The sequence below is a fragment of the Camellia sinensis genome, chromosome 12, assembly GCF_055761805.1.
Source record: "Camellia sinensis isolate YWXY chromosome 12, ASM5576180v1, whole genome shotgun sequence".
In the NCBI taxonomy this organism is placed as follows: domain Eukaryota; kingdom Viridiplantae; phylum Streptophyta; class Magnoliopsida; order Ericales; family Theaceae; genus Camellia; species Camellia sinensis.
Window position 1 is genome coordinate 87055113 of NC_138972.1, and position 70943 is coordinate 87126055.

Genomic DNA, 70943 nt, shown 5'->3' on the forward strand with positions numbered 1-70943 from the left:
TCTCCAGTTGATCGCCGAGGAGTGGTGCGGTAAGCCCATAAGACGTGAGGAAGTTCATCCGCCCACTTGCCTTTTGCTTTCTCTAGCCTTTTCTTTAGTCCATCCAAGACGACTTTATTTGATGCTTCAGCTTGCCCATTTGCTTGAGGATATGCCGGTGTGGAATTGTAGAACTCTATCTTGTACTCTTCACAAAAGCTTCTGAAGATTCTGCCGTCGAACTGAGTACCATTGTCTGAGATTAGTGCTTTTGGTATGCCAAACCGAGTGATGATATTCTGCCAAACAAACTTCTTCACATCTTTTTCTTTGATTGATGCCAGTGCTTCTGCTTCCACCCACTTTGTGAAGTAGTCTGTTGCTGCGAGAAAGAATTTTCTGCCGCCGGGTGCTGTTGGAAGTGGTCCTACTATGTCCAAGCCCCACATTGTGAAAGGCCATGGGCTAGTTAAGGGTAGGAGTTCTCTTGCTGGTTGATGTATTTGGTGTGCGAATTTTTGGCATTTTTCACACTTCCTCACATATTTCTCTGAGTCTGCTTGCATATATGGCCACCAATATCCTTGCGAAATAGCCCTGTAAGTGAGCGACCTTCCCCCTTGATGACTTCCACACACCCCTTCATGTATTTCGAACAAGAATGCTTCTACTTTGCTGGGATGAACACATTTTAGGTAAGGCCCAGAGAATGACTTCTTGTAAAGTGCCAAAGATGGAGATAGCCAAAATCGCTGCGACTTTGCTCTTATTCTGTTGGCTTCTTTTTTCTCTTCTGGTAGGATGCCGTCTTTCAGGAACAGGATGATGGGATCCATCCAAGAAGGGCCTAATTCTGCGCAACATACTTCTTCTGCTTCAGGGTCTTCTATGCTTGGCCTTGGTAAGAAGTCGATGAGTAATGGATGAGGGATTGATGTATCTGCCATTGAGGCCAGTCCTGCCAGTTCGTCCGCTCGGCAGTTTTCCTCCCTGCCAATTTGTTCTATCCTTACTACATCAAACTTCTTGATCTCTGTTCTGACTAACTCTTGGTACTTGGCCATTCTGTCGTCCTTTGCTTCATATTCGCCAGAAATTTGGTTTACCACCAGCAGAGAGTCACTGTATACCATTAGTTCGGTTGCTTTCATGAAGTGTGCTGACTTGAGTCCTGCGAGAAGCGCCTCATACTCCGCTTCATTGTTGGATGCTGGGAAGCCTAGGTTGATCGCTTGCTCTATGACCAGGCCGTCTGGAGAGATGAGGACTATGCCAAGCCCTGCTCCATGTCGGTTGGATGCTCCATCTACAAAGAGCTTCCACATCTCTCCAACGAATAGTTTCCAGCAAGTGGAAGGATCAGATGATGTCGTAAGGTCAAGAATGGTGTTTTCTTCAAGGTCCATGTTGGCTGTCTGCCCTTCGTTTTCTGTTTGAACTGTTGGTGAGCCTTTGTTTGCTTCTTCCTTGTTGTCCTTAGTATGGTCTGCCTTGGTGCTTGATTGACTACCTTCCACTAGGAGTTGCGCTATTCCGGCGTCAACTTCCGTCCCTAGTTCGGTTGTGTCAGTTAGGTCGACTGGGCAGATATGATGACTTCCAGGAGTAAATTCTGCGACGAAGTCTGCCAAAGATTGGGCTTTTATTGCGGTCTTGGGCTGGAACTTGATGTCGAATTGTCCCAACTCTACTGCCCACTTCAAAATTCGTCCACTAAAGTTCGCCCTTTCAAACAGAGCTTTTAATGGAAAGGCTGTGAGGACAACTATGGTGTGGGCGTGAAAGTAGTGCGCCAACTTTCTAGATGCCATCATTAATGCTAACGCTAGTTTCTCCAAGGGCAAGTACCTTGTTTCGGCTCCCAACAATGTCTTGCTGACATAAAAGATGGGCAAGTGTTGTATTCCTTCTGCACGAACCAACACTGCGCTGACTGCGTGCTGAGAGACTGCCAGGTACAAAAAGAGTTCTTCACCAGGTACTGGAGTAACAAGTAGTGGTGGTGAGGACATGTACTCCTTCAAGCTTTCCAGAGCTCGGTCGCATTCTTCGTCCCACTCAAATTTGGCTTTTAAAGCTTGGAAGAACGGTCGTAGTCTGTCTGATGACTTGCTTATGAACCGGTTGAGTGCAGCCGCCATACCAGTGAGATGCTGCACTTCTTTGACTGATTTTGGTCTCTCCAACTCCTGGATTGCTTTGATCTGAGTGGGGTCTGCTTCTATACCTCGGTTGGTCACCAGGAAGCCCAAGAATTTGCCAGATCCAACTCCGAATGCACATTTGGACGCATTGAGGCGCAGTTTGTGTTTCTTAAGGATCTGGAACATCTCGCCTAGATCTTTAAGATGGTCATTCTCATCCTTGCTTTTGACCACCATGTCGTCGATGTAAGCCTCCATTGTTCTGCCTAACAATGGTTCGAACATCTTGGTGACCATCCTTTGGAATGTCGCCCCTGCGTTCTTTAGGCCAAAGGGCATGACCTTGTAGCAATATAACCCCCTTGGTGTTGTGAAGGATGTGACCTCCTGGTCTGGTTCATGCATGGCGATCTGGTGGTAGCCTCTGTATGCATCCAGAAAGCTAAGTCGGTTATGCCCTGCCGTTAGGTCCACTAGTTGATCTATCCTTGGTAGAGGAAAGCTATCTTTTGGGCACGCCTTGTTGACTGTTTTGTAGTCGACACAGACACGCCATTTACCATTCTTTTTTGGCACTACGACTGTGTTGGAGATCCATTTTGGGTAGTGCACTTTCCTTATTGCTCCTGCCTCCAGCAGGTTGCCTACCTCTTCTGCCACTATTTCGGCGTAGTGGAGTGCCGATCTGTGTGTGCGTTGGATGATTGGTCTGGCGGATGGGTGGACATTGAGTTGGTGACTGATGAAGTTTGGATCAATGCCTGGCATGTCGTAAGGTGTCCAGGCAAATACTTCGATATTAGAGGTCAAGAATTCCAAGACCTCTAATCTCTCAGTGCTGAACAATGATGAGCCAAGCAAGAAGAACTTATCCGGGTTCTTCTCATCTATTTTTACCTCCACCAAGTCCTCCACCGCTTTCTGATCAGCCTCTTTGCCGACGTCCGCGAATAGTTCATTACTCTCTGGTTCTTCCACCGAATGAACGTATCCTTTGGCAGCTCGGCTTCCATTTGCTATGGCGAAGCATTTTTTTGACATGATCTGATCGCCATAGACTTCTTCAATTATACCGGTGTCATTGGGGAACCGCATTACCTGATGGTATGACGACGCTACCGAACGCATGGCATGCAGCCATGTTCTGCCCAGGATGATGTTGTAGGTGGAGGGGACCTTCAATACCCAGAACTCCACTTGTTTTGTTACACTTCCTGCTCTGACTGGAAGGATTATTTTGCTGACAGGCCACTCTGGCATGGAGTTGAATCCAATCAGGGGAGAAACTGCAGGTGCCAAGTCTTTATCTTGCAGTTTTAGTTGCTTGAATGTGTCGTAATACATGATCTCACATGAACTACCCTGGTCAATCAGAATCCGCTTGACGTCAAAATCCTTGACTCGGAGAGTAACAACCAGGGCATCATTATGGGGGCAGTAAATTCGTTCCAAGTCCTTATCCGAAAAGGACATGACGTTTGTTGCCTCTGTCCTCTCCTTCTTGATGGTCGGTTAGGCACTTAATACTTCCCTAAAGTGTTCAGCCTTCTTGATTGAACCTCTAAGCTCGCATACGCGCTCAGGTTCAAAAACTCCATGAATTACATTGATAGTGCCTTGAGGTGGTGCATCAATTGGCATTCTATTGGGATGGTCATGATCTTGGGGGGCCGGTTGCGCTCCTCCTTCAATGTATTTGTCCAAGTGGCCTACTGCCACCAATTCTTCCAAGTGCTGCCTCAGTGGCGTGCAATTCTCAGTTCGGTGCCCCTTTTCTTTGTGGAAGGTGCACCGAGATCTGTCGTCGTAATTCTTCTGAGCTTCCCCTAGCTTGGCTGGCCACTTGACGAATGGCTCGTCTTTTATTTCGCTCAGAATCCGATATATTGGTTTTTTGAACACCGTTGTTATGGCAGTGCGGATTCTCAACCATCTTTTGTCTGGGTCTTCTCCGTTATCTCGTCTGCCACGCCCGTTTTTATTCTGTCGATCTACTGTATTGACCTTTGCTGAGGTCTTCTTTTCTGGTACTACGGTTACACTAGATTTCGCTTTTGCACGTGCGCTATCCTCTTCTACCCTGATGTGCTGATGCACTCTCTCCATCAGGGCCTCCATGGTGAGGGGTGGCGTCATGGTAATTGAATCCCTTAGTCGGTTTCCTACTGGTAGGCCTCTTTTATATTGCGCAATGGCTAGATTGGTGGGGCAGTCTCCAATCTGGTTGAATGTCTCCCAGTAGCGACTGTTGTAAGATCTGAGGGTCTCTTTTTCACCCATGTCGATGGAGAGTAACTGGTCTATCTCCACCGGTGTTTTAGTGTTTGTTCGGAACCTCGTTACGAACGCCTCTGCCAATTGGGCCCAGGAGGCTATGCTGCCCTCTGGGAGCTTTTCGAACCAAGTCAAGCCTAGGTCGCCCAGACTTAACGGGAAGAGTATGCACATTAGGGCCTCGTTTCGCCTATACACAGCCATGACTTGGCGAAAGTGGCTCAGGTGTGAATATGGGCCCGTCTTCCCTTCATATGTATTGAATTTCGGCTGAAGGAAGCCTGATGGCAGGGGCGCGTTTTCGATCGCTGGGACAAACGGCGAAGTCTGTAGTCTTGCCAATGCCTTGTCCGTTGGTTCGTAGGCCGGTCGCGGTATTGGCATTCCAACCTCGACGCTTCCATGCGTCCGAGGAGCCAACCGGTGTAAGGCCGAAACTCGGTGTGGATCCCTTGCCCTGGCATCCTCCTTGCATCGTGCTTTTTCTTCGAGCACGGTTCGTAAGTCAGATGACCTGGGCAGCTCCGTTTGTTTAGATCTGGTTTGGTGTGAATGTGAAGGCCGATATGTGCTTCCTTCAGTGTATGATCTTTCGGATCTCGTCCTCTCAGACCTGGAGTGATGAGTCCTTGAAGATAAGGAGTGAGTGTCGCCTGTCTTGAGGCTTCTGCTCTCTCCTTGGGAGGGTGTAGTATTCCTTCTACGATTCTCTGAGTGGCGATGGGGCGTTTTGTGCTTGCGCTCCTCTCCTGTCGCCACATCATTAGTCTTCATCTGGCGTTTTAATGCTTCCATGTCCGTCGCCATCTTCCGAATTAGTTCATCTTGTTCCTTTACGCGATCTTCCAGGGCTTGAGGATCAATCCTCCTCCTTTGCCTGTCAGGACTTTGAGAGTGACGAGGGCTGCTATTCCGCCTTCCCCTGCCACTCCTCCTGGAGTTATGTTGTTGGGGCTCCAAATCTGCCATAGGAGGGACAGAGGGTAATCCTTCACGCCTTGCGCCCCCGTCTGGAGTTAGCCCGTCGACGGCGGACTGCGGTAAGTCTTCAATGTGTGCCATTGAATGAGAAAATGAGAAGCTTAGTCAAGAGGTTTTTGTTCTTGTCTGTTCTTCCCACAGACGGCGCCAATTGTACGGGGAGGAAATAATTCTCCTCGTATAATCCTGTTGACCAAGTCCACGCTCCTCCGTACGACGTCGCTTTATCACCTGAAAACACAAACGTGAGCTAGCCGGCGGGTGTGTGCCGGAAACCTCTCCGATGCCTAAGTCAGAAAACTTGACAAATAGACAATGCTCTAAGTTCTCAAAAAGAAGTGTGTTCAATTACCTCCTCCAAGGTGGTGCTTGTGAGCTTTTATAAGTTTTCCGTGGCACAATCCTGGTAGGACTTGTATTTCTCCATGCAGAGTCCTCCTAGGATTCATACTCCAAAGGATAATGCTTATCCTTTTACACCCTCCCCACTGCTTAAACCAAGTGGGATGGTTTTCTCCATGGCCGAACTTCCATGTGACCGAAGTAAAATTGGCTATGCCGAGCCACAAGGGGCCGAACTGTCCTTAGCTCGGTCTTCTACTCTAACTTCTCACCTCGGCTGCCCCTGTTCAACCTTGGTGGTTCTGACCGACCTAACCATAGTATGTCACGACCGGACTAAATGCAAGGTCGGACTTACTTCAAACTGCCACCGGACTAATTCTGAAACCGGCCTACCCAGAACATACTGCGACCGGACTAACTTCAAGGCCGGTCTAACTTCAAGCTGCTCCCAGACCGAAGTACATTTACAATCCTCTAACCGAAGTAACTTTATCACTTGTGAGCGGAAGTAATTTCACCTCCTTGGGCCGGAGTAACGTTGCCGGAGTATCCTTGCTCTCCTGGGCCGGAGTATCCTTTACGGCCTTTTTACTTAGTCCTTCGCGTTTTGGGCCTCAAAGCCCAACTCGCAGCTCAGCCCAATTTTTCCCAAAAATTACCCTCTCAATTATGAATCACCTAAGGTTTGTAAGGGTTTGAAGACTTGGAAAGTCTATGTAAAATCTATGGAGGATTTCTCTATTTGTGAAGAGGTTGCTAGCATCCCTGTGAAGCTAGAAGATAGTGGAAAATCTCTAGTAAAGCTTGAGGAGTGGATGTATGCTAAGTTAAAACTGAACTACTATAAATCTATTTGCCTCCTCTTCCTTAATCTCTTTTATTTCCTCAACTGCTTTATGAGCTTCCATTTACTATGATAGATATCTTAACTGTGTTAATTAAATCCATAGCTAATTTATCCAAATCATAATCTGTTAGTTATTTCTCTTAATCATCTTAGTCATATTTTCCCTTAGTTGCTTTTCACACTCCATTGATTTTTCTCATTATGCTTGATTAGTCTTCTATCTTTCATTAAGCTATCATTCTATTATACTAGTTAATTTAAATTTTATTGGGATATTATTATTTTTATTTTTAGAAACTTAATTCATCTCCCTCTTAGGTTTCTTTTTGGGTAACAATATGGAAAGATCGAACAATTTAATATGGAATAAGGGCGTTTGGGGGGGTGAAAATGCAAAATAGCCCTCGAACCACTCTATGGATGTTACGGGAAGCTTTCTCATGACAAATTAGGCCTGTAGGGACAAACGACATGCAGTTAGCACACCCTAGGTTGGGAGTTAAAATTGAAAATGCCTTAAACTTAGTTGAAAATAGGCAATCGGGGGGGGGCAAAAATGTAAAATAGTCCTCGAACCACTCTATGGATGTCATGGAAAAACTCCTCATGAAAAATAGGACCTGTGGGAATAAACGACATGTAGTTATTACACCTAGGTTGGGAGTTAGAGTCATAAACGCCTTAAACTTTGTTGAAAAAAGATGTTCGGAGGGCAAAAATGCAACATAGTCCCTGAACCACTCTATGAATGTCAGGGGCAAGTTCCTCGTGACAAATAGGAACTATGAAAATAGAAACCATGTAGTTAGCACACTTAGGTTATGAGTTATAGTTAAAAATGCCTTAAACTTAGTCGAAAAATGACATTCGGGAGCTGAAAATTCAAAACAACCCCCGAACCACTCTATGGACGTCATAGGTAGTTTCCTTGTGACAAATGGGACCTATGGGGATAGACAACATGTAGTTAGCAAACCTAGGTTGGAAGTTAGAGTCGAAAATGTCTTAAACTAAGTCGAAAAATGATGTTCGGGGGGTGAGAATGCAAAACAACATCCGAACCACTCTATGGATGTCACGGGCAGCTTTCTTGTGGCAAATAGGACCTATGGCGATAGATGACATGTAGTTAGTACACCTAAGTTGGGAGTTAAAGTCGAAAATGCCTTAAACTTAGTCGAAAAAGAGCGTTTGGAGGGGAAAATTGCAAAATAACCCCTTATGAACTCTATAGATGTCACAAGCAACTTCCTTGTGACAAATAAGACCTATGGGAATGGACAGAATGCAGTTAGCACACACACGCCGGGAGTTAGAGTCAAACATCTAAAACTAAGTCGAACATAGTTAGATAACTAATTATGTCACATGTACTATTAATTATAGATAACTAATTTATGAGTCTTCAAACAAATTTTATCAGTGGTCTTTATCTTAAATATTATGAGTGATTACTCTTATTCACATGCATTGTGTTGCTTGAGTTTATTGTACTGAATCTACTGATATTTTCTATAACAATAAGTCCTGCTACTTATTTCCATGCATATGCTATTAAAAAAAAAAAAGAAGAAAAATGTCATCTTTTCAATCAACACTTCAACCATGACTAAGAGTATAATGGAAAAAGCATTGAAGAAGATGAACAATCTAATTTACTCACCAAAACCTCTTTATTGTTTTGCGTCAGACTTTCAAGTTTTGCATGCATTTTTTGTACTAATGGGTGCAATTTTTTTTTGTAAATGGCTTTTGGCGTGGACTTGTAAATATTCTATTTTTGTGTACGGAAGACAATTTACACTTTTGTATAATCCTGTTATTTTGCCGTCCTCTGCTTTTGTGTGGATTAGTATTAATCGTACAGATGAATTTTGGCATCGAACGGATAATTTTTGGTGTAGTATATAGATTACCTTTTGTCGTGGTACAAATTATCACAGTAATTTGTACCAAGCCAAATGGCCATTTAGCATGATAGTGAATAATTTTTTTTTTTTTTGGGGTGTGTGTGTACAGAGGACATGGTTTTCGTATGATTAACTATTTTATATGGAATTATTATTTTAGGTTAGAATATATTTAGTTTGTATGGAACTTTACATTAAAAGTTATTTATTTTTAGATGGTTGTTGCATGGAATACATATATGTTGTGGAAAAATTAATAATAAAAAAACATAAAATCATGTTTTTGGTGACTAAAACAATTGGTAGCCAAAAAAGAAGTAAATATTTTTAGTGATTAAATAGTTAGTAGCTAAAAATAAAATAAATTGGCGATTAAATATTTAGTAGCCACAAACAAAACAAAAATAAAAAATAAAAAAGAAGAAGAAGAAGAAGAAGAAGAAGAAGAAGAAGACTTTAGGTGACTAAGACTTTAATAGCTAAAAATAATAATAAAATGAAAAAAATAAATAAAATTGGTGACTAAAACTTTAGAAGCCAAAAAAATAATCAGACTTTAGGAGACTAAATGTTTAGTAGCTAAAAAAATCCAAACTTTAGACGACTAAAACATTTAGTAGCTAAAACAAATAAGATGAACAAAAAAAAAAAACATTTTACCAACTAAAACTATAGCCGTTCTACATAATTTTAGTTTTTGGCAACTAAATGTTTTAATCGTTGAAAATGCGATATTAATTTTTTTGAAAGCTTTTGGACTAAAAAATTAGTCGACTTTGAGGACTTTCGGCGACTAAATGTTTTAGTCATTGAAAATACGATATTAATTTTTTTTGAAAGCTTTTGGCGATTAAAAAATTAGTCGGCAATTGAGAACTTTCAACGATTAAACTTTTTTTAGTCTCCAATTATTTTTCTTGACAATTATTGAACGACTAATCTGGCAACCAAAAATTTTAGTTGCTAAAAACGGCAAATAAAATTTGACTTTTAGCGACTAAAAATTTAATCGCCAAGAGTAACATTTGTTGTAGTGGATGCTGGTTGGTGCAAAGTAAATAAAAAAATAAATAATAATAATAATAATAATAATAATAATAATAATAAGTGGTTCTAAGCGATGTTGATTGTGTCTCTTGACGGTTAGAAATTAGCTAGCCATAGGGTTAGTCATTAAAATACTATAATTAGGGGTGTAAATTGGACTTGGCCTATCAGGCCCATGCTCGGGCCGGTCCATGTAGGCTTGAGCTTAGGTCTAGGCCCAGTGGACATTCGGGCCTTAGGCAGATCGAGTCGGTGGGCTTAGGCCTGGGCTTGGGCTTGCGCCGGCCCTGAACATTTTTTTTTAATTATTTTCTATTTTTTCTTACAAAATTTTAATTTTTTCCACTAAAAATGAAACTGGGCCTTGGGTGGGCCAGGCCTCGGACCAAGTTATGAGTGGGCCTTTAGCGGGCTCACAGGCCAGGCCAAACTTCTAAATGACGGCCCAACCCCAAACCTAAGGTCTCAGACTGGGCTCAGGTCCGGGCCTATCCCGAGTCGCAGACGGGTTTTAGGCGGGTCATGGGCCATTTTTACACCCCTAACCATAATGTCATTGCATGAACACAAAAGAGAGACAAAAGAGATGAGTGTAGAGAGAAGAAATTAGGGTTGTTGAAGAAAAAATTACATTATTGGTCCTTTTAATTTGTTTATGAGTTAGTTCCAATTGTGCTAGTTTTGTTCTTGAATTTTGCACATTGTGCATCATTTAAGAAATTAGAAAAAATAAATAAATAAGCGCAAAATGGTACATTTGAAAGAGAATGAAATATTTAAAATTAGATGTCAAACCCTTAATCTTTTTAGATAAAGTGAATTAACTAAAACTATAAGGATTGATTTGATAACAATAAAATAAAAATAAAAAAACAAAAGACTACAAATGTAATTTATCTGTTATTCAAACAAATGATAATTCAAGTTATGGTGGTACAAGCGAAATGGCATATGCATATGCATGGACATGTCGTGCTTCAGATATATACTCATAAAAAATAGGTGAGAAATTGTAAGAAAGAAAAGTTTTTTTATTTTGTCTATTTTATTTCTCACGGATATTTTTGTAGTATGGATTTATGTAGGAATTTAGAAAAGGAAAAGATAAAATGTATGTGAAATGTAATTATATTTATTCACATTTCACTTTTTTTTTTTTTCACTCTCCAAATCTATATCTAAATTTCTATTCCAAACACAGTTGTGAAATTTGGTAAGAAACAAACTGATTAATAATAAATATTTATAATATCAATATTGCCCTTTAAAATACAAATTAAGAAAAAAAATCCACTTGTATCCCTCTTTCACATTATTTCAATACAATTATTTTTTTCTTTTTGCACTTAAATAAAAAATTAGAATAAATTTTTTTTCCTCTCACCTCACAATCCAAACTTAGTTTTTGCAACCAAGTGTGACATTCAAAAGGACAAAGAGGTGCAGTTGCTATCAAACTTTTGAAAATTGATAAATAAGTTTGATTTTAATAATTTGTAGAGAGCCAAAGCGAACCACCGACATCTCTTTCCAATGTTCACTTAGAGCATCTCCAACCTTTTATCAGATTTTTTATTAAATTTAAATTTGATAAAAAAAATTGATGAAAATGGTACTCAAACGTTGTCATTAGTTTGGTGTCAAATTGAGAATGTCTAAAACTTTTTATCAAATGGAAGATGTTTGAAACCTTTCATCAAATTATTATAAATAGACGTTAGTATAAGAGCACTGGATGACCAGCCGGTTGTCTCCTGGACATCCACTTCTTTGCAATTACACTGAGCAATTTACACTGGCCAATCGACTGGCCAGACATCTGGTAGGTTGTTCGCCCAATCGATCGGTGATTTGATGAAAGTCTAAAATTCTCCGTTGAAGCGTGCGATATCGATAAAGTTTTTATTCAAATTCAATAAGATAAATGAGTAAACGTTAGAGATTCTGCTAGAATTTATGTCATGGTGTCCAAGCTTCATACAAGTTGGGATCCTCTGTTTCAACTCTCTGCCCACTCTTTATGAGTTGCCACGTGTATATTACTAAAAAGAATTCATTATCACTGCATTGTAACCCTCCTGTCGCTTGCGTTTGCATTACAACCTTCAGAGAGTTGGGACAGAGATAGGGAACAAAAGACTATGTAGGCGGGAGTAAGAGAGATTATAGATAGAAAAGTTGTTGGAGAATGAATTCTAGTATGAGAATTAATTTCTTAATAATGTACACATGATAATTCATGGAGAACGAGACACAAGATTGTGAAATGTAATTATATTTTATTCACATTTAACTTATCTTTTTTTTTCACTCTCCAAATCTATATCTAAATTTATACTTCAAACACAGTTGTGAAATTTGGTGAGATACAAGCTGCTTAATAATAAAATATTTATAATATCAATATTGCCCTTTAAAATACAAATTAAGAAAAAAAATCTGCTTGTATCCCTCTTTCACATTATTTCAATACAATTATTTTTTTTCTTTTTACACCTAAAAAAAAAATTACAATAATTTTTTTTTTCTCTCACCTCACAGTCCAAACAATCCAAACTTAGTGTTTTTCAACCAAGTGTGACATTTAAAAGGACAAAGAGGTGCAGTTGCTATCAAACTTTTGAAAATTGATAAATAAGTTTGATTTTAATAATGGATGCAGCTGGCCTCCAGTCGAGATCGAAATGGACGGTGCTATTTGGCCCGTGGAGGCCCACCACGGATCCCATTTTGATAATCTGAACCATTTAATGTGTAGAACTCGTCGAGTACTACATGCTTGTAAAAAATCAAATTGATCGGATATCAATAGCTATATGATCAAATCAGTTTTGTATATAAAAAAAATAGACGGTGAACAAATTAACGGTTGACAAAAAATTGATTCAATGAGATAGCTATCAATATTCCATCAATGTGATTTTTTACAGGCATATAGTACTCAACGAATTCTACACATTGAACAGTTCGAATTATCAAAACGGGACCCCTGGTGGGCCCTCATGGGCCGAATAGCACCGCCCAGTTCGATCTTGGAACGGAGGCAAGCTGCTTTCATTAATAATTTGTAGAGAGCCAAAGCGAACCACTGACTTCTCTTCCCAATGTTCATGTTAGAGCATCTTCAACCTTTCATTAGATTTTTTTATTAAATTTAAATTTGATAAAAAGTTGATAAAAATGGTACTCTAACATTGTCATTAGTTTGGTATCAAATTGAGAATGTCTAAAACTTTTTTCAAATTAAAGATGTTTGGAATCTTTCATCAAATTATTATAAATAGACATTAGTATAAGAGCATTAGACGACTAGCCAGTTGTCCTCCGGACATCCACTTCTTTGCAATTACACTAGGCAATTTATACTGGCCAGTCGACCGGCCGGTCATCTAGCAGATCGTCCCGATCGATCGATGATTTGATAAAAGTCTAAAATTCTCCGTTAAAGCATGCGATATCGATAGAATTTTTACTCAAATTTAATAAAAATAAATGAGTAAACATTAGAGATGCTCCTAGAATTTATGTCATGGTGTTTTCTCCATCCAAGCTTCATACGAGTTGGGATCCTCTGTTCCAAGTCTCTACCCCACTCTTTATGAGTTGCCACGTGTATATTACTAAAAATAATTCATTATCACTGCATTATAACTCTCATTTCGCTTGCGTTTGCATCACAACCTTCAGAGAGTTGGGACAAAGATAGGGAACAAAAGACTTTGTAGGTGGGAGTCAGAGAGAGTATAGACGGCAAGGTTGTTGGAGAATGAATTCTAGTGTGAGAATTAATTTCTTAATAATGTACACATGGTAATTCATAAAGAAAGAGACACAAGATTGGGACAGAGGATCCCGACCATATGAAGGTGAAGAAAATAATTTTATTAAAAAAAAAAACCATTTTAGGAAAAAGAAAGACCAAGAAAATCTATTTATGGAGTTAATTTTATTTAGTAGAAATCATCATCACTATAATTTTATCCAAGAAAGAAAAAAATCAATATACCTACCAATTTTGAGGGCAGCTATATATTGTTGAAATATTTTATCAAAAATCTTCATTTTCAAAAATTTTGTAGTATAAGCACAACTACGAGTTGTGCGCCTAGATAGAGTGGGTAAGCTACAACATAACACCAATCAGTGACGTGGCCAAAAATTTTGTTCAGCGGGGTCACTTATTAGATTTCACATGGCCTACAAATATGACGCACGAACATCTCTCCATAGATCATGTACTAGTGTTTGATACGTGTTCGACACAGTTATGCAATAGGACATGTTAGTAGTATCAACGATTCATATAAAGAATAGTTTATTTCTCTCTTCCTTATTATTTACAAGGAATGAACAGGTTTATATAATATAAATTCCTATCTATTCTAAGCTATACATATTATGTGGCTATAATTAAGGTTAACTTCAATCAAGGGATTGACAATCAAGTCTCACCCTAAAATCTCTCCAATGACAACTCGTGCCAACATTCCTCCTCAAATGGGTGCATACAGGTCTCTCATGCCCAATGTCAAGTGAGTTGTAGAAAATCTTGTTGCACACAGCTTTCGTAAGGACGTTTGCCAACTGGTCTTCGGATTTAATAAAAAGAAATTGGTTTCAAGATTTTGTTTGATGAAATGTCGATCCACCTCCACATGTTTGGTTTGATCATATTGGATAAGATTGTGTGAAATATCAATGGCAGCCTTGTTATCACAGAATAGGTCCATCTCACATCTTAGGGCAAAGCCAATTTCTATTAACAATCTTTTAAGCCAGAGAAGTTCACAAAGACCCTTAGCCATCCCATGGAACTCAGCTTCAGCTCTTGATAAAGCCACCACATTCTGCTTCTTACTTCTCCATGTAACGAGATTCCTGCCAACAAACATGAAGTACACCAAGGTAGATTTTCTGTCTGATATATTTCATGCCTAATCTGCATCAGTATATCCCTCAACTCTAAGATGATTATTTTTTGAGAACATAAGCCCTTTTCTTGGAGATGACTTTAATTATCAAAGAATTCTAATCATTGCGTCCATGTAATCCTTACTCGGACAATGCATGAATTGACTTACTATGCTCACAGCATAAGCAATATCAGAGCGAGTATATGAGATGTAAATAAGTTTTCCAACTAACCTCTGGTCTCTCTCTTTGGTTGTTAGCACTTAGTCTGGGTATTCTCCAAGTTTATGGTTTTGGACAATTGGTGTGTCTACAGGCTTACACTCTAGTAGTCCCACCTCTGATAGTAAGTCTAGGATATATTTTCTTTGGGAAAGGAATATACCTTGCTTCAATCTAGCAACCTCAATTCCCAGAAACTATTTAAGTCCTCCTAAATTTTTCATTTCAAATTTAGTTGCTAAATGCTCTTAGAGTGTTGATATCTCTTCTGGATCATCCCCTGTAATAATCATGTCATCTACATAGATTATTAAGGCCATAACCTTACCCAGTTGATGTTTTAAGAATAGTGTATGGTCTAAGTTGCTTTATCGGTAGCCATATTTCTTCATTGCCAAACTGAATCGCCCGAACCATGCTGTAGGTGATTATTTCAATATATACAGTGTTCGTTGTAATTTACACACCACCTGAGCTTTGGAAGTTGTTGTGTAGCCTAGGGGAACATCTATGTAGACCTCCTCCTCAAGATCACCATGAAGGAAAGCATTCTTTACATCAAACTAGTGTAGTGGCCAATCAAGATTTGCTGCAACAGATAATAATACTCTAATCGTGTTTAATTTAGCCACTGGCGAGAAGGTCTCTTAATAGTCTATGCTGTATGTTTGTGTGTATCTCTTTGCTACTAGCCTTACCTTGTCTCGTTCAATTGAACCATCTACTTTGTGTTTGATGGAGAACACCCATTTACACCCTACTGTCTTTTTTCCTTTAGGTAAGGAAACAAGGGTCAATGTTTCATTTTCCAGTAGAGCCCCCATTCTTCTTTTACAGCCTGAGCCCACTTAGGATCTGTTAGAGCTTCATGAACAACGGTAGGAGCACGGCATGAGGAAAGTTCATGCACGAATGTCTTGAGGGGTTTAGAAAGCCTCCGTGTGGACACATAGTTGGCAATTAGATACTTTAAACTTTATTTTTCAATATCCGAAGAGTATCTAGTTGGTGGATTGCCATGGTTATGTCTGAAAGGTAAAGTATAGCCAACAAAAATATCCATATCATTAGACTCTGGAGATATAGTGGGAGAGGTTACCTTAGGGATATTCTCAGGAGATGAGTCAGGTATTGAAGAGTGAGGGGTTGCTATTTCAATTTCAGGTAGTATGAGAACTATATCAACTTCAGGTGGTGGAGATACTTCTTTGGAAACTGTAGCAACTTCTGAAGCACCTTCCACCCCTAGCCCTGTATTGGGTTCCTTATTGTCTAGGAGTTCGGTATCATTAAATCTTGGCAAGTCAAATCTTAACCAATTCAGGTCTTCATCACGGAGCTCTCCTTAAAGAGAAGAATTGGGTGAAGAGAAGAATGTGTCGGACTCTAGAAAAGTGATATCCACTGTCACATAAGTACGTTTAATGGCCGGATCATAGCATCGGTAGCCTTTTTGATGCAAGCCATACCCCAAGAAGAGACAGCGGATGGCACAAGGGTCAAGTTTCGTGCGTTGGTTCTTGTAAAAGTGGACAAATACGACATAACCAAACACCCAAGGATGAATCATTAACATTGTAGGTAAGGCAACATAAGTTGAAAGAGTCTATAGTAGAGTTTGAAAATTCAAGACCTTGGAGGGCATCCGATTGAGGAGATGCACAGTCGTGGCAACGACATCAGCCCAATGTCTGCTGGGCACATGGGCTCCAATTAACAGAGCCCGAGCAGTTTCAAGGATATGACGGTTTTTTCGCTCAACCACACCATTCTGCTGAGGAGTTTATAGGCAAGAGGTTTCATGTAGAAGGCCATGATGTTGGAAATAAGCATAGAACGGGTGGTTCACATACTCACCATCATTATCTGATCAAAGAATTTGAATTTTAGCGGAGAATTGGGTTTGAACCATAATATGGAACATCTGAAAGACACTTGGGACTTCATCATTATGTTTTAACAAATAGAGCCAAGTCATGCGAGTACAATCATCAACAAATATCACAAACCAGCAGATACCAGATGGTATAGATACTAGAGAAGGACCCAACATATCGGAGTGAATTAAAACAAAGGGAACAACATTTTTATTAATGCTCAAAGAGTAGATAGCTCGATGACTTTTAGCAAGAATGCAAGTTTCACATTTAAGTTATATACTGACATATTAGAAAACAAATTAGGAAATAAATGTTTCATATAACCAAAGAACGGTGTCCTAACCGACGATGCCACAGCCAAATCTGTCACTCTTTGTTGGCACTCGGACGAAGCATGTGATGTGCATGGCCCACACTAACATCCTCCAGATAATATAGCCCTCCCCTCCTAATATCACGCCCAATGATCTCCTTGGTAAGAATATCCTGAAATAGACAAAAGGTAAAGTAAAGAAGAACAACACAATTTAGGGATATAGTAACTTGGCTAACAGATAGCAATTTATGAGAGAGAGAGAGAGAGAGAAAGAGAGAGAAAGGGAACAAGCAGAGTATGTGACAATGATAAGGTAGGTGACAGTGTTATTGTGCCAGTCCCTGTGATCGGAGAAAACACCCCATTGGCATTGGCAATGGTAGTACGCCGGGGTTGGGAAGTTTGTGAGAAATCTGTGGCGTCAAATGTCACGTGGTCGGTGGCTCTAGAGTCAAGTATCCACGACCTGCTATCACCATCTCTAGAAGAACTACACAAGATAGTACTTTAGTTACCTGGATCAATGGAAGCAGTGAGTGATAAATTTCCCGAAGTGGTCTTGACATAGTGTGAGAGAGGAAGATGTAACTCTACCGTGGCCACCACTGCCTGACCCGTGCCTCTATCAGAACTAGCAACCTCATGGCGAAGTTCAGTCCACCAATCTAGATATTCGTGCAGTTTGAAGCAATTTTCATGGGTATGTTTCAAATTACCACAATGGGAGCACTTGGATTCATCGAAGGAGGAGGCTCGCGACTTTGAAGAGATGCCAAATTTCCCATTGCTCAGAGAGAGAGACTTGGTAGAGGACGTAGTTAGTTACCCAAGCTTGAAGCCTTTCGAGGCCAGAACTGCTCCCAGTGTGTCTGTGGAGCCACCAGTGATCATCACAGCTTATCGGACCGCTTCTTAGGGAACATGAGCGTATGCTTGTTCAATTATAAGGAATGGGTGCATCTGTAATATATCACCTCGAATATTATCAAGCCAATCATCGAGGCCATCCAAGAAGACATACACCCGGTCTTCCTGAAGTATGTCGTTATAGTGCTAAATATCAGCAACACATTCCATTGGATTTGGACGACGAAAATCAATTTCACGCCATAGTCCCTGGAGATCAGTAAAATATTTTTCAAGAGAACCAACCATTTGTTTCAAACGAGTCACACGCCGCTGGAGGTCATACACCTAAGAGGTATCACTCCCGTCAAAATAGGTAGTGGCAATGGAATCCCATATCAGTTTCGCAGTCGAAAACCGAATGAAGTTACCGATTAGTGATGGGTCCATGGAATTGATCAACCATCCCTTGACAATGGCGTTGTCCGTGCGCCATTTTCGAAATGATGGATCAGTCTGTAGAGGTTGGTGAATGTCACCGTTAATAGATCCCAATTTGTCATTGCTTGACATGTACATCTCAACAACTTGGGACCAAAGAGCTTAGTTGGTGTCGTCCAACTTAATGCCAATCGGAGCACCGGCAATGTCAATAGTCTGGGTTTGTGCCGACACTTTGGTCAAGACATTGGTCATTTTGGTGGTTAATTCGGTGAAGATGGATGTTGATTGAGGTTCAATGTAATAATCGAGATCAACCATGGATATAGGTGGGAAAGGTGAAGGGAGGTAAGATCAGAGAAGAGAGGTTGGGCACAGGATATGAACTTGTTTTGATACCATATCAACAATTCATATAAAGAATAGTTTATTTCTCTCTTCCTTATCATTTACAAGGAATGAACAGGTTTATATAATATGAATTCCTATCTATTATAAGCTATACATATTCTGTGGCTATAATTAAGGTTAACTTTAATCAAGGGATTGACAATCAAGTCTCACCCTAAAATCTCTCTAATGACAACTCACGCCACCAAGTAGAAGTGTCTTATTTTTATTTTTATTCAATCGGTCATGCTAAGGACGCCTGGTGTCTCATTTTATTATTATTATTATTATTATTATTATTATTATTATTATTATTATTATTATTATTTATTTTATTTGAAGTAGCATACTCATGGTTAATAAATTTAATAAAAATAAATATATAATATTCAAATATATGACATTAACATTTACAAGAAACTTTTTAAATTACATATATTGTCAATTGCATTGACAAAACTAATTACAAGTAATTTACTGGGGTCAATTTATGAACAAATAAGAATTTATCAAAATTATTATATCGTTTCACCGGGATCAATTTATAAAAACCCAAAACTTCTTGTTAAAGTCCAATATATACTCTACAAAATTTTGGAACTTCATCGGTGTCAACTGACCCCAGTACATTAGGCGTAGCTCCGCTTCTGGCACCGATGGACTTCCAAAAACACAACCAAAACCCAAAAAACGCAAGAAATTTTTTTTTGCAAAAACTTGACCTCATTTCAGGGGAACAGTCAAATCCAAAAGGCGGGACAAATCTGTGGTAGATCTGGCGACGGAATGGTGATGACGGCCATGGCGAGCAATAGAGAAAGGAGGACAAGGTAGATCCAACACTGGCGAGATAGAGGAGGAGAAACCTAGCAAACTTCCACCATGGGGGGAAGAAACACCTCAGAAGAAGAGAGGTTGGAAAGAAAGAGTTTCCAATGCTTATTGTGCAGAAAACAAGAAGAAAAAATAAGGGGGAGAGAAGAGAGAGGTGGTTGGAGGCCGGAGCCTCCCTCCCCCTCTCCAAGCTATGCAGCACACAAAAAACCCTAAGGGATGAGGGTAGAGAGAGAAGCTCTCGTTTTAAAGAGAGATCTTTTGGGCCACCCCTATTCAACGTTATTAAAACAAATATGATCCAAATATATAATTACCGATATCTAACCATTTTGATTTTTTGCATAGATATTCTACTCAATGAGTTTTAAAAGTGAACGGTTCAAATCACTAAAATCGGTCTCAAAATAGGGCTATTAAGTCCAAACACTCTCTCAAATTGACATGACAATTTGAGAGATGGCAAACTTTTTTTTGTAAATATGGCAGGCCTTACCCATGCACTTGAATTAGGAATTTTGAGGCTAATGGGAATCTCATTACTCAATGAGATTATTAGTTGTAAAATTCATGTGTTAATATTATTCAAATGTTTGGTTTTGTTAAGAATTATTTATAGAAAAAATGATAAATTTTCATTATTATTTTTTATTTTTTTAAATAGATAAATTTTTTTTTCGGGAATGTGAGATTCTTATAGAGTAGTTAGAGAATCCTATTCCTACTTAATCTAAAAATATGATTTCTACTGAAATAGGTTATCAGAAATCAAACTTTTATTCCAATCCATTCCAAATTCCAGGGGATTTAGAATCATATTCTTATTTTCACTCAAAATTCCTATCATCTAACAACCAAGAAATCATCAACAACAACAAAAAAAAATATATATATATATATATATGGAGAATAGTAACAATGAATTTAAGGAAATTAATGTGTAGGCCACATTATATAAAAGTTAAATGCAGATGACAAATCAATTTTTTAATATTTTTTTTTTTTGTCTGAATTTTTAATCTCTAGCAATCTTCTACACGATTAACGTGTTCCAAAGTGTGTGGATTCAACATTTCGTACCAATTAGGGGGAAAATCAAAATGTCCCCACTTATTTAGGAGCACTGTTATTTAGGGAGTCAACAATATTGAATTTTAATGACATATTAATAAAAGTAAGAGATTACTTTCGTTTTTCTAAGACTTTGAAAGTTGTTATCCCCCAATTTTTTGCAGTTGGATTGATCAAATACCACTTTTGAGAACATTTCTATAGACTGCATTCTCTGTAGTTAGTCCTAAATTAATCATTGTTATCACCATTTGTCACCCTTTAAATTCAATGCAAGTAATCATTTTCTTATCCTTGTTGGATGGAGCTATAGAGAGTTCCTTTTTTAAAATTTTATTTTTATTTTGATATTTTTTAATAAAATCAATTGAGCCATGCTTATAGGCCATAGCTAGGGTTTACCTTCTTTGTGCTTGTGCCACAGCAGTGTATAAAAAATATTAAAAAATCACAAATGGATGTTGCACAAGAAAGCACTCGTGATATTTCTTGTGTGATTTTTATGTAATGTTTGAATTTGGGATATGTATATTAATGAACTTTGTAAGTTTCGTCATATTTATAAATCATCTCATATCAAGTTATCAAAATTAGAATGGTGATACGAAATTTTTTTTTATGGAAAAATGCATAGAATATATGTAATGTTGTATTTGTGTTTAGATTGGGAGGGAATAAGTCACTGTTGTCCCTCTATGTGGGGCCTAGTCGGGTTCATTTTTCTGATTTAAATCGGTCATAATGTAAAGTTTATTGAATAGATTATTCAAGTAAAAAATCATATTGATTGGATATTAATATTTACATAATTATATAACATTTTTCTTAAACAAATAGAAGGAAAATGTAAGGTTTGAAAATAGACAGTTTACTTTTTAAGATATTATAACATAATGAAACTACTTTATCCAATAAATAACTATAATTAATGAGAGAAAAATGAGGGGAAGCTATCTAATCCATAGACAACAGTCTATAATCACTACAGATTATGATATTCACTAGTTTTATTTTTCAAAATGATAATTGTTCCACATATACACACACTTGTTTTTCATTGTTTGTAAATATATTGATTATTGGGCTATCCTAAATTATGAATATAGGTGGTTGCATATGTGGTTGATGATGATGATCATAATGATAAAGCATTTGAAACAAGAAGTAATGAAATGATGGTTTTGCTTGAAGAATTTAAGAACTCATGATTAACTAATTAAATTGATTTAACTCCCACAAAAAAGTACTTAATCCATTAAGTCTAATGCGTTATTAGATAATCAAAATACCCTCATCTTATTAAGATGTGAGATGAGCAGAAAAAACCTAAGTGACATGTTAGGCGATTGTTTTTAATTATTTTAAAATTTCGCAACTTTCATTCTATATATATTCGCAACCCAATTCTTATTTTTTACTCCCCTTTTTGAATCGAAATTCCTAAGTAATAAGAAATTCCTTGTTAACAGTGGTATATGTTGTATGTGTAAATCCTAGATGTGAAAATATGCAGAATTCAGTTATGGAAAGGAGATTGACTAATAAGTTTCATATTTTATTTTTTTAAAAAAAGGGAATGGGGGAGGGGGGGGGGGGCAATGAGATAGAAATAATGAATCCTAAATAGAGTTCAAGTTCGAAATCCAAAGATAATTAATATAGATGGGATTGTCTATAATGAGAGACAAAAGAAAAACTTTCTCAAGATTCTTTTTCATTCACTTGATATTTTGAAAATGCACTTTTCTTATTGAAATTGAATATTTTTTCATAAATTTATATTTTTGGAATCTATTCTAGAAGATTTATCAAACAAGATTTATATTCAATATAAATTTTGATATAAAAAAAAAGAAAAAAAAAAGAAGAGAAATTTCATAGTAGAAAACTACATAATTTCATACTTTTTAAAATAGTATGAAATTTTCAAATCTTTTTTTTTTTTTCTTCTTCGTTTTTTTTTTTTTTTTTTTTTGGGGGGGGGGGTTACAAATACTGTGAAATTAAAGTTTGCAGTTACTCAAACATAAAAACTATGAAATTTCATAACAAATCTTACACGCAAAAACGATGAAGCTATATATATATATATATATTTCCAAATATTATATCCAAGAAAAATGAAATGGAGACAATATTTATATGGATTTATATATCATTTTCCTATTTATAAAATACCTAGAACTTTCCTGTTGATAATTGAAGTGTTGAACTTGTAAGTTGTTTTCCTTAGCATGTTAGCATTAGCAAGTGTGTGGGGCTTTGCCCATAATGAGAATAGAAAAAACTTTATCATTTATTTATTTTATTTTATTTTTTGGGTCTATGCTAAAATGGTGTACTCAAAAAGAGTGAAAAGAAGTGATGGTTGGTCTGTTGCTGCAAAGTCCATTTCAACATGTCCAATGCCTGCATGACAAACCTAGTCGGTAATTATCATTATCTTAATTATCAATAATCACTTATAATGGCACAACAAGCCATGATTAACTTTGAGAACTCAAGTGTGTTTTTGAGCCTTGGAGAAAATGGTGGGAAGCTAGCTAGGGTTTTATTTTTATTTTTATCTTTTGATTGACTTATTTCAAGAAAATCAAAAGGACACAGACGATCACAAAGGAGTTATAGGATTTCTGCGTTAGTTTCTGCTATAGATGTTCACGCAGTGTGATTTCCGCACAGTGTACTAAATATTAGTGGGTAAACCCAATTGCGATTCTATCAAGCATGGAGAGGAATGTCTGTGGGGTAGAGAATGTTGAGTTTGCTCCCATTAGTGACAGGAAATGGTGGAATTTTTGGCTGAGTCAGAACCCCATGAATGCATAAAGTTTTTAGATTCAAATTATCCATATATGGGTTCACCACCATTTAGATGGTTTCTTTGTCATTTCTTTTAGATTATCACAAACATTTTTTACCAGTAGTGGATGGTACATATTACTTCAATGGGGTAATAATCTTGCATGAAAACAGTAAGCATACGAAAATTTCATTAGAAATTTGAATAAGGTTGGGTAAATTTTGACATTCTTAAACCTTATTTTAGCTAGAGTTTTATGCACTGCATTGAGTCACCCTTTTTTTTTTCTTCTTTCTTAAGGAGAAAATTAATGATTGTATTGTCAACTTCATCAATTCACAAAAAACTAATGTATATATTGTCTTGTTTATTTACCCATTGTAAACAGAACCTATGAACTTTAGTTTATGAACACATTATCTATATTAATTTTGATCGATTTACTTTTATTAAAAGAAAGACCTGTGTAATTAATTATATTGAATTTATGAATTTATTGTAATTTTTCTAAACTTTATATATATTAATGGTCAATATAATTTATCATCTTTAAAATTATTTTAAAAAGTAAAGTTTAAAAAGAACGAAAGGAAAATAAGATTTAATCTTTTGAAATTAAATCTGTCAATTAATTTACATGAACAACAAATTAATCATTCAAAAATCCTAAAGTTAAGTGTCTAAATGTCATAACCTCATCGGTAGTGGTGATTTAGAAGACATTTAATCAATGGTCAAGGACATAATTCCCATGCCTTAAGGACATTAATTACTTTAACCATATATAATGATAGTCCTAACTACTCTTCTCATTTCTTTGACCTAACTACTTCTATTCAAACCCTTACATGAAGAACACCAACCTAACCAAATGGTAAAATTAAATAACAAAAATGTTAGAGATTTCAAAAATACTATCAAAAGTTTTACCAAAAGTATTACACATGTGGGACTCACATGGACCCACGTTGTGTGGGTCCCACACCTGTGAGACATTTGGTAGAATTTTTGGGGTCTCTAGCATTACTCAATTAATAATTGTCACATTCTATTTTTTTTTTTTTAATTTAAAAAGAAGGGGTGAATTCTACTTTCTTGAATTTTTGTAATTTGACCAAAATTTCACTTTAGTTCTTATATTTCAATTTCAATTTCAAATATTTGATCCCTTCACTTTAAGTCTAATTTTAATTTAGTCTTTTTGTTCAATTATGAATTAAATTAAAAGAGTTTCTATTGGCGTGCTTTAATTTTTTTACTGCATGGTAACACTTGTACTTTATATGAAAGCACCCTTTAATTGGAGGACTTTTAGTTTAAAAGCCCCTTTGGAGAATTTGATTAAAAGGACATGATTGTTGGTACCTAAATGTATAAAAAAAAAACAAAACAAAACAAAACAAAAGGCCCTTGTTTTTTTTTATTTTTTTTCCTTTTTCTTTTAACTTATTTGGGCCAGAGTTGCCTCAAGCCAACTAAGATAGACAAGTAGTCAAAGTGGGTCCACATGGTAATAACTGAGCTTTCACCAAGAAGAGGATTCAGCCTTTTAGAGAGATAAGGGCATTGGGGGTCCAAGGCCAGTCCTTAAAAATATGGTTGGTTTGGTGATGTAACACTAGAGCCCTAGGGCCCCATTGCTTGTTCCCCCCTTCTATTCAAACTGTCTCCTTTTACAGGTGAATTTATGTTTCACCATCTTCATGTGTCACCCACCCTCTTTCATGGCAAGCACAATTCCATTTCATCATTCCATCTCTCTCTCTCTCTCTCTCTCTCTCTCTCTCTCTCTATATATATATATATATATATATGCGTGTGTGTGAATTGCAATTTTCACCATTCAACTTTTAATTGAATTTCAATTTAATCTCTGATGTTCTAATTATAATGTCTTTAAATTTTAACATTTGCTTCAATATAATCATTCCATCACTTATCGTTAACAAATTAAACAAAAAATGTCTATGGATGGTCACGTGAGCACATTTTCAAGGCAATACAATTTTTTTTAAACACTTTTCACCCGTAAATTTATACTTAAATTCTACTTTAATTTTTCATATTTTAATTTTTATTCAAATTTTAAACAGTAGAGTGGAGGATTGCATTGAAATTAAGATTGAAATCTAAGGACTTATTTGTTGCAATTGAAAGGTAAAAGACTCAAATGAAATTCAACTAAAAGTTGAGTGATGATAAGTGTAATTTACCTTGTATACATACATATTTTAATGGGTAAATTATGCAAATAGTCCCTACAGTTTACACAATGTGTGAATTTGATCCCTATTGTTTCAATTTGTTCGATTTTGTTCCTGAATTTAACAGATTGTGTCATTTTAGTCAAATAAATAATGGTTGTTAAGTTTGGTGAACGGATAGTCTACGCAATATGTCAATTTGCTCCATGTAGTTTACACATTGTGTCAATTTGGTCCCTATTGTTTTAATTTGCTCGATTTTGACAGGGACCAAATTGACACATTATATAAATTACAGGAAACAAATTGATACATAGTTTGACTTTTCGTCCACCAAACTTAACAACCATTATTTATTGGATTAAAATGACATAATTCATTAAATTAAGAGGTAAAATCAAGCAAATTGAAACAACAGAAACTAAATTGACACATTGTATAAACTATATAGACTATTTATATAATTTACCCATTATTAATAGCTTCTTACAAAAAAAACCACCTAACTAAACCCGAGCTTGAATAACGTGATTCATTTCACAGCCATAAATCTACTCTTTCCATCTATATGAATTATCCAATGAATTTATAGAGTAAATTTTGAGAAATCATAGAGAATTCCCATTAAGCCCTCTAGGCCCACTAAACTCCCATTTATTTGGCCCCGGATAAACCCAGTTAAACCTTCGGACTTCAATTTCATGCTCTTATTCCCATCTAAAAATAAACAAAATTCATCCTCTTATTGATTAGCATCAATAATGGAAAATGATTTACAAATAATAAAAAATACATTATAAATGGAATCATCATTTATTATTATAAATGAATGTTCATTTCATAAACAATAAAAAATAAACTTTCTATTCTATTTTACTTTCATTTCAGTAAACTAAATATAATATAAGAGTTTCATATTTACTTCTGTTACCTATAATCATAATTCAACTCAAAATTCTAATCCAGGAAATAGATGTGGGCTTGGTAAAGAAATTTCATTATGGTATGTTTTATCTTATCCTTACAAAGATCCACTAAAACTTAAGTTAATGGGCAATGGTGATTTATTCAACAAATTACACCTATTGTTATCAAACACATCTCATTGAACATGGGCATAGCCAATCCTTTCCATTTTTGGTTGAAAACACCAAGACCATTTTCTTGTTGCAAAACAAGAAATTGAGTGAAAAAAATATTCAATAGTATCAACAACACTAACCTAACTATGCTCTAAATATACCAATGATATTAACATATTTGAGTAATTTATTTTTATGGGATCGATTTGAAATCCATACAAATAAATGGTTCAAATGTGCTTATGGATTATACAGTAACGGGCACCGAATAATTTTTGCAAATTTTGAGTGTTTTTTTTTTTAGTTGCCCTTCGAGGGTAAGTAAGCAAGGAAAGTAGTATGCAAATGGTGAACTTTTGTAGCCAAGCGAGATTAGTGGTCCTATTAGAATAATAGTAATGCAGTAGGGTGACTGAGTCAGAAATTGTGGGCTTCAAAGTTTGGAAAATGATTGAACTCAACACTATTCTTTTTTTTTGCAGACATCCAAATCAGTACTTTTTACAAGTTCATATGTTAGGTAGATGTCAAATAGAATTTGAACACTAAAAAGAAAATAAAAGAAAGTGACACAACGGAATAAATTTAATACACGTATTTTATTTTTAGCATACTTTTTTCTTAGTCACATTTTTATGTTGTTTTAATTTTATTTTCTAATCATCATCCAAGTAGGACAAGCCAGAGATAGTGTTCTAAACTATCTTGATTAGTCTTTTCCAATAATATATTCATTATATTAAGATTTAGGATTTTATTTCCATAATAATGTCTGAGTTTTTGCAAGTGACAACTGAAAAAGATGGAGTGAAGAAGAGAGGAAGGTGACAATTGAATATGATGAAAAAGAGAAAAAACAAAAAAAGCACACAATTACAAACCCTCTTGATTCTTGGTCTAACTTCTTTTTTACAATGGTAGGTAGGAGAAGAACAAAGTAAAATAAAATTGTATCACATGCTGATAAGACTCGAATCTAAATATCACAATTGATAAGGGAACATCTCATTTGACAAGTCACATCTCGTCTAACAAGTCATGAATATTTTCTTTTTAATTTAATAATTGATAGGAAAATAATAAAAAGAATGAAAGCGACATTACGTAATGATGAGACTCGAACCAATGCATCATACCTAATAAGCAACGGTGCATCCATGACCATCAAGCCAAACAAATTACATTGGTAGTTCTTATATTGACTCTTGTATCATTTTGGTCCCTACACTTTTAATTGGCTCAATTTGAACCCTTAATTTTAGATTTTGTTTCAATTTGGTTGAATTAATAATATTGTTACTATTTTTTAAGGAAAATTATGACTAAATTGGTTGAAATTAACTAATTGAGTTAAGTAAGTTTATAATTTTTTTCCTTAAAAATATGGTACGTGACACTTATGTGCATTTTTTTCCATAAAAAATACTAAGAGTTGTAATCAATTGGACAAAATTGAAACAATTATAAACTTAGAATCAAAATCGAGTTAATTAAAAATACACAAATTAAAATAACACAAGAGGTAAAGTATAAGAACTATCATCGTAATTTACCCTTAAAAATTTTATATATTTATAATAGTTTCCAAAGCACCTTCATTTTTTTAATCTCTGTACAAAAAAAGTGGTGGAAACATGTAATTTAAAAAGTACAAGATCCCTCACAAATTAAAATATAAATATATTTGTATATGAGTTATTCTTTTAAAATTGGTTTATGAATGCAGAACCCAATCAGATATAAAATTTATATGAATGGATAAAAAAATTTAAAAGTGGGTAACAAATCTTGTAAAATCTTATTCATCATTTTTTGGTTCTGTGATCTATTTGTGGAGCAAGGATCCTCTAGAGTTTCTTAGAGTGGTGTATTGTGTGGTTGAGATTTAATGACAAGTCACATCAATTTTTCAACATTAAATCTCAACCACACAATACACCACTTTAGGAAACTTTAGGAAAAAAACACTCTAGAAGATCCTTGGTGCTATTTTGTGTTCATAGCACAAATTTTTTTTTTTTTTTTTTGGTGTTTTCACAATGTTGAATGAAAACCATCGAGGATATGGGTGATAAATGGACCGAACGAACCGAACAGTTAATTGTTCAAATTTGGTATGTTAATTTTAATGATTTTTAAAATTTGTTCAAGTATGTTTAGTTAGACTTTCTAGCCGATCTCATACAAACTTTTATCGAGCCGAACTCTAGTAGTTTGATATTTTAAATAATTTTAGGTTTATTGAACTGAGCGGAATGAGCAATTAACTTGATTTGAAAATTTTAAAAAAATTTAACACGTGTTCAAATTTAATTTATTTATTTAACGAAGTGAACTTGAACAAGTTGTTAACAAGTCGAATAGCAGCAAGTGTGGCCTATTTGAGTGGTTTATGACCCCTACTTGAGGGGTTAGTGATGTTAGAGGCCTTGTAAAAGCCCAACGATCATTTGGGTCTAATTTCATGGGTTTATATCCCACTACTAAATGGGCTTTAATAACCATAGCCCAAAGCAAGGATAAACCTACAGGCCCAAAAAAATTCTGTGTCTACAAATGCACAAACATTGACCCTCTTTATTTAGTTTATGGGTCTTGTTTATAAAGGGGGTTTACAATTTATAAGGTAGAAATATATTAAATAATTTAAAAAAAAATATTTGATTATTGAAAAACAGATGAAGAGGTGTTTTTACCTTCTGTTTTTTTATTATCAATTTTCAATTTACAAAAATTACACCAAACATGCCCATTGAGTGTAATGGCGATACTATCTTACACGAAACTAACCAATAAAAATTGCTCATGAGCTTTGGTGATCATTCCTTGTCTTGTACTAACCTAATTATGTAGCCTCCATATTTACTCTTGAAGAATGAAGTTAATGGTGCAAATTCAAATTTTTGTTTGATGTGGGCTACATTGAGGGTCGGCCCTGAGGGCAGGTAAGAGAGGCATGTGCCTTGCGCCTCCAAATTTGGGCTAAAAATTAGAGTCCTCAAATATAATTTTGTATTTTAGATACCAAAAAAAAAAAAAATCCAAATACTATAGGCCCAATTGAACATGAGGCTCAAAAAAAAACAAGACTAGATTTTTATTTTTTTTAAGTATTTGTAATGAGTACTTCTGTTCGTCCCAGTGAATGGATCGGGCAGGTCCAGGCTCCTCAAGCCCGAGTCCAAATGATCAAGCCCACCAGATAACCTGCAAGCAAGTTCAACGGGGAACAGGGTAGTCCCCCAGTGAACCCTCCGACAATCAAGTTAGGAAGAGAAGTAGAGTATATGGGGGGAGGATAGAGATAGAAAACTTAACCTTTTTCTTGTCTACAACGTTCGCTTATATCCTTTGGTAATCATTTCGCTGTTCCTTCCGACCTGCTCTCCTCGCCAAAAGCCTATGCTGTAGCTTACCTTGCTCAGGGTAAGGGGGTCTTGTTCCGGCGGAGAGGTGTTGTCGTAATAAATGTTGTGATGGGCTGCATTAATGGTGATGTGCAGTGGCAATAACTTTGCAGATCTTTGTCTGCTGATGTGGCTCGTCCTTCTCTTTCCGTGTGTCCAAATGTCATTGGCTCTTTATGCCATGTTGGACTCCAGCTGTCCTGGACCTCACCAGCTAGGTTATGCACTGGGCTTCAAGTGATGGGCCATAGGTGATTCGTGGCCTTTATGGGCTTATACATATCAGTAGTCCCCCATTCCCGAGTGCAGCTTTAGTCCAACGAAAGGAATATTAGTGACGTAGATGAGTGTGTTAGGGATTGGTAGGATGGAGGTCGACCGAAAGGGGTGATCGAGGGGGGTGGACCGATCGGGAGGTGGTCCGACTTCGCAGAGCGACCGAGTGGAAGGGCCGATCACGGAGAGGGCCGACCGCGAGGTTGGCCGAACGGGACGGTCGACACCAAGGAGGGCCGACCGCGAAAGGGCAGGGGGGGCCGACCGTGGTGTTGGCCGAGCGGGAGGGCTAACCACGAGGAGAGCGGACCGCAGCGCTCGGCCGAGCGGGAGGGCTGACCACGAGGAGAGCGGACCGCGGCGTTCAGCCGAGCGGGAGGGCTGACCGCGGGGAGAGCCGACCGCGGTGTTGGCCGAGTGGTGCGGTGTTGGTCGAGTGGCAGGGCTAACCACGAGGAGGGCCGACCGCGGTGTTGGCCGAGTGGTATGGTCGGCAACAAGGAGGGCCGACCGTGAAGGGTGAGGTGAAGGGGCGTGGGGCTCGAGACGCGGCGGGTCACGTGGTGAGTTTAAATGGAAAAGACAAGGTAAGGGAAGGAGACAGTGGATCGTGGGCGTACACATGGCAACATCCCGGAGGGGGAGAAGATTAGGCATTGGATCAGAAATGAAACGGTAAGTCATTATGGGTGTTGAAGAGACAGTTTTGGCAGATGATTTTGAAAAGTTTTCAAACTGGCGAAAATTAATTGGGATCCTTGGAATACGGGCAAACCGTGGGCTTTTGGCATTATTCGATTCACCTACCTATTTACGAAAAATCAAAATATTTCAAGTGTGAATTCCTTTGTTGCTCACAATACACCTCTGCAACACTTTTTCGATTGCCTTGTTCCTGCCGCCGAAACGATTCGCAAACAAACCACAGAAATGGCCCAAGAAGGGAATACGATTGTCAGGGTGGACCCACTTGGAGATGAAGATGCTGTGGAGCTAGCGGCGCAGTATAAGACAGAGAGGGTGGGGGAGTCAGTGGTACGATCCCACGGTTCCACCATGATAGCAGCTCCAAAGCCAATCAGCCAGGCAGAACCAGATCATTGGCACATGAAGGCTGACAAATCCACGATTACTGAGGCGGAGTTGGAGGCTATCCGCGAAAAATACCAGATCCTTGGGAAAGTGGAGTTATTGCTGCCGACATCAACGGAAATGCCGTCTAACGCCAAGCCAGGAGAGTTTTCCCTTTATGAGGAAGCTTTAAAGGGTGGACTGAGGTTGTCACTGCCGCAAGTGGTGGTGGATGTGCTTTACCGTCTGGAGGTAGCACCGAGCCAACTAATGCCCAATGCATGGAAGATCCTGCTGGCCTGTGCAAGTGCGTGGCCGAAGGCAAATGGAGGGGAGGCCATGACGGTAGACGAATTCTTTGCGTGTTATAAGGCTTCGGGGCAGTAGGAGACGTGGCTCACTCTGCAGGCAGCAGTGGGGAAGGGGTTGGTGGTGGGGCTGCCGTCGTCGATCAAGGGGTGGCGACCGCGATGGTTCTATGTATCTGCCAATGAGGGGCTTGGAGCGCGCACCGTTTAGAAAGTACCCATCAGGTCTATGGAGCCGAAACTGGGGGCAGCTGCAGAGGGGAGGGTGAAGAGCGTGAAGGAGTGGAGGGAGAGAGAAGGAGCCAAATGGGACAAGCTCGTTCAGCCGTCGGCATTGTTTGAGGCGGGGTTGGGTCCAAAGCCAGGTAGTGGGGACCTCGACCGAGCAGAGTTGGAGGCGAGGAGAAGGGCTCAAAAGGCGGAGGATCAGGTCATCCTTGCTAAAGCCCAACAATTCAAAGAGTCCCAGGCCGACCGACCACCAAAACCAGTTGTGAGGGAGAGGATTCGACCTCGCCCCAAACCCTTGGGAGGGAAAAACTTAGGAGATTTTGTGCCGCGGCCGCCCCCAACAGACCCTTTAAAGGAGAGGTCCTTAAAGGAGATGGAGGCATTGGGCGTGGGGAAGAAGAAGAAGAAGAGGGTGAGTCGGAGTGAGAAAGTGCCTGCCCAGAAGAGGAGGAGGGAGGCAAGTGTGAAGGAAACCAGTGCGGCCGAGGGGGCTGAAAGGGGAGATGTAGAGGGAGTCCCAAGAAGGGTAGGTGGCCTAGAAGTAGCGGATGTTGCCTTAGAGAGCATGGAGGTGGTGCCAGTGGTGGCGGCGATCGCCGCAGGGCTCGCAAAGGCCACCTCCGAAAGGCAAGTGGAGGATGAGGCTGCTGGGCCTGGGCCAAGGAGGAAGGAACAGCCCCAGGGGGGTCTTGCAGCTCAAGAAGGAGAAGTCGATGCGACCACGGCGATCTACCATGCTCGTGCGGTGGAGGGGCGGCTGGAGGGAGAAGAAGGCCCAACCAAGGCAGGGGCAGACCGCCTTGTAGGGATTGTAGAAGAGGCAGCCTTGTGCTCGGCCTCCAGTTTCAACGAGGCTGACTGTTAAGGGGGTTATACTCTGCTCAAATGGAGGTAACCACCTTAGCAGGGGCCCTGCTGAGGAAGGCGGGGGCTGCCAAACTCAAGGCAGATGAGGCCAAGGCTCAGCTTGCAAAGTTAAAGAAGAAGAGTGCAAGTTGGAAGAGTGCCCACACTGAGCTGTAAGCGGTTAAGACGGAGCTGGAGGACACACGCCGCCAGGTTGTGTCGCTCGAGTTCCAACTTGCTGGCGAGCAGAAGAAGTTGGACGAGGCCCAAAGAGCCTGCGCCGTCACGGTTGAGCGACATGAAGAGGCTATGAGCAGTAATGAAGAGCTGGTCAGGCTAAAAGATGAGGCTGATGGCAAAGTGGGCAATCTCCAGAGGGAACTGGAGGGCGAGCGCGCCAAGGCGGTGGAGGAGAAAAGGAGGCTTCAGAGGGAGTTGGAAGCAGAGAGAGTGCAGGCGACGGCAGAGAATGAGAGCCTGAAGAAGGAATTGGAGGTGGAAAAGGCAAAGGCGGTGTCGGAGATGGAAGCCCTGCAGAAAGAGCTGGACTAAGAGAGGGCAAAGGCTGCCTCTGAAAGGGTGGCTTATCCTGATCTGTGCATCGCAGCAGTGGAGCAATTCAAAGGGTCTGCCGAATTTCAGACGGCGGTTGATGCCGCAGTCGCGAGTAGCCTGGCTAGGCAAGAATCTGGGGGGACGGGCCCATCGAGGACGACCGCTGGAGGCAGAACTGAAGCAGAAGTTATTGAGAGCTTCCAGCAGTCAGACTTTTATAAGCACGAAATGGCTGAGTACTGGGACAGTGGCTGGAAGATGTTCAAACGTAGAGCTGAAGAGTTGTTCCCAGACTTAGACCTTAGTAGTGTGACGATTGGCGAAGACGATGTGGCCCAAACCCCCCTGAATGAGGGCATTGAAGAAGAAGACCTCCTCTCCAGTGAGGAGGAGTAACTGGGGAGGAAGGAGAAAAAGATACTTTGTTGTTTTTGTTGTTGTTGTTGTTGTTGTTTTTTTTTTTTTTTTTTTTTGCTGTAATGAACTTTTGTACATGAATTGCTATAATGAACTTTTGTACATGAATTGCTGTAATGAACTTTTGTACATGAATTGCTGTAATGAAATTTTGTACAAAGTTGTGAATGAATAAAATTTCGGTTGTGTTTGTTATTTGATTATTTCTGCTTGTGGATCTGAGATAAATAAGGCGTGGGTGAAGTGTGTGTAGAACTCCTTGTTAATAAGAGTGAAATTGAAGCTTGTAATAAGGACTCAATGCAGAGTGAAGTTAAGAACTCCATAATGCAGAGTGAAATTTAAAATGTAATAAAATGATAGTGAAATTTAAGAACTCCACAATGCAGAGTGAAATTTAAAATGCAATAAAATGATAGTGAAATTTAAGAACTCCACAATGCAGAGTGAAATTTAAAATGTAACAAAATGATAATGAAATTTAAGAACTCCACAATGTAGAGTGAAATTTAAAATGTAATAAAATGATAGTGAAATTTAAGAACTCCACAATGCAGAGTGAAATTTAAAATGTAATAAAATGATAAGAACGTCTTTGGAATTTGACTAAGCAAAGAGTGGTGTGAAGACTTGGACCTGAAATTGTGACTAAGTGTGTCAATTAATTCCACAAGTATGAAGTTTTGCATGGGTGGTTTTGACCGAGCCCTACATGTTAGGTCTGGACGAGTGCTTCACGCTCAGTTTGGATGGAGCTTTTAGCGCTCGGTCTGGCAGACGGTGTTAACGGTCGGACTGTCCGAGGCGGCTCATGCTCAGTCTGGCCGAGGCTTTTAGTGCTCAGTCTGGATGAGGCTTTAAGTGCTCAGTCTGGCTGAGGCTTTTAGTGCTTAGTCTGGCTGAGGCTTTAAGTGCTCAGTCTGGATGAGGCTTTTAGTGCTCAGTCTGGCTGAGGCTTTTAATGCTGCAAATAAGAATGTTACTGAGACAACACATAGATAGCTGAGATATAGAATCAAGAAGTTACATTGCGTGGGGGGACATCAAGAATGTGTGAATTTCCCGAAAAGAAAATACAATAACTGAGCAATACAAAAATAGGAGCTTATTGAAAGTAACGCTTAAGGTGTTCAGCGTTCCATGGGTACGGGAGGTCTTGACCTTCCATGTCCTGAAGTCGGTAAGTGCCTGGTCGGGGTCAGGCTTTCACGATGTAAGGTCCCTCCCACTTGGCTGCCAATTTACCCTCAGTCGGATTTTTGGTAGCAAGAGTTGCTTCTCTCAAGACAAGATCCCCTACAGGGAACTCCCTCAGTCGGACCTTGCGGTTGTAGTGTGTTCTCATTTTCTGTTGGTATGAGGCCAATCGGACAGCGGTGGTCTCTCTGAGTTCTTCAATTAGGTCGAGGTCAGCCCGACGGAGTTCTTCGGTTAGTGCTGGATCCGGATGTGAAACCCTGAGAGTAGGCAGACCGACTTCTACTAGGATAACCGCCTCAGCGCCGTATGTCAAGCGAAAAGGGGTTTCCCTCGTGGGGGTCCGAGCTGTAGTTCGATAAGCCCAGAGTACATTCGGTAGCTCCTCAGCCCAAAGTCCCTTAACAGCTTCTAGCTTAGTTTTGATGATCTTCAGGAGAGAACGGTTGGTGACCTCAACTTGGCCATTGGCCTAGGGATGACCAGGGGATGAGAAACATGGTTGAATCTGGAGGTCGGCACAGAACTTCCTATACTTGGCATTGTCAAATTGTTTACCGTTGTCAGAGATGATGGCCTGAGGAATGCCAAACCTGCAAACGATCGACTGCCAGATGAACTTGGTTGTGTTCTGCTCGGTGATGGTGGCAAGGGATTCTGCCTCTACCCACTTGGTAAAATAATCAATGGCGACAATCGCGAACTTGGTCTGGCCTTGGCCGGTAGGAAGCGGACCGACCAAGTCGATTCCCCATTTGGCGAACGGATAAGGGCTGCAAAATGTAATCAACTCTGTAGGGGGTGCATGGGGGATGTTGGCAAAACGTTGACACTTATCACATTTGAACACGAAATCGGTCGCATCGCGATTAAGAGTGGGCCAGAAATAACCAGTACGGAGTATCTTGTGGGCTAAAGACTTGCCGCCCGAGTGATTGTCGCAGATTCCCTCATGAATTTCTTGCATCACTTAAGTTGCTTGAGTCGGATTGAGGCACCGCAGATAGGGGCGTGAGAAACCACGTTTGTACAAGATGCCGTCGACAAGGATGTAATTGGACGATCATGCCCTGACTTTGGCGGCTTGCTGGTGGTAATCTGGAAGTTCCCCCGCTGTCAGAAATCGAAAGATGTCCGACGCCTAAGGAATGGGCTCGTTTTGGAGGAATTGTACTTCATGCTGGTCGGCGGAAATAGCGGGGTGGGATAGGTATTCGAGACAGACACCACTGCTGAGGGCGGACTGGTCTGCGGAAGCTAACTGGGCCATTTCATCTACCTTAGAGTTCTCCGCCCGAGGAATGTACTTGATGTGGAAGGTGTTGAAGAGGCGAACTAGGGGAAGTGCAAGATCCCTGTAAGTCTGCATTGTGCCCTCCTTGGCGTCGAATTCGCCCGTGATTTGTCCTACTATGAGCTGAGAGTCGCTGAGCACTCGGATGTGGCTGACACCAATGTCCCTGGCTAGGCGAAGGCCTGCTATCAGTGCCTCATATTCGGCCTCATTGTTACTGGCCTCAAACAAGAAACGGAGCGCACATTTGAAATAACCACCCTCAGGGCTGGTGAGAATGAGTCCAACCCCACTACCTTGCCTGCGGGATGATCCGTTGACGTTGAGAGTCCAAGAGTGAGGGTCTTCTGGCTCGATGGGAGCTGGCAGGGGTAGAGAGGCATTGGTTGGCGTAGGATTAGTGAATTCCAAGATGAAGTCGGCGATAGCATGTCCCTTAATTGCTGTTCGAGGCCGGTAAGAGATGTCAAACTGGCTGAGTTCCACAGACCACTGCATAAGTCTACCGGAAAGTTCTGGTTGCTGCATGACCTTCTTCAGGGGTTGGTCGGTGAGGACCACTATGGAATGGGCTTGGAAGTAAGGACGGAGTCATCTGGAGGCGGTGACCAAGGCCAAGGATAATTTTTCTAACAGGGGGTAATTCTGCTCAGCTCCCCTGAGAGCCCGACTGATGTAGTAGACCGGCCGTTGGACAGAGTCGTCTTCCCTGATAAGAGCTGCACTGACTGCGGTGCTCGAGATGGCCAAATAGAGGAAGAGGGACTCGCCCGTAATCGCTTGTGAAAGGAGGGGTGGATTGGCCATGCACTGCTTTAACTGCTGGAAAGCCTCTTCAGATGCAGTTGTCCATTCAAAAGTTTACCGAAGAACTTTGAAGAACGGTAGGCACTTATCTGTTGCGCGGGAAATGAAACGGTTGAGGGCTGCAACTCGGCCAGTGAGCCTTTGAACCTCCTTGACCGTCCTGGGAGACATCTCAATCAAGGCCTTGATCTTTTCAGGATTAGCTTCAATGTCCCGCTGACTGACCATAAAACCCAGAAACTTTCCAGATCCTACGCCGAAGGCGCATTTCTCTGGGTTGAGCTTCATTTGGTACTTGCGTAGGGTGGCGAAGGTCTCCCGTAGGTCGGCCAGATGATCAGTGGAGATTTTTCTCTTGACTAGCATGTTGTCGACATATACTTCCATGTTCTGACCTATCTGGTAATGGAAGACGGCATTGACCAACCGTTGGTAGGTGGCCCCAGCGTTCTTCAATCCGAATGGCATTACTCGGTAGTGGTAGGTACCTCGGTCGGTAATGAAGGACGTACTTTCTCGATCGGACGGGTGCATGAGGATCTGGTTGTAGCCAGAGAAAGCATCCATGAAGCTTAGCATTTGATGACCGGCCGTGGCATCGACCAGCAGATCTATGCGTGGAAAAGGGTAGCTGTCTTTTGGGCAAGCTCGGTTTAGATCAGAGTAATCGACACAGAGTCGCTATTTGCCATTGTTCTTGCGAACTAGGACCACGTTTGACAACCATTTAGGGTAGTCGACGTTTTTGATGAATTAGACCTCAAGGAGCTTGTCGACCTCTGCGGCTATAAGAGTATTGCGCTCCGGGTGAAAGATGCGCTGCTTCTGGCGGTAAGGTCGGAAATGAGGTTCAATACTGAGGCGATGGGTTATGAAAGAGGGGTCGATGCCTGGCATATCTGAATGAGTCCAGGCGAATACATCATTGTGCTCGGTCAGGATGGCAGTAAGGTCGGCCTTAGCTTGGGGGGATAGTTGGCTGCCGATCCTGGCAGTTTTCACTGGTTAGTGGGATCGATGGGAATCTCAATGAGCTCCTCGACCGGTTCACCTCTGACCAGCTCGTCCTCATCTCGGGCGTCAAGTCCTTCAATGATCATGGCCTCTTTCAGCTTGACTTCCTTGAGTGAGGCGACATAACATTCTCTGGCTATGGTCTGCTCTCCCCGTACTGTCCTAACGCCCTGGTCGGTGGAAAACTTTATGGCGAGGTGGTAGGTTGAAGTTATAGCTTGGAAAGTGTTGAGGGCGGTGCGACCGAGGATGATGTTGTAGGCAGAGGGACAGTCGACGACAAGGAAGGTGAGTAACTTGGTAGTCTGCCGTGGGTATTCACCAATAGTGATGGGGAGGTCGATGGAGCCGATGGAGGTCACCCGGTTGCCAGTGAAACTGACCAAGGGGGTTTGGAGGGGGGATAGGCTTTCCTCCTCAATTTTGAGCTGGCGGAAGCAGCTGAGGAATATGATGTCTGACGAACTGCCGTTGTCGATGAGAACCCGTCTGACCTTATAATTGGAGAGAAGAGCAGAAATGATGAGGGGGTCATCATGAGGATAACGGATGCCAGTACAGTCGGCGTCCTTGAAGGTGATGGGCTCTGTCCACTGCTTGGGCTTCTTGGAAGGTCGGTCTACCGTGTCCACTGCTTTGTTCGAGCCTTGCCTTATTTTCCTGAGCTCTGCCTTCTGAGCGGAGCGGGATGGTCCGCCACAAGCAAGGCCACCAGAAATGACTCGGATTTCACCAACTGGCGGAGGGGGATTACCTGGGGGCCGAGCCTGTTGTGGGAGGCGGTCATGGCCTTGGTTAGGTTGGGCTGGCTGCCGAGGTGGGGTACGTCGACGGTTGTTCCTGAGGGGCTCGGTTCTTTGCCTCTATTGTGGGCGGGTGTCCGTGAACCGGCTGAGACGCCCTTGACGAATGAGGGTCTCGACCTGATCCTTGAGGTTGATGCAGTCATCAGTGTTGTGGCCATGATCCTGGTAGAAGCGACAATATTTGGATTGGTCTTTCCGGTTGGAAGGCGTCCGTGAAGGCATGGGCCATTTGAGGGGGTAATCCCGTTGGATCTGGTGGAGGACTTGTTCCATGGGAGAATTGAGGGGCGTGTATCGCTCGAACTGACCGGGCGGTCGGGCCGGTGCTGACCGGTCAGTGCGAGGAGGTCGGTCGGGATATTAGGGTATTTGGCTGTTATACTGGGTGTTTCTGGGTTCCGAGTCTTTTCTCTTTTCTCTGGGGGTCGGATTTTTGGATATTGGATCTTGCCGAGCGGCTAGTGAATCTTCGGCATTCATATATTTCTGGGCTTTGGATAATAGGGCTGCCATGGAGGTCGGGGGGTTTTTGGAGAGGGAGAAGAGGAAATCGGACGATCGCAGCCCGACCATGAAAGCCGTGAGGATGATCTTATCGTCATTCTCGGCTACTTGTAGGGCTTCGGTGTTGAAGCGGGTAACAAAGCTACGTAGCGACTCCCCCTCGGTGTGACGGATGTTGAGGAGTTGGGTTGCAGGGCGGCGTTAGCGCTGGGCTCTAATGAAATGGCTGAGGAAGGAGTCACTGAGATGCTGGAAAGTGGAGACAGAGTCCGCTGGTAACTAACTGAACCACAGTTGGGCTGACCCCTTCAGTGTCACGGGGAAAGCCCGACACATGATCTCGTCAGGGAAGGCATGGAGGATCATGAGGGTACGGTAGGTCTCCAGATGGTCTACTGGGTCTGTCGTACCGTCAAAGGAGTCAATGGTGGGCATCTTGAACTTGGCAGGCAAAGGTTTGTCCCGGATGGAAGCAATAAATGGTGAATTTGCCGTGGTAGAGGGTTTATGCTGAATGTTCTGCATGACCCCTTGGAGTTGGAGCTTCATCGCTCGGAGCTCAACATCCCAGAGGGGAACGTGGTCACTATGGTCAGTCAATAGAGGTTGGACGCTACTAGCCTCCCCTTCAGGGGCTAGTGCTACGACCGACGGGTGTGGGGGTGGTGGTGGTTGATTTATGTGTGGGTGGGGAGGTTGCAAACCTTCCAAGTTAGGTGGATGGAGTTGTGGAGCAGTATGGCTCGGGGTTCTTTCTTGGTTGGGGGGAATATCTGGAGGTGGTGGAGAAGGAATCGGAAGGTTCCTTTGGAGTAAAGTATTTATCAAGGCCTGGTTTTGCTCGGCCATGCGGTTGATGCTGTTGGTAAGCTCGATAAAGTACTGTAGTGGGTTGTTTGGATTGGGGGGGTCAACTTGATGGTCGGCAGCATTATTGTGAGAAGCCATGGATCTAGACGTGACCATGCACTTTGACGGGTAGGAGAGAGAGGTTGTTGGAACGGGGTCTCCGGCGACAGTGAGCACAACTGACACGAGGAGGAAGGCGTTCCCACAGACAGCGCCAACTGATAATGTTGTTCGTCCCAGTGAATGGATCGGGCAAGTCCAGCTCCTCAAGCCCGAGTCCAAATGATCAAGCCCACCGGATAACTTGCAAGCAAATTCAACGGGGAACGGGGTAGTCCCCCAGTGAACCCTCCGACGATCAAGTTAGGAAGAGAAGTAGAGTATATAGGGGGAGGATAGAGATAGAAAGCTTAACCTTTTTCTTGTCTACAACGTTTGCTTATATCCTTTGGTAATCATTTCACTGTCCCTTCCGACCTGTTCTCCTCGCCGAAAGCCTATGCTATAGCTTACCTTGCTCAGGGTAAGGGAGTCCTGTTCCGGCGGAGAGGTGTTGTCTTAATAAATGCTGTGATGGGCTGCATTAATGGTGATGTGCAATGGCAATAACTTTGCAGATCTTTGTCTGCTGATGTGGCTCGTCCTTCTCTTTCCGTGTGTCTGAATGTCATTGGCTTTTTATGCCATGTTGGACTCCAGCTGTCCTGGACCTCACTAGCTGAGTTATGCACTAGGCTTCAAGTGATGGGCCATAGGTGATTCGTGGCCTTTATGGGCTTATACATATCAACTTCCAATCTTAATATATGAAAGCAAATTTTTATTTATAATTTTAATAATTATATGTGCAAGTAAATTTTTTTGTGGTTACAAACAAATAAAAAAGTTGTAACTTATCGTTTTATCTATGAAATTTTTTTTTTTCAATGTAAGAAGACCTCATTTCCGAAGTGTCGTCTTGGCTCTTAAATCTCAGGATCGGCCCGGGCTACATCCAAAGCAATGCCCATAAACAAAAAACAAATTATAGTGTATATTCAAATTTAATGTTGATTTGGGTCACAACTCTTCAGACCATACTTTTTGTTTTTTTTTAGGCACCGTTTTGTGCACATTATTTTGGATCATTGTACCTTAAAAAAATGAGTGTAATAATTAAATAAATAAATAAATATTGATGTCTGGCATAATTCAAGTTGCAGTGGCAAGACCTTATTGCGTCTCTATTAATTTCATCAATTTCTGGATGGAATTGTTAAGCTTTAGACAATAAATTATTGGACAGTTTAGCGTGTGTTTGGGAAGGCAACATCAGGCTAAATTAGCCATGTCCCGACAAAAAAGGCTAATGTAGCCATATGGAGACAAAACAAAAATCATGGGCAAGTTCATACCCTTATTGGGGTAAATTTACCAAAATACCCTCACTGTTTTGAGCAAAACCCTAACCCTAATTCTAATCAGCTTTCTGTTGATGTTTCATCCATGGACACTGCCACAGCCGCCCCCACAACCACCGGCATCGCCATCGCCACCTGAATGGCCCACCACCGCCGCCGCCGCCACCTGCGATGGCTGCTTACAAGGAATGTCTCAAGAACCACGCTGTCGACGGCTGCGGCGAGTTCATGCCCTCCCCCACCTCCATCTCCACCGACCCTACCTCGCTAAAATTCGCCGCCTGCGGCTGCCACCGTAATTTCCACCGCCGCGAGCCGGAAGACCTACCACCACCCTCCACCGCCCAACACGTCATCGAGTACCAACCGCAGCACCGCCACCACCCTCCGGTGCTACCGCGCAGTCTAAATTCAGCATCTCCACTACCGATCTCCTTCGCCTACTATCCATCAGCACCCCACATGCTCCTCGCTCTCAGTGCCGGGGTATCGGGGCAAGTACCGACGGAAAATAGACCGGTAAATTCATCCGGAACGGGTAACCCAAATGGGCGGAAGAGACATAGAACGAAATTCACGCAGGATCAGAATGAGAGGATGCTGGAATTTGCGGAGAGAGTTGGGTGGAAGACGCAGAAGAAAGACGATGAAGTAATCGCCGTGTGCTGCAGCAATGTTGGAGTCGGCAGAGGCGTTTTCAAGGAATTAGAGAGAGAGAGAGAGAAACAACTTGAAGGGCAGTTTGGTCTTTTAACATGGAGACACCTCACCAAAAAGTCAAAAAACCCTTCCCAAACCAGGCTTTTTAGCTCCGGGCTAAAATAGTCAAAAAAGTCAAAAAGTCAAAAAGCCAACCTACTTCCCAAACGGAGGCTTAGTCAATTTTTTTTTATTTTTTAAAAGAAATTTAATGATCATGATGTAAGTTTTTAAGGAGTTGACAAGAAGGTTCATATGGTTGGTGAAGCAGAGTTTACTTTTATTTTCATCAGGTTTCTTTCACACCTACCTACTACCTCTGTTCTTTACTTTCTTTTTTGATAGAGTGTCCAACTCTAACAAGGCCTTATCTTAAATTTAAAAAGTCTAATTTTATAGTGTGACGTTCTTAAAAGAGAAGTGCTGCAGACACCCAGTGGGGTCGCGCCCCTAGTGACATGGCGCGTCCCTACTGGCTGAAAACTAAAAAAATAAATAAATAAATAAATATTTTTTTTTACCCGATCACGGAGCTACACCTCACTGGGGGTCTGAAGCATTTTGCTTCTTAAAAATACCCATTTTAGGGAAACACTTCTAAATTATTTACTGAATTTTTGCACAAAATTAAGAAACGATGAACATTTACAACCTCTTCGTTGTTTTTATTTCCAAAGACATAAAAAACGAAAACAAAAAATGAAACTTAAAGATTTGAAAGGGGTACCAAACAAAGGTTCAAAACATTAGAAGGTCAATTCAATTATGTTCAAAAACGAGTTGCAATCAGTATCACATTAATTTGAAGAGGGGGCAAAAAAAAAAAAAAAAGTTGCATAAATTCACAACCTCACTGTACATTTCATTTCCTGAGAACAATACAAATCTAACTGAACACATAATTTGTTTTGACATTAGATTAAGATTTGGTTTTATTCCTCATCTACAATGAAGTCAGGCTGTGCAGGGTCTGGTTCGAACCGCTTGCTTACCGATGCAGCCCTTCTCATGTTCATCAGCCTAGTTGCATACACTTCTAAGCCGGACCCTGGTTTGGGCACAAAAAAGTTCATTTCTTGGGAAATACTAGTCCTTGGCCTTTCTGATTCTGCAATATTGAGTTCATTTATTCCCTTTCGCTTTTTATGCCTACGCCACGCTGCTTGAATGAACGATGCAGCCCACGTTCGCCATTGATGAGAGTAAAACCGGAACTTATGTATAAGTTCTCTGCTATGCAGCCTACGAAACTGCGATGCCACGAAGATTAGATCTTCTGCAGTGAGTCTAAATGCTTCTACTTCAGACATAGCTTCTACTGTGCGTGTAGACGATGGGAGGACATCACTGTGTTGCTGGTCTAGTGCCCAGTTTAGCAATTCCTCCCCACAGAAGTCACCGGGGCCTATTGATGATGAGTTGAAGAAGCCAGTGCGGCCACCGTTGGTGGTGTAGGAATCGAGGTGGCCACGGATTATGAAAAGCATTTCGTCAACAGGGTCGCCTTCTACAAGTAGGAATGTGCCTTTGATGCAGAATGCAGGCTTCAGCCTCTCGCATATTGCGTCTAGCATACGATCATCCATCTGATTGAGCAGTGGTACCTTTTCCCAGGAAAACAAAAAAAAAAACAGAAAATTGACTCTAAAATTTCAAATTTTCATTGCCTCTAAATTCATTTAAAAATCAAAATCATCAAATACCCATAAACAAATTCCCATCCAAATCCAAAATCTTTACTCAAGTGATTCAAATTACTAAGATTACTAATACCCATCTCATAATTTAGATCAAGTTCTATACTGCAAGCTAAATCTAGATCAATAGGAGATGATTATGTTTCCGACTTACTTGCTGAACTAGACCGAGGCAAAGGTGGCGTTTGATCTCGCGTTGGAGGTCTGCAGGAAGGCTGTTGAGAAGGGTTTGTTCATCAACTCCTTGGGTCGCCACCCACTTGAACTGACCATATTTTCGCACAGACTCCTTTAACTCATGGGGTAGCTGCCTGTGATGCATCCATTGCTCTGTGTCGGTTCTTTTTAGCCTCCACTCTTCTAATCTGGCAGTTATAGATTGCAGGTATCGCTACCAGTGAAGTACAAAGTTAGTTAAGTTCTTGAAAATGACTTTGTCTGACAAATTTGTGAATACTAAGCATTGGATTATCAGACTTACTTGCATATTACTAATAAGAAGCGCGAGGAGAATCAGCCCAATGGTTGAATTGACGATGCAATAAATATTTTCCCCAGTAAAAATGCTCGAGGTAAAAGTCTGTCCGATAGAGCTGCACAAGATGAAAATTGCGCATTGCTTGGTAAACCATTCATCTCTATGAAATAGTATAGTTTGTTCTAGTACTACCGCATATATTACAATGTTTCAGGTGAATATTTGTTAACATAGTTTTTTCGTTTTGTCTTATTTGTTTGCAAAATTGTTGGTAAGAACATGAAGAGCATAGGTTTTTCTCACTTTTACAAACTGTTTTTACCTCAAGCCCTGGATTCCAATCCAAAGACAGAAGAAGAACTTGTGCAAGAAAGACGAGGACGTAGCGCCATTCGTCACTGCAAGCCCGTATATACCCCAGTTATAATAACTGTTACTGGGATTACACAGGCTTGTGACATTAGTTGAGTTGAACCAGCCACTCCTGCCCGGGTCATTAACACTCCGGCAGTCAAAAAACCCATACTTGCAACCTGTTTCTTGCTCGCATACGCTTCTCCAGCACAATTCTTGTCGCTCTACGCTTAAAAGAAAGTAACAGGCACCAGAAACCTTTTCCAAAACACAAAAATTAATGAAGAGGACATAGAAAGGTTGGGTTAGGAAATTTATCAAACACCATGAGTTCAGTTTTGAGTGACTCACATAGCTTGCCAATAAGTAGAGCATCATGTTGTAAGCAGCCCCAACCCAGGCTGTTTCGGATGTCATGACGCCGGTGGCATTGACAATTTGTGATGAAAGTGGATATATGAGAGCAAATCTTAGAAAATATTGTAGCATGATGGTGAATCTGAGTACAATGTGAGAGTGGGCAGTCACTGAATCAGCTGAATTTGGTATGATCGCCCAAACTAGTATCTGAAATTGCAACCAAAAAAAAAAAAAGGGTGTTTAGATAAAGAGTAATGAGACATAGCTTATCATAGAATCCGATCACATAATCAAACACATCTTTCACATGGGTTGTGTCCCGTTTTGTGATCGGACTCATTTGTTAATTTTTAGGCTGTGTTTGGATCTTTTTCTTTTCCTTTCCTCTTTTCCCTCTCTTCCTTGTGGGTTGTTGGAGAGTGGTGAGGAGATAGAAATGAAAGCTTTTAAGTACAGAATTAAACGAAGCACCTTTGACAGTACAGATGTTTTTATAAATTTCTAAAAAAAAAAAATAACAATTTAATAAATCAATAGCAATTAAACAGAGAAGATACAATTGAAACAAGAAAGCAATTCAAGAAAAAGCATTGAACTTGAAGACATGCCTGTGGAAGTGGTATTGCAGACATGAAATCGACCCAAAAGCCCTTAACAAGGTACCGGTAAGCGATCTTCCAAGGGTCAATGACAAGCTCTCCTCTCCCAAAAACACGAGAGGAAGGCGCAATGTAGGCTGTTCGAAGCTGGACAGCAATGTGAATTATGTAAAAGATATCCAACACTGATCTCACAATTGTCAGTACTATTTGAAGGGACATCCTGGTTTCAAAGCAATAGTCCGGTTCAGCCACTGGCAAGTAAAGGAAAAGAGGGTCGATGAAAAGAGAAACTAGGCCTACTGCAAAGAAAAAATTGTTCCATTTCCCAACAGCTGGTCCACGAGGATTCAAAATCGATCTTTTCACTCCTTTGTAGTCCTCAGGGAAGACCATGGAGAGTGCTTTAGTGTCAAAGCACCTTCCTGTCATCCCACACATATCCTTGTTCTTGGCGTTCTGCTGTAAATGCTTAATAGTCCCACTTTCTTGATCAAATGTAGTCCGACGGCTTTCAACCTCAAACTCATCTTGGACTCTGGAGGAGGGTTGGAAAAAAAGAATGGTAAAGAATTTGATTTTGAAAGCAACAACAAAAACAAAAACAAAAATAAAAACAGATTATAGGATTTAGGACAGACCTTAAGTCTCTTGAATTCCTGCACCTCATTGAAGATTTTCTCTAAACTTTTTGCAGCAGATTCGATCAGAAGACACAATCCTCTGCTTGAGGAACTCAAAACTTCATTAACCTCTGACCATCGAAACACATGTGGCCATATTGTTCAAGTCATAATTGTTTATTATATGTTGGGATTGTTATCTGTTGTATAAGCACAGCAAAAGATTTTGATGTTTTAAAAAAGCAATTTGAAAAAAAATAAATAAAAACAAGGCCTATAAAGAGCAGTTATATCTATGACTATGCATTATACTTTTGCTTCAGATCCTCCTAGAATTTCTTTATAAAATTTTTAATCATAACAAACTTTTTAAGTTTATGCACAAAATATTAAAAATTAATATTGGATTAGTTGATTGCTAGTGGTTGGGAATGATGCAATTTTATGTATTATACAGTTGACAACTTGCCTCAATTGAGAATTTTTCCTTTACAGTTGGCAATTAACTTTAGTATAACAACATTAAAAACTGATAATCTTAGGTTGACTAACAAATATTTAATACCCGGATGCGTGTGGATTACGCCCATTACAGCAGACCTTAATACCGCACTTGTCCACGTTTGTTGAGTCATGATTTTGATTTACATATAAATTTTTTTGAAGTTGCTTTCTTGCAGAAAACTCATTCCCAGGTAGTAATACTGAATGAAAATGATCATTTCAATATAAAAATAAAGATCAATTATGATGTTTTTTACACATTTTTGTTTTATGGCCTCAAATAACCATAGGTATTATTCCTCACACACCAAACCATCACTTTACAAAAAGTAGCATATGCTAACCGATGCACGCCAAGATTTAAAAATAAAAATTAAACAGAGACTGGCTTGGGATAATAACATAGAACTTCTTAAATGGCTATATCAAAAAGTCTTATCATATCTATATATTATAGATGTAAGCAACTACGGAAGCTCATCTGGATCATTTTGTGAAATCAAAGATACTTCAAATTATTTTTTTCTCAGAAGGTATGTGGGGTAGAGGGGATCCAAGGAAGGGTCATGGACTTATGGTTAGGTCCAAATAAAAAAAAAAACAATGGTTCAATGAATTCGTTTTGTTTTTGTTTTTGTTTTTTTAATCTTGCTTGTTGTTACTGACTCTGTCATAATAAGATACTAATTTGGAGTATAATACAAAAATAAATGATTTTTTCACTAATCACAAGGAATATGAAGCCTACCTTGGGCGAGCACAGCATGTCATGAACAGCATATTCAACACGGGAGATTTAGCTCTGACACGTTGCGCGGTGGTGGCATTTTGGGAAGGAAACTTATGCATACCAGTAACTTTACAGGGAAAAAATACCATTAAATGCATAAATATGATCTGTTTGGCACATCTGTATAAGAATTTGAAAACTAAAGCAGCTTTCTAGTAGCCGAAATCTAGTAAAACTGTTTCATCCAAACTGGGCAGTCCCAACTTTATAATTACATTTTTAGTTGCAAATTGTAAGCGGCCGTTCTTCTTCTTCTTCTTTCCCTCATTTATGCACATACATACACATGTGAACACGTACAAATACAATCATTTAAGCTTATTACTCTGCTTACTGATAGTTCCACAGAATTGCCATGACAATATTAATGGACATATTAATTTAAATGACCTACACAACCTTACGGTCCACATTTCTTTCGTTCATTCCTCGTTCTCATCATAATTGAACTCATTAGGCCTCTCTCCACTCTCCTCAGACTCAAAACGCTTGCTTCCGCCCATCCTAATGTTCGTTATCAACCTCGCTGCATAAACTTCCAAGCCAGACCCGGGTTGTGGCACAAAAATATCCATCTCATCGAACCATCTTCCACCATCTGTGGCATTGTGATGGGCTAATTCCTTGCGCTTTTGATGTCTTCGCCACACTGCTTGCACATAGCAAGCTGCCCAAGTTCTCCATTGGTGAGAGTAAAACCGGAATTTTTGTATCAGTTGTCTACTATGAAGCATCCTAAATTGCAGTGCCACAAATTTCAAGTCCTCAGAGGTGAGAGCAAATGCTTCAGTCTCAGAAATGGCCTTGACCGTGCGTGTTGACGATGGGAGGACACTTCTTGGCCCATCAAGTGCCCACGTCAGCAATTCCTCCCCACAGAAGTTTCCTGGACCTATACGTGACGAATTGAAAAATCCTCTCTGTCCTCCATTGGTGGTGTAGGAATCAAGATGGCCTCGAATGATAAATAACATTTCTCTAACAGGGTCACCTTCGCGAACCAAAAACGTGCCTTCAGTGTATAGTGCCGCTTTCAGCCTCTCGCATATCCCATCTAGCATTTTGTCATCCATCTGATCAAAAAGGGGAACCTTTTTTTTTTTTTTTTTTTTTTTGGTGGGGGAGGACACAAATCATGTTAGATTATGCAAAAAGTACTAAAATTACAATATATATATATATATATATTCTCTCCTTTTTTGGTTTTTATATCACTTACTTTTCTAACTAGATTGTTGCATAGGTGATTGTTGATTTTCCTTTGGAGATCCTTAGGGAGGGCACTGATGATGGTTTTTTCTTCGACTCCCCGTGTCGCCACCCACCTATATTGATCATACTTTCTAACAGATTGCCTTAGCTCTGGAGGTATTTGCCTGTAATGCATCCACTGCTCAGTTTCAGTTCTCTTCTGCCTTGATTCTTCTAACCGCAGTGATGTTGATTGGAGGTACCTCTGCCAATTAAGCACAAAAATTTTCAATGTGAGATCTAGGATTTGTGATGAAAAAAGTGCACAATTTTCTCGGATAGTGAAATTTCACTGTCAGAAAATTTGCAGAGACTCTCTGGTACAGTGAAATTTCACTCTGCAAGGACAGTGAATTTCACACAATTAGTATACCAATAAATGGTGTGATGTGTAAAGGCAAGACTCACTTGCATATTTCCTACAAGGGCTGCAAGAAGAACAAGCCCCAAAACGGCAACGAGGTTGACAAAGATATTCTCTCCGACATAGCCAGTTGTCGCGAGATTATTACCTATAGATCTGCAAACCGAAAAGAAAAGAAAATTTTGCAGATTAGGATGTGCAGAGAGGGAGTTCAGCAGGAAACAGAGAAAAAAAAAAAAAAAAAAACATGAATGAGATAAGTCAAAGGAATTTACGTTAGGCTCTGAAGTGCCCAATAAAAACAGAAAAAGTACTTCTTGACAAACACTTCAGACGGCGCGTTATTTAATAGTCCCAAGGCATATACTCCATATTCATAATATGTATTGCTTGGATTACATAGAGTTGAAACATTAGTTGCTGCAAACCAAGCACTCCTAGTAGTGTCATTGATCGTATTGCAATCAAAAAATTCATATACACAAGGCGGGTTTTCAAGATCACACACACTCCTCCAACATGCTTCTTGTCGTTCTATAGTTAGAAGGTACCAACAAGCACCTGAAACCTGTTTTAAGCACAAATTGACATGAGTGCAGAAAAAACAAAAACAAAAACATGTATTGGTATTTCTGATAATGTGGTTGCGCCTACATTGCTCGCGATATAAAAAAGCAGCATGTTATGAGCAGCGCCCACCCACGCCGTTTCAGTCATTTTTCCAGTGTCTTTGATAATCTTCCATGAGAGAGGGTATAGAAGAAATAGTCTCAGAAGGAACTGTGCAAGGGGGATGCACCTAAGGGCGATTTTTGAGTTTGAAGACACTGAACCGGCCACATAAGGGATGATTGCCCAATTCATAACCTGAAATTTTGGGGGAAGAAATTAGTTGTTTCATTAAAACAAACAATACATTGATCACTAAAATATCTCCCTTGAACACAGAAAAGACATGTTGAAAGATTTTCTTGAATGGAGAATCTGTTTGTTTTGCAAGAAAATTTGTGTTTGTGTTTGCATTTTCCTCCATGTTCATTTTGTCTCCAAGAAAGCATAGTTAAAGATGTGAAATTGGGCAAAAACATTAAGAAGTTTGTCATTGAAAGTAGGTCTCTTTTTCTACAAATCTTCTAACAATCAAATAAGGCTTTGAAATTAAGGCAAGGTGATATAAATCAAAGTCAATTATCAGTAGAAGATTTTGAGTTTGATATGCCTTCTCAAAATTTTTGTAATGGAAAGTTTAACCAATACATAATTGCAATAGAAGTACCAAAAATGAATATCAGAGCATGGTTTTAATTAATGATATCAGATACGTATCAGTCTCAACAATACAGTCATATATCAGCCAATAGAAGACAATATCTATCTCTGATATATCAGAAGTCCAAAATGGAGTAGTCTGGACAATGGCAATACATGCATGTTGGTATTCAAGAAAGCCAGTATCAAAAAGCCCATATGAGAATTGACAAAATCATGGGAGAGGAAAATGTTCTCAAATCTGGTGTTTTCAAGAGACTCCAATGGATTGACAGAAATCACTTCAAGTTACATTAAACACCCAAAAAACTTTAAAAAGACTAAATTTTAAAAATTCTCAAAACACAAAATAGAGCTGCATACCTGTGGAAAGGGAAGAGTAGCCAAAAGATCAATCCAAAATCCCCGGTGAAGGTACCGGTACGCTATCTTCCAAGGATCAATAACAAGCTCTCCCCTCCCAATCACACGCGAAGAAGGCGCAACATAAGCTGTTCGAAACTGTACTAAAATATTGATCACATAAAAGAGATCTGACAGTATTCGTAAAACTGTCAAAATCACTTGGAGTTTTGATACAGAGGCCTCAATGCACAAGTCAGGGGTCATTTTTGGCAAGAACAAGAAGAGAGGATCAACAAAAAGTGAGATCATGCCGGCTGCTAAAAATAGCTCGTTCCAGTGCCGCACCACGGGGCCTCTGGGATCAAGAATTGATGTGTCTATTAACTGGTAGTCCTCGGCAAAGACCCGGGACAGGACTTCACCTTTCAAGCAGCCTGGTGTGAATTCATCTCTATCTTTCTTGGAAACTTTGTGTGTGTGCTTGATGATACCATCTTGCTTGATTCCTGTGGGACTTTTGAGTTCAATATCATCTTGGACCCTGCAAAACAAAAATTTGAAAAAGCATGGAAAACATTAATTTGCTTTGATCATATCAACAATTTGTGTTTTGTGTAAAGTCAGGAATTGAGAAAACAAGATAAGGAATGGCAGACCTCATGGATTTGGAATTTCTGAAAGTCAATAGTGATTTGAGGAAACTCATTTTTGTGGGTTCAATTCAATCTTGTATCAGAGATTACTTGTTTTGATGAAATATTAGAAGCAAATTTTTGATAAACAGAAAATAATTTAAAAGAAAGAGTTGAGTTTAGAACCCAAGACAACATTTTAATTTTCACTAGTAAACATGTGAAAATATAATATAAAATTCTTAACTGTCCCCAAGTGGAACCCATATGACTTGAAGAAATATGGACAGACCTCAATTACAAGAGGCAGTTAGAGACTAGAGATTTGTTAGAGGATATTATAGTTCAGATAAATTTTAATAATAAAAAAAAAAATTGAAATTGGGAAAGCAATTCTTTTAAATTCTGCATATAGATTATCAATTTTAAGTTAGAATAAGCTGTATAAACAGAACTAATATATTTGGCTAGAATGATTAAGAAACTGTGAGCCCACATGTTTTGCTATGGTGAGATCCATTAATCCTCATGTTTCTTATTTAATATAATTGGGTGTAAATTGTTTTAAAGGGTTAATTATACCAAAATCCCTCAATTAAGTATTAATTTATATTCTTCATCTATAAACTTCCACGTTTTGATTTCAACTGTAAAAATATATCACTTTCATCATTTTAAACCATTTTCAAAAGGGGTGTATTTATATAATTTTAATAGTTCGTGTGATGAATATGTATGTGTTTATAGATGAGACCAAAAGAAGTGATATTTTGGCCAAGTTTGGCATCTACTAAATAATATAAAAAGTCAAAAAGTCATTATCCTATTTAAGTCATATCATCTTATTTAAATCACATCACCTCTCTAATACATCACATCAAACCCAACCCAAACCCAACCCATATAAGCCAATAAGTCAAAAAGTACACTTTTTTAGAACATCCCAACCCAACCGTTATAATAGTTGATAGCGGTAATGGTGGAATTAACTCCATTTTTAATAACAATTAGAATTGATAAAAAGTTTTTGGTCAACAAGTAAACTCTCCAAGATTGTCATCCGCCGACTTCGAAATCAGCCATGTCATCACCAATACCATTCTTTTTTTTGTGGGTAATTATTTAGTAATTCCAGAATATAGAGATGTGGCACTCTATAATATTATAATTGATGGAGAATGTGGTAAGTGAACTATTGTGTTAAGTGATTAAGAAACATGAGGGCATAATGAATGATGATTGATTATAGAGTACGGACACTTGAGAAAATATTTTATAATTTCTCTTCTTTTGCTGCTATTCATACCCTAACCCAACCATGTCATCCTCCTTAAGATTCTAGTTCTGGTTCTCTCAATTTTAGTCGGCATTTCAAACACAAACCCTGAAACCTATTCACGATTTTTTGCATCCGTAGATCGGTTAGGTTCGGAAAGGGAGAAGAAATAACACTGACAACCCCTGAGGGTTTGTTTTTAATACAAATTCCCTCCACGTTACAGAAATTACACTATACCAATTACCTCTGCTGGTGTTTTAACAGAAATAAAATGATGGAAACATACAATGAATGACCACAATACCCCGCACTAACTGTGTAAAATTGCTATGTTGCCCTATACCAATTACCTCTGCTTCTTCTGTCCTCATCTCGCTCATTTGCTGCTTGTGGATATAATATTGTTGGTGGAAGTGGTGATTGGTGGCTGAGCCCATTGTTGCTACTGTTATTAATGGGTTGATTTTCTTGTGATATTGGTGTTTGGCATCAAGAATTTTGATTAAAATAGTTAATAAAGACAAAAATGATTAAAATAGTTAACAAGATAAAATGTTATATTTTATACATCAATCAATTATTTTTTTGGGAAATTTACCAATAAATCCTACATGTTGATATTATAATCCAATTAGTCCCAAATATTTTTTAATGCTCCATTTAGTCCTGTTTGTTGTGAAAGGACCCAATTGCCATTAGTATTTGTGGATTGTTTCTTGTGATACGTCGCTTGCGCGTGTGGCACAGATGAGCTAAAATGGCATGAGATTTGTCACGTGTCACACAGTTGGCTGTCACGCACGCGAAAAGTTTACTAAGGGTTTTTGTAGAGAACGTTTGTGGTTTTTGGTTGCCACGTATTCCACATATTGAAACCCATACCCATTAAAAACACAACCCGATTTCAGCATCCACATCCCCACACACAGTTAAGTGGAAACGTAACATAGGAAACCCTCGTTTTTGCGATTTGCTTGGATTTCGAAATTGGGATTGACCATATATACCGTTCGCGTGATTTGGGGGGAAATTATAAAGATTGAGTGGGCAATTTCCATTTGTTGCTGTGATTAGTTGGGCAAATGTGTTTGTGACAGGGCAGATCGTGGACGACGACGAAACCCTAGTGTTCATATTCCGCAGTCCTTGGTTGTGGGTGTATAGTTATGGCCGACAATGGTATGTACCATATCTTTATGCTGTCAGCGTTGTGTGACAATGTGGATTGTGAGTGTTTGATTATTCGGTTTGATTACCCGATTGCAGTTGGCTTTTTTTTTTGCAATCTTTATTTTGGGGTTGTCTGTGTCGTTGATTTGTTATGTGTGTTGTGATGCTATTTTTGTGTGTTGGGGTGGGTTGGTGTTGGTGATGTTGTGGGAAAGGTTGTACTTGGTTGTGGGTGTAGGGTTTGTGTGGGGTTCTTGTGTGTGGCGTGTGTCGGTGTAATTACTGACAAGTAGTTGGCATGGGGGGACGTAAAATTTGGTTGGGACCACACAAGTGGAAGATAATGATGTGTTGTGTGGCTGGGATGGGCGGGGTTGTGCTTTTTTTTTGGGGTGTGTGTTATTTTCTGACGTTGTTAAGGGTTTTTTTTTAGGGTTGTGTTTGTGAACGTAATGAACATATGTGGGGTGTGGAGATGTAGGATGTGTAATGGTGTTTTGTTTTTATTTTTTGTTCTGCGTCCTGTTGCTGGGATTTGTGAAACGAATTGTGAAGTACCTGTGAGGTGCTGATGTGAATGACTGTCGTGTTGCTTTTCTTTGTGGGACGAGTGGTATGTTGGTGTTAAATGCGTGTCCCGAAGTTTTGTGGTCTGTAATATGGGTGTGGCGTAGAGTTGAAATAGTGTTGTTGACAGTACTAATGCTAGTTATGTTGGTTGTGTGTAACTTATGTACGGTGTAAAAGGTGTGTGTTTTAGTTTTTTGGTGCATGACATGAATGATAAGGGGTTGGTGTTATGTTTGAGAGGCGTATCTGGTTGTTTGTCTGTGTTAACTGTGGTAATTTTTTGTTAATGCTAGTAACGTTGGTTGTGTGTAACTTATGTATGGCGTAAAGGGTGTGTGTTTTAGTTTTTTTTGGTGCATTACATGAACGATAAGGGGTGGGTGTTATGTTTGTGAGGCGAATCTGGTTTTTTGACTATGTTAACTATGGTTTTTTGGTTTTTGTTGGCAGAGTGCAGAAGGGCAAGTAGTCCGTGGACACGTTCATGTGAACGGAGAAAGGCTGATGATGGTAATGGTTCAAAGAGAAACAACCTGGGTGTGAAAATGCAGGGGCGCATTTTGTTTAAGCAGTCGAAAAGGGTGAACAATGCGGTTGGACGAAAAGTGGCTGAGGATATAGTAGCACCTCCGCAACAGACACACACGCGGATGAACTTTCGTTCGAATGTTGCTGGGATAGTTAAACTTGTGCGGGAGGCAAATTTGAGGGACGCACACTTGAAACAGTTATGGAAGACACCATTTTGGATTATGATCGAGGTGATACACATGAACAATTTGAACCATAATGAGTTTAGGAAGTGTGATGATCTTATATCCAAAATTATAAGATCATACAATCAGCGAGATAATGCATTCAACATTGGAGGTGTCAGTGTCAAATTCGGGAGCAGCGACATCAGGTTAATATTTGGTTTGTAGTGTGGGAAACGGCGTTTAGATTTGTCACCCGGTCAGCGGCCAGTGTCGGACTTCATTCAACGTAGGTGTCGTGACACTTCACGCCTGACGTTGAAGTTGGTTAAAACGTTATTTTTAGAGGCTTTGAATGGCCAAAAGAAACAAGATGAAGAAGACACAGCGAAGTTGTTGGGGCTGTACATGTGTGGGAAGCTTTTTTTCTCTAACTCTGGGGAGACAATAAGTTGGGCTTTTGTGCGCTACATGAACGACCTGAGCACCGTTAGGATGTATGATTGGACTGGAGCTATACTGACAACATTGATGGCGTCAATCAAGGAGTTTCATCGTACCCCAGGGAAGGTGACAGGCTGTGTGGTTGCGTTGCTGGTATGTGTACATTTGGACAGTAGTTAGTTATTGAATGTATGCAATTTTTTTGTTTTTATTTTTGAATCAATAAATGCCTGATTTATTGTTTTCTGTTTTGTTGTTCATGTAGTATTGATTTTGTGAACTTTCGAACATAGTGGAGCCTCAAACCGACAACATGTTTCCGAGGTTCCTCAAATGGGACATTGGGGCATTAATGAATAAAATTCAAGGGGTGGATTTGGCTGGTCCAATTGGTTTTCAGGTAACTTGTTGCGTTGAGTTATGCACTTTATTACTGAAGTTTGTACTAGTGTGAATAAGATGTAACTATTTATTATGATGAGTTTTAATTATTTACAGGTTAAAGTTGACCGTCTGAGGTCTTTTGATTATGAACGTGAAGTTATGGGCACAGACATTCAGACGGAGGAAGAAGGTTTGGCAGATATCAATGGCGGAGGTGAGGATTGTGACGGTGTGGACGAGCATTTCATGGCAGAGGGGACGGGAAAATATGCAAGTGCTGACCAGGTGGTGCAGGGCCGCAACATTGCTGTGAAACGGTTCACAGAGCATGTGGATCGCAATTCCGGTATTGAAAGGGATAGTAATCACAAATTAGAAGAGGCACTAATTGCAGTCGCAGAGCTTGAAATGCAAAACAAAAAGAAAGACAAAATGGTATCGTCACTTGAAGAAGAAGTTGTTGGTTTGAAGAGGAAGATGGAGTTGCAAGCCGTTAACATAGTGGGGGGATTTAAGTGTGTGGTGAAGATGAAAAACGATGAGTTGAGTAAGTTAAAAAATGAAAATGAGGAATTGCGGAAGAGAGTCTTAGTGCTTGAGGACCAATTAGAGGACCGTGATGTCCACGACGTAACGCAACGGTTCCGGGAAGGCGTGGATATTGGGAGTAGTGGTGTGGTTAATGTGGGGAACGATGGATCTGATGGTGTTATGTTCTGTGATGTGTCACCTTTGCGTATATTACCACAGTATGGACGCAGCGGTGACGAGGGGGGGTGGACAATGTGGCGGAGTGCAGACCAGGGATGTTTCGTGGTCATTATGGTAGTAGTAGTTCTGCTGCTGAAGCTGAAGGCTTGACTAGTGATGTTGAATGTGTTGCAGGATTGGGTTATATAAATTCATATGTGCGTAAAATCAAGAACAAAGTTAGAAGGGAGCGAAAAATGCCTGAGTTTGATTACTGTCACGACCCAAACCCGGCCCCATGGGTTTAGCACCGTAACCGGCCAGTAATCCGAGATTACCGAAGGCCTGCAGAACAGTAATACAGTAAAACAGAGTACAGGGCCTGGCGGAAGCCAATACAGTAATTAAATAGTGTCCATTGAGCTGTGACAGTCTGTATGCAAAAAGGCTTTTCATACATTCACACATAAACAGTACAGAACAGTAAGTACAATATTTACATCCATTCAAACTAGGGACTCAACCCTACAGAACAGTACAGAAAACATTCCGTCTGTACAAAACAGTACGGTCTATACAAAATTTACAGTCACACAGTACAGGGACCTAATCCCTGTATAACAGTACAGTAAACAGTCAGTCTATACAGAACAGTTAGACAGTACAGAAGACAGGCGGGGGAAAACCAACAAAACACCCCCAAGCCATAGCATGGCAACTCGGAACCTCGCAGTGAGGCACAAAGGCTGGCTTGACAAAACTGGAGTAACCCTGACGCCTCTAGCTGCGGTCTGGTGCCTGTACACCTACATATATATATGAGCAGTGAGCTAAAGCCCAGTGAATAACATAAAGCGTAAAGAGGTTTAGAATGAATGTCCTTACAACAGTGAAAACAGTTCAATTCAATCAGTATTTCAGTCGTTCAGTACAGTAAACAGTCATATGTGGTACATCCATTAGCATAACAGTAACAGTAGGTCTTAAAAGACCGAACAGTAATGATGGCCATCAGTCAGTAAACAGTAGTGGTTCCACAAGGGAACCGACAGAGATCTCTGTAACAGTAACAGTAACAGTAAACAGTAGTGGTTCCACGAGGGAACCGACAGAGATCTCTGTAACAGTAACAGTAACAGTAAACAGTAGGTGCTAAGGATGCCACAGTACAGTTCAGAAATAAAGGACATACATTCATTCAGTTAACAGTAATCAGTTCAGAAAACAGTACAGTTCAGTTGTTCAGAAAATAATCATTTGTGAACATATCTTTACACAATCGTTACTCACAGAGTTCTAGGCTACAGTATGCTAGAGCGTGTCTCCCCAGTTGCCAACCCTACACAGTTCACAGGTTGAACACACTAAGCTACACAGTTGGGAAATCTCATAACTTAATCCCTAATTGCCTTGGTGTGTTCTACAATGATATCCTCATCAAGATGCCTTAAACTAGGCCTAAGAATGCCTAGGATGGAATGAGGATGCAAAAATACACTTAGAAAACATTTTGCAAACTTTGCTGAAAATAGGGGTTTCGCTCGAGCGAGACTTTCTACGCTCGAGCGTAAGTCCAAAATCAAAGGCGTCGCTCGAGCGAGGAATCCTTCGCTCGAGCGGTCTGCAAAACAGTAAAAGTACTGGATGCTGAAATTTTACGCGCGATCGTCGCTCGATGGTCGCTCGAGCGGAGCCCTGGACAAAGGTGCTCGTTCGAGCGGGGAATCCTTCGCTCGAGCGAGGAAGCCAAATCTGGAATTTCCAGATTTGCCTTCCAAGCTCAAACCAAGCGTTCAACCACTCCAAACTCGACCTCTTGGGCTCAAATTCTGGAAAACACCACTAAATTCAATGTATAACAAGATTCAAAGCTCAATTCATGAATTCAAGCCCCAAAGGTGAGTCAATTAAAACCATATTCAAACCCATTTTCAAGAACAACATTCAAACATGCATGAATGAGTTTTAACCCAAATTGAAGCTCCAAAGCTTGCTCAAATGAGCTCATTTCTTTCCAAAACCAGATGAAAACATGGTCTATAACAACAATATGAGCATGCATGTACCAATGTCCATGTAATCAACCTCAAAATGCAACAATACCAACATGCATGCAAGAAATGATCTTCAATCCATCATTAATGGACCAAATCATGACTTAGCTCTACAAATTAACATGAATCATGCAAGAATGAACTCAAGAACAGCAACAAGAAGATGGATGTCCTACCTTAGTCTTGTAGAATTAGGAGTGAGGGAGCTCAAATATGCAAATACACTTCAATTACCAAGCAATTCTACCAAGTTCCAAGCAATGCAAGATGAAACTCACTCTCTCCCTCTCAAGGTCGGCTAAAGCAAGGAAAATGGCTGATCAAAATGTGTTTTGATTCAAGTATAAGGCTCAAGTGTGTGTATATGAGATAGTGGCAAAATGGTAAATATGGCAAACTCTTTAATTGGCTTATTTTAATCTAATTTAATCATACCTAATTAGTTTTCAGATAAATATACCATAAAATCACATTAATTATGAGGGTCACGGAACATCAATCGGTTTCTAATTCGGCCGCCGATAAGGCCTTCAATTAGCAGTTTAAACATATAAACATGAACAGATAATCAGACAATCAAACAGATAGAATGCAATTAACTAACACATACTCAGTTAATTCAGATTCCAATTTCAATCAGTCAGTTCAGTACTTTACTCAGTTCAATTATCAGTCAGTTATCAGTCATTATCCGTTTCGTTTAACAGTAATCGGTGATTATCGGTAATCAATCAGTCCCTAATCAGTAAACAGTATGAGGGTTGTTACAATTACCCACTGTTGGGTGGGCGTACTAAGAAGACAGTCGGGAACAATTGTGACGCAGTGGATGACAGCAAACGTGACGTGCATAATGCAATTATTGACGTCGAAGTGGTGGTGTTACCTGAGAAAAAGTGGTCTGGGTTTGATTTGAATAACCGGTTGGGGGTTTGGAAGATAATGACAATGGATGAGAAGGCCAGAATCACCAAAGCGTATGAGCGGCACGGTGATGGGTACGTATGTATTTTGAGTGTTATTTGTGTTGTTTACATTCATTTGTAAATTTGTATAATGTACGTTAGTACTATGTACAGGGCGGTCATGTGGGAAGACAATATGAATAGCGTTGTGGTTTATTTCAGCGATGTGAAAAACTTTGTACGACAGAGCTCCATGCGTGGGAATGTGAGTGTTTACATATAGTGGTTTTAATGTTGTATTCCCTATTCATATATTTGTGGTTAATTTCGTTTTAAACAGTGGCATCATGACAATTATTTAGTTACTACAGCATTGTTCTGAAAATTGGTTATGGTGGTTGGTAGGTCGTTGATGCGTACGTGGAGTTGTTGAAGACCGACCAGTTGAGGATGTATGGAGACAATGAGTTGGTGGACAAGTCATATTTTTTCAGTAGTGTGTGCCTGGTGAGTTTGTGATTTATTTATTTATTTGTTTTTTGTTGTTGGTGTTGTGGTGGTGTAGTAATGTTGCATGACAATGATGTATTTGCAGGACGTGGTGAAAAGTAATGACGTGCGTTCAATAGGAAATTATATCCGGAAGAATGTGTCTGCAGGGAGCGAGTTTCGTTTCATGCATTTTCCAATGTGTCATCTTGGGCACTGGACGCTTGTAGTGTACGACACTGAAGATGGTAGTTGGAAGCATTATAACCCGATGAGGCAACGTGGGGATAGGACTGATGGGCACCACACCGAAGCTTTTCTGCTGGTAAGTAAGTGTAACCAGTATGTGTGTTGTGTAAATTGGTTGTAGTTGTGTAGACGATGGTTGGTGATTTGGTTTTGTGGTGGTTTAATTTTGTAATTTTATTGAATTACAGAAAGAACGTGTGTCAAATGTTATGATGCAATCGTTACGTCAGTTCGGACTGGATGAGCAGAGCATTGAGGCAAATTTCAGGCATCCATTAGAGGCTGTAACTAAGTGTCCACAGCAAAAACTAGACACGTAAGTAACAGTGTTGTTGTAAATGTAAGGGTACTGTAATGATGACAATGCTGTTATGAGTGGCACTGATTACATGTGCTTATTTCATGTGCAGGCTTGATTGTGGGGTGAAAGTGTGTGGGATAATGCGACAGTACGTGTATCGTGGCAACGTGGAGCGAACATTGCAAGGTAGTAATTGCAGTGTGTTGCGAGCGAACATGGTTAAGTATTTCATCAACGATCCGACCCGGGGGTTGAAGGATTAGATGTGTTTGGTCTGAAACGGCGACGAGAAAGAATTCGGACGCAGCAGTTTCTGTTTTTTGAATTTGGTTTATGCATTTTGTTTGTTTTTTTGAAACAACATGTTTGTTGGTTTGAACTTGTGGTTTGGAAATTCAGGTTTAGAAAATGTTGGAAATATTTTTTGTGGGTGTTACGTACAAGTCGTTGTGGATAACGTTTTACGCATTTTGAATGGAAAGTATGGTATGATTTGCATTATGATTTTGGTTGTTTGTTTGCCCTGTTGCTTCATGCGTTTGTAGGTAGGTTGTGTGATTGTATTTAAGACTTGTGGAACTGAGTTGTGGACAGAAAATGTGTGCCGTTGATGTGCACGTAGTAATAGAAGTTGGGTGTCGAAAATTGAAAGATATTGATGTATAAGCATGGTATGTATGCGAAAATTATAGTCATGGAAAAGATGGAAAACGACACGATTATGGGCCGCATGATGGTTATCCGGACAATATTAAAAATGGTCCAAACATGGTTGTTAGCAGGCAATTTTGTGCTGTATTTATTGTTTGTGTGTAATGTTTGCGGATGTGGTCACATCACGATAAAATGTTACAACTACACATTGAATTATGGCGTATGTGCTGAAATTAATAGCAGTACAATACGAAGCAGATGTAAATAATACGGTGAAGAGGTAAACAGAATAACGCATCAAAAATAAATTTGTTCATTAACTCTTCTGTCTGAATGACGGCATATGGAATTATGGAACATCCACTTATTTAATAATAAAACTGTGAAAGTTTAATGTGAAAAGTACGAATCAGCGAATTATGTGTAAAAGCTAAATTGGTTCCTTGCACGTTTTCCTGTTGTGGTTACCCATGCGTTGACAACGACCACACCGAATTTGTTGGACTTGTTCCCCTTTGGAAAGCATGCGTTTCTTCTTGGGCCTTCCCGGTGGGCGTTTGACAGCGGAGGGATGTATGACAAAATCTGCAGAGTCAAATTGTGGTTTCTCTACAGTTGGAATGGGGGTTATGTTTTGTGCATATGAATTCTGGTACTCAGCCACATGGTAGTAGGGAATAACTAACTGGTACAGGTCTAGACCACTGTTTCGGATTGCCACGACTGCATGAGCACATGGAAAGTCGTTGATTTGCCACTTGAAATAAGAACATGTACGTCTGCCAACATCGACCATGACGGATGGAAAAGAGTGAACCTCGTACACGTCATCGTTTGATTGGCTTACAAGCCACGATCTACCTTTGTTGTACGCTTTGACCAACCGAGCTTCCATTTTGGGACAAATAACACCTGCCCACGTATTTGCCTCACGTCTCCGTTTTGCCATCTGGCGTATAATTTTTGCCCGGATACTATCAATCATTTGAGTTATTGGTAGGTGGCGTGCTTCCCGTATCCATGAGTTAAATGATTCAATGGCGTTGGAACTCATCTCACCGTACCGTGAACCTCTGGTTTTGAAGAAGGATGAAATGTGTTAGTCAAAAAAATAGGCAATGTGCATGCATGATACAGGAAAGATGTACTGTAGGAATATATTGTGTGTGGGGGAAAAAAAGGAAGTAATTACGTACTGGAAGTAAGCATTCGCCCAGTAATATGGGGGTAAATCTTTTAAGAAAGCAGGCACAACCTTACGTCCACATTTTGTGAACTCTTCCATACTCTGGTTGAATGCAGCCAAAGTCGGAGCATACGCACAGGCACGAAATTTAGCCAACATCACAGACCGGTATGAACTATTCACATAACGTAACTTGTCTTGCAAGTTACGCTGCAAATGTTGTAAGCAAAAGGCATGCTTCGCTGTGGGGAATATGATGGGTATCGATTCTAGTAAGCCCGCATGTCAGTCAGAGACAAATGTAAGTGTTCTTTGCCGATTTACCACGTTTGCGAGGTGTCCCAAAAGCCAAGCCCAATTTGTGGTGTTTTCAGAATCAACAATCGCAATGGCCACAGGGAATAAACCTGCATTTTGAATTTGTTTGTCAAATAACCAATCTGTGAAACATAAATTATGAACAAGTGTTATGACGGTCTCGCCAATGTGGAACAAAAAGTGTCCTTCCTAGCAACAATGTAAGTACATTTGCACCACATAAATATAATATATAAATAATTACCACATAGTAATACCTTGGTTGCCATCCTTCGCAGTTGCGGCTAGCAAGTTCCCCTTGAATTTTCCTTTTAGAAAAGTCCCATCCAAGAAAAGCAATGGGCGGCAATGGTTGAACCCGTCGATGCATGCTTTGAATGACATGAAATACCGTATGAAACGATAGTTTTGTTCATCATATTCAATGTTGATGTAACTCCCAGGATTATTTTCCATTACTACGCTACTATACCATCGTAGTTGGTCAAATGAAATGGAGTGTGCACCGAACATTTCACCACGAGCTTTTTCTACACCTAACCATGCAACTCGGTAACTAACCTCCAATCCGTAATCTTTTTTCAAGTCATACACAACATCAGTAGGCCTTGTGAGTGGTTTATCACATACCCGTTCACAAATAACATCGGACACCAGATCGGAACCAGCCCTAGGGTTTTTGGGGGTCCGTACAGCAACACCACAAATGTGCTCGCTGTTCCACTTACGAAGGTAGAAAAATCCATTTGCATGCAATACACGTGCATGTACAAACCACATGCATCCTCTCGATTCCCTCATCGTACATACAGCTGTGATTCGAACAGAATCGTTCTTCACAAATTCGAAGCGAAAGCCACACTCAACCGCATACTTGCGAAGAACATTTCGAAATTTAGATGCTCCACCTTGAAAACTTTGACCAACATGTTGAATCCCATTAGCCCATGGAGCAGACAAAAAAACCTTATCAATGTGAGGGCAGAAATTTTCCAATAACTCTTGTTCGTCATCCATGTCCGAATCATCAAACACCCCCGCTGTATGACACGGGACAGTCTGCAGATTATGAACCGGGCTGCCAGCATTGTCAGCGTCGCGTGACTCTTGTAATTGAATGATGACATCGATGCATTGCAGACGGAAAGACCATGCAAGAGATACTATGCTTTCCACATCGACATCATTATGTAATATGAAATTGTTATAACCTAGTATCTTGAAGAACAAACACACTTGGGCCGGTGTTAACCCAGGAAACTTTTCGCACGCACAATTAACCATGTCATCAAACCGAAATGGAGCTTGCAAATTAATTGCGGCATTAACATTTCCATAACAACAAATTAACATAACCTGTGTGTCCATCCCCCTAACAATATTAACACGTGCTTCATCAGGACCAGAAAAACCCTAAACAATACACACACACCAGAAAATATGCACCCACACCAGAAAACCCACAAAACACTAGAAAACCAAAACAATACACACCCACACAAGAGAATATTTGAACAACAACACATACATCTGTAACACAGAAAACAACCCCCAAAAATGCAGCACATAACCCCCTCACCCCACCTGCTGAACAGAACCCCCCTTACACCTACACGTAATGCGGCACACACCCACAACGGAAGCAATTCAAAAAACAGAGCATACCAGCCTAACACAAAAAATCACCCCAAATAATGCACCACATAACCCCCCACCCTCACCTGTTGTCGTTCAACCCCTTCCACCAAAACATACAAAACTGTAAATGCTATACAAATAAGAAGACATACCTTTCAACCAACGGGGAACCGACTTTCGTTAAACTTTCTGAATCAGTCCGTCACACAGCCACCGTAAATCACCGACCCACACCACTAACAACCCTAAAGTCGAAAAGGTTGAAACGTCTCCACACGTAACATTGAAATATCAACTGTTATACCCACAAAATCTCAAGACCCACGTGATCCCCCAACAGAATATGGAAACATAACAATAATGGGTAAAACTGTCCACACAGTTGCACCAAATATGGAAAATAGGATCAACAAGTAACAAACTTCCCCACTGATAGGACTTACCCGAACAAAAGAATAAAGTTGGGACTAATTGGTTTAAGAGTTTGTGAAATAGGATTTATTGGTAAATTTTTCTACTTTTTTTCTCATAATTATCAATTCAACTAAAAAAAAAAAAATCACAAATCATCCCAAACATAATTTTTTTTCATCTCATACAATAGTCAAAAAATTAAAAAATCAACTAAAATAACCAAGTTCCTAAACAGGACCATTGATTCATTTTTCATTGACAGGTTTGCTATTAGAGAAAATATAATTTCCAAAATTACATGGGTACTACTATGTTAGTGTGAAATCTCAAGGGATGTAGGTGTAATTTATCCTAAGATTTAATAAATAAAAAAAATTCTTAATTTAAGTTTGGATGTAACCATGTATGAATCTATCCTTTTAGGGAAATTCTATTATACACATTCCATATCATATACATCTTTAATTATGCCATTTTCTTTTTAATTACGATCAATTTTCTTCTTTTGTTATGATATTATTTTGAAATTTTGATTATGACTTTTTTGTGTTTAATTATGAATTTTTTTAATTATTTTTAGATATAACTCAAATTATATATTTTTATTTTATAATTATAAGATAAGGAGGTGTATCATAATCTTTCTCATCTTTTTATTTTCATTTTTAACTTCAAACCATGAATCCTGTCATTGTACAGGCAACCATTGAGCTGAGGAATGATGAACTTTGACAAATCAGCCATGATTTTCAGCCCAAAAAAATCCAAGTTTTGAGAAATTCTATTTTTATTTTTTACTTCTTACTTTTTACTTATATTATTATTATTATTTTAAAGCAAAATCAGCCATTAAAAAGAGGAATTTTTGCAGTTCTATACGACAGAATAACAGGTTGCATATGTTGTTGGCATGTTGAAGATATTCTTTCCAGTTGGCAAAAAGAAATTTTCTTAATTCAAAAACATTTTTTTGGCGTTTATTTTCACCAAACAGTTCGAATATTTTGTTACAAAACAGATTTTGAAAACAAAATCAAACAGAGTGGACTATTCTAGAGCTCAAATGTTTCGATGTTAAAATGCAACTTATGGTTATACAGATAAATTCTAGGTCAGGATCTTCTTCTGTCTTAAAATCTGTGTCTATATTCTTATTACACTTTCAATCATATAATGTGATAAGAATCACGAAATATGAATATTTGAATCCACAATTGATTTTAATCCACAATTGTAAGACTGAGAGTACATTGAATATAAGATCCCATCACAAGCTCTATTTTGATACTCCAATCATACTTGCTCATAAAAATTAATAATAATAACGGGTAAATTTCACCTACATTTGTTTGGAACTACACCTTGTTGGTTTCTCCACCTTTTGGGAAATGAAAAGCAAACATTCCTCAAATTGTTAGGTGATCTCTTCTCCACAATGTTCAAAAACATTCCCTGTATAAACATATATAATTTCTATAGTCTGAATGAAATAATCATTTGAAGGTCCTATTTGTATCTAATCACAAAGCACAATGTACATACACACATTTGACAACCCAAAACGCCTTTTTGCCCATTCACTCCTCCACAGAAAAATCCGGTTCCGCTGGCTTCTGCAAAGAGCTGACGACACTTGAATCCGATCCAGAAACTTTGTTGCCACCCCTCCTCGTGCTCGCAGCCAACCTTGCTGCATAGACAGCGAATCCTGAACCAGGTGGAGGCACGTCCATGTCCAATTGTCCGATCAACAGCTCAGATTCACCCACCACGGGGCACTCCTTAGCCTTGAGCTCCGCTACACTCTTCCTCTTCTTATATCGCCGCCATGCTGCTTGTATGAAACAGGCAGCCCATGTCCGCCACTGGTGTGAATAGAACCGGAACTTGTGTCTAAGTTGTTTGCTATGGAGTCTCCGAAACTGTGATGCGACGAACTTCAAGTCCTCTGCTAGGAGAGCAAATGCCTCCACTTCGGAAAGGGCTTTCACTGTGCGGGTGGATGAGGGGAAGGTGACACTTGGACGCGGATCGAGGGCCCACGTCAGCAGTTCCTCGCCGCAGAAGTCGCCAGGGCCGATGCGGCATGAGTTGAAGAAACCAGTTCGGCCACCATTGGTGGTGTAGGAATCAAGGTTGCCTCGGATTATGAAGAGCATCTCGTTGACTGGGTCACCTTCGCGTACTAACGATGTGCCTTGCGTGCACAACGCAGGTTTGAGCCTCTCGCATATGGCATCTAGCATCCTTTCATCCATTTGATCAAACAGTGGAACCTGTTTATTCCATTTAACAGCACATATGAGACTCAAATTGATTCTGTAGGCACATTTAGTAACGTTTATATGTATTGCAATGTTTACAAAAAATTTGAAAATTGAAAACAAAATTTAGGAAACCAAAAAAAAAAGATGCATTCCCTTGTTTCGTAAATAAATTTTTGTTCCCTCCTCCCTCTACCACCTCCAGCCACCGTCACTGGCAACTCCCTCTGACCAACACCTCCGGCGAGTCCCCACGACATCCAGCCATTGGCCATCACCTCCATCATTGTATATATCTTGCGGTTTATTTTATATGAACCAACCATCTCAGCTGACTCTCATTATCCCTCAATAGTGTCTATTCCAACTCACCTTGTAGTCTTTTTTGTTTCTTCTAGGGGGTTACATAGATTGGTTTACACTATCTAAAGAAATTTTTTGAATTAACAATCAACATTGGATCATCAATGGGAACAAGAAGGAATAATCTTTGTGACTTACTCGGCGAACAAGATCAAGGCAGAGGTGGCGTTTGATGTCTCTCCGGAGATCCATTGGCAGGCCTTTGAGAAGAGTTTCTTCATCAACTCCATGAGTCGCCACCCACTTGTACTGATCGTATTTCCTCACAGATTGCCTCAGTTCTGGAGGCAGCTGCCTATGGCGCATCCATTGCTCTGTGTCAGTTCTCTTGATCCTCCATTCTTCTAACCGAACCGTTGTGGATTGGAGATATGTCTGCCAATGAAATATATCAGTATTTGGAAGTGACTGTAGATCAATGGAAACTAAACTGGGCATAGAATATATGTTGCTGGACTCACTTGCATATTTCCGATAAGCAATGCAAAGAGAACCAATCCAAGAGTTGCGATTATGATGGCAAAGCTTATTTCTCCGACATAAGTGCTTGTGGAAAGATTTTGTCCTAGAGAGCTGCATATTTTGATAAAAATAAGCATTGGAAATAAAACTAAAAGGAAAATGATCTACAAACAAATTTTTATACAGAAAACTCGTCTAGAATGGCGTGACAATGACATTTTTATCGCACGTAGGTCATTTAAAAATGGAACCCAAATGGAGGTCGTAAAAAGTAGGATCGAGAAAAAGATCTAGCGGTATGCTTTCTTTGGCAGAAAACATTTCTTCTATGTTCGGTTGCAATCTAGAAACTAATGTGCCGATGGTGGTATTAGCGGTGGTGTTGAGATGGTGCTAGTGGTGGTAGTGTGGTGGTAGTGGAGGTGGTGGTGAAGACAGTGGTGGTGGTAAATTGGTAAGATTTTAGTCCAAAAAACGTTTTTTACCTTTCAAAGTGCTGCACAAATAAACTTGGTTTCTGTTAATCATGAAAACACTTACATTGATTTTCATTTTCTGTCATACTAAAATGTCAAAAAATGCAGAAAACATTTTTCACCAAGACAAACGGAGAGAATATATTCTTCCATCTCGAAGATCTTCTTCCAAATAGTATGAGATAGATCAATTTTTTTTTTTCTATTTAATGAATATACGATGTATTTATTTCGTTCCTATCATGGGAGGAAGTAAACAGAGAGAGTTCAACAAACGTCTTACCTCAAGTTCTTAAGTCCCCACCAAAGGCAATAGAAGTACTTGTTGAAGAACTTTGTGGATGTAACGTGAGATATGGTTGCATCACCGTAGATACCGAATGAATAAGAATCGTTATTTGGATCGCATAGATTTGTGACGTTGCTTGATAGGAGCCATGCCTTTCTGTTTGGGTCCTCGACCTTGTGGCAATCAAAGAAGTCAGACTGACAAGATTGATTATCAACATGGCAGACTTTTTTCCAACATGATTCTTGTCTCTCAATTGACAGAAGGTACCAGCAAGCTCCTAAGACCTACATTTGGAAAACAACAGAAACAAACAATTCATATAATGGGTTGAAAAAAACATTTCGGTCATATTCAAGACTTGAAATCAAATTAATCTTATTCAAGAACTCATATAATAGGTTGAACAAAGTGTGCTTAATTGCTAGGTGATAGGGATAGAACAAGACTCGAAATCAAATTAGTCTTTCTTTATTTATTTTTTGCTTGCTTTTTTTTTTTTTTTGTTGTTGTTGTGCTGTCTCTTTAGAATCAAAAGGAGCACAAAGCTCAAGTTCAAACCCTTTTTGAATCACAAACAACTAGACAAAGTATCAATTACCAAGCCTTTTTTATTTGGTCTTTGATAGGTATGAATCACCAAGACTAGGGTGAGCTATCAATGTAATGCACAAAATTATATTTGACTAAGCTTAATGTGCTACTACAATTTCCATCTGCCACTGAGGGCCCTATGGCCAGGGTTTTAAACATCGGCCAATGCATATTGCATCAGCTGATACGTATTGGGATTTTAGACTTTTGATATTGATATTTACCAACATATCAACCGATATGTGACAGAATAACCAATACCAATACATATTCTGATACTATTGTTTAACAACCATGCCTTGCAGAGCAGTGGCAGTAACTAACACCAGAAAAAATGAAACGACAAGGTAGAGTACATAACATCATACAGCATACAGAAAAGAGACAAGAAATGAAGTAACTAAATAACAAGATTCATGCGGTTTGGCAATTGCCCACTTCCACAAATAAGACAAGCACACCTCTTGTTAACAGTAGTGATCTGTAAAGGAATATGAGCTTAAACTGGATAAAAGTTGGTTTGTTTGTACTTACGTGACTTGCCAACATGTAGAGCATCAAGTTATAAGCAGCCCCTGCCCATGCCGTTTCAGTCACAACGCCGGTAGCCTTGACAATTTGCGATGAGAGCGGAAATATGAGAAAAAGCCTTGGTAGGTACTGAAGAAAGAGAAAGAATCTTAGGACATTTTTGGTGTTCGCCATTGTCGAACCACCTAGGCTGGGGATAATGATCCAAATCAATAGCTGAAATGTAAACAACAAAAACAAAGCCCTTTTTCAACATATGACAACACTATTGTACAATGCAAAGGCTTAAATTGAAGAGATTTTTATTGGCATACTTGAGGAACAGGCACGGCAGCAATGGCATCGATCCAAAAGCTCTTCCTTAAATATCTCGCGGCGATCTTTGAGGTGTCTATAACAAGCTCTCCTCTCCCAAATACACGAGAAGAAGGCGCCACATAAGCGGTACGAAACCGGACATATATCTGAATCATGTAAAACACATCTGCAATTGATCTGATAATTGTGAGGACGACTTCAAGGGTATATCCAATATCTATGCAAATATCGTCTCGGACCTCTGGCAAGTAAAAGAAGAGAGGATCCACAAACAAAGAAACCAAACAAGCTACTAAGAAAATCTTGTTCCATCGTTGAATAGTCGGTCCTCGAGGATCCAATATCTTTCTCTTCACTCTCTCATAATCCTCAGAGAAGACTCTGGACAGTACTTTAGCTTTCAGTGATCTTCCTGTCATCTCAGTCTCCTTCTCAGAATTCCTAGAGCTAGATTCTGATATTTGTGTACCATCAATCTTGTATTTAACCTTAACCACACTGTCTCTATTGATTGTTGGCAATTTCTCTAATTCAAGATCATCTTGAAATCTGTTAAGGTTTTCATGTAAACATATCCTTAGAAACTAATTGTTACATCAAAGTATGAACTGATCATAAGCTATAAGCTAAATTATTTGTAAGGTTTTCATGTAAACATCATACTTAGAAGCTGATTGCTACATCAAAGTATGTACTGATCATGAGCTAAAAGCTAAATTAAAGAACGTTGAC

General features: G+C 39.8%; 5 protein-coding genes across 9 annotated transcripts in view; 1 reads left to right on the top strand and 4 right to left on the bottom strand.

Annotated features, from left to right (window-relative positions):
• Nucleotides 1-35983: 35983 nt before the first annotated feature.
• LOC145803716 (zinc-finger homeodomain protein 11-like) lies at nucleotides 35984-42334 on the top strand. Its single transcript, XM_082897041.1, has 2 exons — nucleotides 35984-36192; nucleotides 41611-42334. Exons 1-2 carry the CDS (start codon nucleotides 35984-35986, stop codon nucleotides 42332-42334), a joined length of 933 nt encoding a protein of 310 aa, XP_082753167.1.
• Nucleotides 42335-43028: 694 nt separating this feature from the next.
• Nucleotides 43029-46790, bottom strand: LOC114302736 (protein CNGC15b). Of its 2 annotated transcripts, XM_028247807.2 has the most exons (7): nucleotides 46338-46790; nucleotides 45706-46234; nucleotides 45089-45304; nucleotides 44706-44995; nucleotides 44387-44498; nucleotides 44060-44296; nucleotides 43029-43812 (listed from the first exon to the last, which is right to left on the bottom strand). In XM_028247807.2, the coding sequence occupies exons 1-7, from the start codon at nucleotides 46364-46366 to the stop codon at nucleotides 43141-43143; spliced, it is 2085 nt and encodes a 694-aa protein (XP_028103608.2). In that variant the 5' UTR covers nucleotides 46367-46790; the 3' UTR covers nucleotides 43029-43140. The 2 variants fall into 2 exon arrangements, with proteins under 2 accessions (XP_028103608.2, XP_028103607.2); XM_028247806.2 differs by having other exon boundaries at nucleotides 44706-45304; nucleotides 46338-46732.
• An 891-nt stretch (nucleotides 46791-47681) lies between these two features.
• On the bottom strand, nucleotides 47682-52052 carry LOC114302744 (protein CNGC15b). Its single transcript, XM_028247815.2, has 7 exons — nucleotides 51499-52052; nucleotides 50861-51383; nucleotides 49883-50095; nucleotides 49504-49796; nucleotides 49273-49384; nucleotides 48833-49069; nucleotides 47682-48704 (listed from the first exon to the last, which is right to left on the bottom strand). Exons 1-7 carry the CDS (start codon nucleotides 51546-51548, stop codon nucleotides 48036-48038), a joined length of 2097 nt encoding a protein of 698 aa, XP_028103616.2. The 5' UTR covers nucleotides 51549-52052; the 3' UTR covers nucleotides 47682-48035.
• Nucleotides 52053-61788: 9736 nt separating this feature from the next.
• On the bottom strand, nucleotides 61789-64230 carry LOC145803717 (uncharacterized). The gene is made up of 4 exons (XM_082897042.1): nucleotides 63120-64230; nucleotides 62869-62951; nucleotides 62555-62754; nucleotides 61789-62431 (listed from the first exon to the last, which is right to left on the bottom strand). The coding sequence occupies exons 1-4, from the start codon at nucleotides 64228-64230 to the stop codon at nucleotides 61789-61791; spliced, it is 2037 nt and encodes a 678-aa protein (XP_082753168.1).
• A 1963-nt stretch (nucleotides 64231-66193) lies between these two features.
• LOC114302751 (protein CNGC15b) overlaps nucleotides 66194-70943 on the bottom strand; it is a 5827-nt gene continuing 1077 nt past the window's right edge. For all 4 annotated transcript variants that reach the window (XM_028247825.2, XM_028247823.2, XM_082899161.1 and 1 more), the window contains 6 exons: nucleotides 70208-70760; nucleotides 69897-70109; nucleotides 68763-69055; nucleotides 68003-68114; nucleotides 67680-67916; nucleotides 66194-67190 (listed from right to left, as the gene is read on the bottom strand). In XM_028247825.2, coding sequence (XP_028103626.1) covers nucleotides 66492-67190; nucleotides 67680-67916; nucleotides 68003-68114; nucleotides 68763-69055; nucleotides 69897-70109; nucleotides 70208-70760 — 2107 coding nt within the window. In that variant the 3' untranslated portion in view covers nucleotides 66194-66491. The remainder of the gene's footprint in view (nucleotides 67191-67679; nucleotides 67917-68002; nucleotides 68115-68762; nucleotides 69056-69896; nucleotides 70110-70207; nucleotides 70761-70943) is intronic.

Bases quoted from the DNA above. Each gene is read 5' to 3' on its own strand.
- LOC145803716 (XM_082897041.1), top strand. From the start codon at position 35,984: ATGGGCTCGTTTTGGAGGAATTGTACTTCATGCTGGTCGGCGGAAATA. The intron at 36,193-41,610 runs GTAAGTCTGCAT...ACACTGCCACAG, and splicing joins AGGGGAAGTGCAAGATCCCT to CCGCCCCCACAACCACCGGC.
- LOC145803717 (XM_082897042.1), bottom strand. From the start codon at position 64,230: ATGGACACACAGGTTATGTTAATTTGTTGTTATGGAAATGTTAATGCC. The intron at 62,952-63,119 runs GTATTACTATGT...TTCAAAATGCAG, and splicing joins TGCGAAGGATGGCAACCAAG to GTTTATTCCCTGTGGCCATT. The intron at 62,755-62,868 runs GTAAATCGGCAA...CAACATTTGCAG, and splicing joins TGGGACACCTCGCAAACGTG to CGTAACTTGCAAGACAAGTT.
- LOC114302744 (XM_028247815.2), bottom strand. From the start codon at position 51,548: ATGAGTTTCCTCAAATCACTATTGACTTTCAGAAATTCCAAATCCATG. The intron at 49,797-49,882 runs GTAGGCGCAACC...TGCTTAAAACAG, and splicing joins TTTTTTATATCGCGAGCAAT to GTTTCAGGTGCTTGTTGGTA. The intron at 49,385-49,503 runs GTAAATTCCTTT...TTCGGTTTGCAG, and splicing joins TGGGCACTTCAGAGCCTAAC to ATCTATAGGTAATAATCTCG.
- LOC114302736 (XM_028247806.2), bottom strand. From the start codon at position 46,366: ATGAGGTGCAGGAATTCAAGAGACTTAAG. The intron at 44,499-44,705 runs GTAAAAACAGTT...CATCTTGTGCAG, and splicing joins ATTGGAATCCAGGGCTTGAG to CTCTATCGGACAGACTTTTA. The intron at 43,813-44,059 runs GTAAGTCGGAAA...TCCTGGGAAAAG, and splicing joins GCCTCGGTCTAGTTCAGCAA to GTACCACTGCTCAATCAGAT.